General features: G+C 45.4%; 2 protein-coding genes across 3 annotated transcripts in view; one reads left to right on the top strand and one right to left on the bottom strand.

Moving 5' to 3' along the window:
• CPT1B (carnitine palmitoyltransferase 1B) overlaps window positions 1–35,718 on the top strand; it is a 44,650-nt gene extending 8,932 nt beyond the window's left edge. For both annotated transcript variants that reach the window (XM_083183187.1, XM_083183185.1), the window contains exons 3-19: window positions 4,273–4,412; window positions 5,718–5,889; window positions 8,783–8,884; window positions 9,303–9,440; window positions 13,289–13,366; window positions 14,828–14,935; window positions 15,233–15,317; window positions 16,485–16,680; window positions 18,927–19,112; window positions 20,360–20,465; window positions 21,412–21,528; window positions 24,842–25,006; window positions 26,490–26,624; window positions 26,718–26,870; window positions 31,826–31,939; window positions 32,975–33,067; window positions 35,348–35,718. In XM_083183187.1, the coding sequence (XP_083039313.1) occupies window positions 4,273–4,412; window positions 5,718–5,889; window positions 8,783–8,884; window positions 9,303–9,440; window positions 13,289–13,366; window positions 14,828–14,935; window positions 15,233–15,317; window positions 16,485–16,680; window positions 18,927–19,112; window positions 20,360–20,465; window positions 21,412–21,528; window positions 24,842–25,006; window positions 26,490–26,624; window positions 26,718–26,870; window positions 31,826–31,939; window positions 32,975–33,067; window positions 35,348–35,434 (2,175 nt within the window). In that variant the 3' untranslated portion in view covers window positions 35,435–35,718. The remainder of the gene's footprint in view (window positions 1–4,272; window positions 4,413–5,717; window positions 5,890–8,782; window positions 8,885–9,302; window positions 9,441–13,288; window positions 13,367–14,827; window positions 14,936–15,232; window positions 15,318–16,484; window positions 16,681–18,926; window positions 19,113–20,359; window positions 20,466–21,411; window positions 21,529–24,841; window positions 25,007–26,489; window positions 26,625–26,717; window positions 26,871–31,825; window positions 31,940–32,974; window positions 33,068–35,347) is intronic.
• An 11,364-nt stretch (window positions 35,719–47,082) lies between these two features.
• On the bottom strand, window positions 47,083–70,568 carry LOC146072477 (regenerating islet-derived protein 4-like). The gene is made up of 5 exons (XM_083179706.1): window positions 70,165–70,568; window positions 68,110–68,207; window positions 61,268–61,405; window positions 57,708–57,822; window positions 47,083–47,183 (listed from the first exon to the last, which is right to left on the bottom strand). Exons 1-5 carry the CDS (start codon window positions 70,358–70,360, stop codon window positions 47,116–47,118), a joined length of 615 nt encoding a protein of 204 aa, XP_083035832.1. The 5' UTR covers window positions 70,361–70,568; the 3' UTR covers window positions 47,083–47,115.
• Window positions 70,569–72,089: the final 1,521 nt, after the last annotated feature.

Genomic DNA, 72,089 nt, shown 5'->3' with positions numbered 1-72,089 from the left:
TGATCTGGATTATTAATGACCATTTTAAATATAGTCACATAAAGGACATAATTACAAAGGCAATGACAGTCCCCATCGCACCACAAATAGTGTAGACTGCAGTGGCGGATTCAGGGGGGGGGCACCCGGGCACGTGCCCCCCCTGTCATTTATTTTGTAGCTGAGGACCAGGGCTTTCCAACGAGCCCAGCCCCGTGTCTCTAGTCCCCCGGGAACCGGAGATATCGCCTGGCAAACCTGTAACGTTTTTTCCCCATAGGATAATATGGGACCCATCAATTCCGACCCCCACCCGGTTCCGACGGCTGCCAGTTCCCGCCCTGGCATCACAGAAGCTTGTGGTTGATTTCATTAAATTCCAAATCGCTGGGCCTTCAATATGATACCAGGCTGGTCCATATCGGTCAATCGGTTCCAGAGATATTGCGTATAAACCGATTTTTTTATTTTTGAAATGTAATTTCATGGCTGTTCATGTTCTTTGAGGGCAGATTACTCTGGAACCAAACGTTCCAGTTTCACTGGACCAAAATCATTCAAAGCCCACTCAAAAGTTCTTCAATATAATACTTGTCTCATGTAAATGGGTCAGTTGGTTCCGAAGATAAAGGCGGTTAAATTCGATAACTGGTTAAAGGGGGGAGGGGTGGTTTTCTCTCCCCCTCACACCAGAAAATGCAGGGACTAGGTTGGTGTAAAAGGGGCCAACCTGGGAATGCATTTTTAGGTGTGAAAGGGGTATTATTTCAAATAGCCGGGACCTGCAGTGCTCTGAATACAGCCAGGCTCTGCCACTGTCAGTGGCTATCACTTCTGCTGTCCCCCATTTACCACGAGCATGTAATCCCACATGGCAACGAGCATGGAACCTCTGGCAATGAGCATGGAACCCTTGGCAATGAGCATGTAGAGAAGCAGCACTTATGTAGCCTAATTTTTAATAGGCATTATGGTGTTTGGCATAACACATAATGGACATAATGGCGTGTAACTTAACGTGTAATGGACATTATGGTGTAAATGTTTAATGCGAGCCTTTGGTGGACAATGTCCCTGTTTACGAAGTGTATTGTGAATTTTGGCTTAATCTTTGTGGCATTATTTGAATTCTGGCTCATTCCATGTGGCATTATGTGAATTTTGGCTCAATCCATGTGGCATTATCGGAATTTTGTCTCAATCAGTGTTGCATTATGTGAATTTTTCCCCAATCCGTGTGGCATTATGTGAATTTTGGCTCAATCCATGTGGCATTATGTGAATTTTGGCTCAATCCGTATGGCATGTTATGCATTTGGCTCAATCCGTGTGGCATTATGTGAATTTTGACACCATCCGTGTGTGTTATTATGTAAATTTTGGCTCAATCCATGTGGCATTATGTGAATTTTGACACAATCCATGTGGCATTATTTGAATTTTGGCTCATTCCATTTGGCATCATGTGTAAGGGGCAAGTATAATGGGGTCTAGTATTTTGTTGCATAATGTGTAGAAGTTGTATATGGTGTTGACACGCCCCCTGTTGAGTGGCCACACACCCTTTTCCGGAGCGCGCTTTTGGCGCGCGCACAACTACATCCTTCACTTTTGTCGCCATGGTGGGCCTGCGTACTTTAAATGCCAGGGCCTATTTTTAATTCCATTCCCACCTTCTCCTGCCGCTCTCTTAACATGTACACTGGCACCACTAACACCGCCCCTCCCCCACCCAAACCCTTTTTTATCATGGTGCCCCCCCTGTCATTTTATCCTGGATCCGCCCCTGGTAGACTGCATCCTCATGAATGGAGGCAAGGTTGCTAGCACTACCCTACTGCCTTTGCTTCTATGTTATTCATACTGTGTTGTTGCTATTATTTGTTTATTACTAGTGGAATATGGCATATTCCTAAGTGCTGTGTAACCATGTAAAAAATAAACTGTACGTATAATAATAATTTACATATACTTTAGAAAACCATTATACAAAAGGTGAGGTGACTACTCGACAGAGTTTATAATCTGATGTAAATGAAGGAAATATACAATAAAAGTATCAGTCTTCTTCCAGGGTCCAGCCACTTGTGTTCACAAAGATCAACTTTGTGTTAAAGAATGGCACCCATAGTCACAGGAAAAAAGGGGATGGTGAGCAGAAACACTTTTACACAGCGCTTTGCACATTTACTCCCGGCCTTGTTCATTCAAGCTACAGGCTGGAAGGGCAGCTAGCATACAGAGTGCTAAGGTTATCTGGCCATGGTGACACATGGATAGTAATCATGGGTTTCAGCATCTCTTGTTGTCATTGTAACATAAGGGCTGATTCAGAGAAGGAAGCTATTTTGATGTTTACACTAAACAGCAGTGTTTTTAGATCTGTGCATGCACAGGAGTCACCTTGCACATATGCAGATTTGGGATTGCACAGTGCAAACATGCTGCTGGCAATTGGGGATGGCATTCCAAAAAACAGGGTGCGTAGGCCCTGTTACCTGGGTTTGATAAATCCTGTTGCTGTGTCCTTGGACACTGCTTTACTTGCCCTGTGATTTACCTAGACATCCTGCCTGAGTGTTACTCATACCCCTTTTACACCAAAAACCCTGGTCGGACCCTGGTCTTTGAATGCTGGAGTATCCAGGGTCTGACCCTGCTTTATACCCCATTTACACAGCACTTTGACCTGGGTCGGACCTGGGTCTGCACCATTTACACTGAACCTGGGTCAGCCCTGCCTTAAATAATATTTTATATATATATTTATAGAAAAATATATATATATATATATATATATATATATATATATATATATATAGAAATATATATATATATATATATATATATATATATATATATATATAGAAATATATAATATATAGAAATATAATATATATATATATCAGGGCTGACCCAGGTTAAGTGTTTTTTTTTTTTTTTTTTTTTTTTAAGGTGCTGGGGGTGCCGGAGGGTACCTGTCCTGCCTGCTGTGCTTGGTGTACCTGGGGGTACCGGGGTGCTGGGGGGTGCAAGGGGTGCTGAAGGTACCTGTCCTGTCTGCGGTCGGATCTCAGCGGAGAAGATGATGTGCGCCGTTGCTGTACCACCCCCCCCCCCCCCTCCCCGGCAGACGGTCCCTGCGGCGTGCGGCGTATGGAGTGTCAGTGGCGGGGGTCCCTCTGGCGCATGGGAACTAGTACTAGTTCCTATGCGCTGGAGGGACCGCCGATACTGACGCTCCATACGCCGCAGGGACCGGCTGCCGGATGCGGGGGGGGGGGGGGGGGTGGTGATACAGCAGCGGCGCACATCATCTTCTCCGCTGAGATCCGACCGCAGGCAGGACAGGTACCCCCAGCACCCCTAGCACCCCCGTACCCCCAGCACAGCAGGCTGACAGGTACCCCCCTCTCCTCAGCAGCCGCAGGGACCCCCCTCCTCCCGCAGCAGCTGGGAACATCTTCCCCAGCGCTGCACGCTGTGGACCCGCTGCGGGTGCCTGCACCCGCAGCGGGACCATTTACACCGACATTTACACGGGTCCTATCCGTGTTCTACCCAGGTCAGGACCTGGGTAGAGGACCCGTGTAAATGGAAACGGATACCCCCCATTTACACCGCCGCGGATCCGGGTCTGACCCGCCGCTGACCCGGATTTTTCGGCGGTGTAAAAGGGGTATCAATAACCTTTCGCATCACACCTAATTACCGGGTTTCTTGCCGGTTCGACACGGTAATTGGTGTGATGTGAAAAGGGTTACCGGGTCCAGCAAACCGATAGCAACACAGCTTTACAAACCGTTAAAAAAGAAGGGTTCCTACCGATTTGTTGCCGTGTTGTTTTGCAGTGTGATGCAGTCTGAAAAGTGCAAAATGCAGGGACGCCATGGGACTGAACCTTTTCAAAGTCCCAGTGCGACCCTGTATTTCGCAATGTGAAATTATATGTCCGATGATGTAATGCTGCAGCTGATTAGAGAATCCAACAGTCTGTGTATTTTTACACAAGATGTATCCTGCAAGATTTACAAAGACACAGATGCTGAAACTATAATGTGCATCTCTGATTCAGCCACATAGTCAGTGCTCATACTGACCCATACCTGGTTTGCTATATATAAAACCCTGTAATGCAAAGTTAATCATTTAGGAAATACTGAGTAGTTTGAGCTCTCCCCTATTACTGTACAAAATATTGTTTCTACAACGTTTCTCTAATTTGCAAACAAAGGACACACTGAGTGTGGAAGAAAGCTCACAATAAAGATTGTCTAATGCTGTCTCTGGCAGAGCTCAGTACTAAGTGGAGTATATCCTGCCAGCCCCTCCACGTGGTTTGCTGTGGTAGCTGTGACTCTTGGCTCTCTATATGGAAAGGTGGATGTGTCACTTGGACTTATTACCAAGATCAGCAGCCTTGTACCTGGAAAGTAAGTGACCATGGTGTAGCAGAGTGTTCTTTATGCTGTCAGTATGAGAGAATTCTTTCTATAGACAAATACATGACACAAATGTGTAAGTGCTGCAGAATTTAACACCGATTTACTGTCTTCAATAAACCAGTATGTAGACTAATCATATTAGTAGGCATAGCATGTTTCTAGTTAGGATACACACCCATAAACCTCCCAACTGTCCTGATTACAGCGTATTTATCATATGCAACACGTTTGTCATACAAATGGTAGTGGACAAGTGGAACAGCCGCCCATCAGAGGTGGTAGAGGCTAAAGCAGTAGAGCAATTTAAACATGCTTGGGATATACTGTACATAAGGGTAACTTTACACATTTATAAGGGGCAGACTTGATGGCCAAATGGTTCTTATCTGCCATCACATTCTATTTTTATACTTATGTTTCTATGATAAAAAGTTTTTTAAAAATCATCCCCTGTATATCTACAATGTGTCTCTCAGGGCCCCTACATTTTGGAAGTGGATTTCTGATCAGTGGCGGAACTTGTGGGTGTTGAGCCCAGGAGCAAAAAGATAATTTAGGTCCCTCTCCTCCACCCCAACCCAAGTTTATAATATGCAACACAGCAGTGGTTGACAGGAAGAGGCTGATGGTGACAGGAAGAGGCAGGGGAAGCAGAATGTGACACGTTAAACAGTGGGTGACAGGAAGAGGAGGACAGGGGCAGTGGTGGACCCCTTAGTCCTGTTGAAATATGAGCAGATATAAAACCCTAGGTTTAATTCTGTATACACTTTGAGGGATGATGTGGCTGAGACTTTTGGAGCAGGTGAGGCATCTGGCAAGACAGACAGTTAGCATTTGAATTATTATGCTACTGTGTATGTTTATTTAAGCTCACAAATTGTTTTATGATGTGTACTAAGTGCTTTTGGTTCCTCTTCATAATGTATAACCTGTGTATAGCCATAAACTAATTTCCCTTTCTGACAATGTTTGTACACTATTAAAAAAAAAGGTAACATTATTGTTCAGTGGCGTTATTGATGCTTGGGGTTCTTCTTCTATATGTCTTAAAACCAAGAAAACTGATCTGATTTAAAAAAAAAAAATACATTGGTGACCAAACCACCATATTGTTTCCTTGACTGTATGTTCTGTACATTTGGAGCCGTCCATTGCTAAATGTTTCCTGTCTATTTTTAACCTAATATAAAGGATAACTAAACTATAAGCACCACATGTATATCACTTGCTTCTCAATCTCTTCTCTTGAACTTTATCCATCACATCATAAAATCATCTATCTGTCTCCAGGTCTGTCCTGTCTCCGGTGTCTCGCACTGTGGTCAGTGCTATTGTCTTCTCTTCAGGAGTTTGGGTCTCTGGGATCCTGATTTATCGCCAGGTCCTACGCACTCTCCTGTCATACCATGGCTGGATGTTTGAGCCACATGGAAAAAGGAGTTTGAAAACCAAGCTTTGGGGGGTAAGTCTGCGCTATTGTTGGAAGCTACTCAAAAAGGTGGTTTGACATGATGTCTGTTTTCCTATGGGTCAGATGCACTAAGCCTTGAAAAAGTTTAAAGTGCAGAATGATAAATTACCAACCAACCAGCTTTCTGGGCCCCATAGCAAAATATTTAAAGGGCCCTTTCCACCTGCTACAGAAAGAGAGTGAGGAGAGTAAAATACAGAGACAAAGAGGATGGTGGTGGGTTGAGGGCAGTGAGGGGGTGTCAGGCAGAGATAGTTAGAGAAAGAGAGAAAGTGTCAGGTACAAATGTAGCCAGCTTCAGTCAGACCACCATCGCGATGTATCCAAACCGCTGGTGGCAGCTGGCAGGGGGACAGAGACGAGTATTGGACGAGTATTGCAGAGAATGGAGCACACAATCCTCATTCTGGTGGATGGGGCGGCGCGTGCTGGCGGGGGATGGCGGATGGCGATCAGATCGCCAGGAGCTGCTCTAATGAGATTGGCTCCATCTGTAGACAGAGAGAAAGGGTTTTAGGGAGATAAGGTGCCAGGAAGATAGTGAGTGTGTCAGAGATACACAATGTTAGGAAGTGAGTGAGAGAGATAGTCAGTGTAAGGCACAGAGAGCGTGAGAGAGAGAACCAGGAAGGGAGTGAGGAAAAGAGACAGTGTCAGGGAGAAAGAGAGGCAGAAAAGGGGACAGAGAGGGGGAGATAGACATAGTCAGGGAAAGAGGGAGACAGAATCAGGGAGACCTCCGAGTGAGGGATTTTTTTTTTTTAGAGAGGGTGAGATAGAGAGACACACTGTCAGAGAGGGAGAGATACAGTGACAGAGAGAGAGCAATAGAGACAGTGCCATGGAGAGATGGGGAGTCAGGAAGTGAGAGAGGGAGATTGAGAGCGTGTCAGGGGAAGACAGCGTCATAGAGAGAAAAAGAGTTATTCAGGGAGAAAGAAAGGGAGAGACAGTATCAGACAGAGTAAAGGCTAGAGAGAGACGGTGAGGGAGAGACAGTATAGGTGAGTATAAGAGAAAGACAGCATCGGGGAGAGAGAGACAGTGCCAGAAAGATTAATAGGGAGAGACAGCATCAGGGAGAGACAGGGAGATAGAGAGACAGGGAGATAGAGAGAGAGAGTAGTGACATATAGAAAACATAATTGTGCAGGATAAAGCATTCCTTCTTAGAACTTAAGCAATGTTCATTGGGTGCTATTGTCTGGGGTCTGGCCTCCAAAGACCCATCCTGCCCCTTGTCTGTCCTTACCCTGCAGGGCTCAAAATGGCTTGCCATCTGTCAAAATGTCCTCTCTAACACTGATAGCTGGAGTCTCGTCTGTGCTGCTGCTGCCCTGATGCTTCCAATCAATAACCTGTTCTCCCTGTTCCTCACCCACCCTAGTCTTTCTAACCTCTACTGCTCCACTCCTCTCACCTGTTTCCTCTTAACAGCTCCTCTTGGCGGCCCTGCTACTCTCCATCCTACCATATGCTCCTCTCAGCAATCTGCCCTCCCAGTGCTCACCTGCCCGCCAATCTTTCTCCACACTGCACGAGCGGGCTGGTGCCTCCTTGTCCAATAGCCCCTCCATGTTCAGGCTTCTGCATGTCTCGGGCCACACTGCCTTCAAGTCTGGTGTAACTGCTCCTTGCTTGACCCTCCACAGTTATGCCACTGACATCCAGTAACATGACAGCTAGAAGTTGATTGGTTGGAACTATATCCTCTTTATCACTTTTTAAGGCTTAGTACATCTGGCCTAATACCTTCTATGAGCTGTAAGCTCAGCATATTGTTGCCTGTTGTGCACTTCTTTAAATCTGTAGACTCCAGTGTATCTCCTTAATTGTTGGTTATCATTTAAATTATCTGTCATTCTGCAATTAATTTGTTAACATTGTTAAAAACACTTACTTCTGCTCCTCTTTGATACTGCTGTCTACTTAACCTTGATATTATCTTCAAAACTGGATTTTACTGAACTTATTCTTAGTTAATATAGTTTATACATATAGTTCAACAAATTACCTGTCTCAGTCCTATTCCAGTCACTAAAAGATGATGGTGATGATTATTATCATTTACTAGTTAAAAACACGTCAAAATGACGGCTTCTGCAATGTACTTTCACTTTGAGCTGTGACCGTTTTTAGCTACAAACTCTCCACCCCACCCCCAGTCCCTATCTGCTCCTACCTCCACTCTCTGTCTTCACAGCTCCCTCTCTCCATTTCCAGCAAATTTGAAAGGTTCAGTGTCCCTGCAAAAATTGCTTTCATTTCTGTCATTTGGTCCTTTGAGTGGCCTCTAGTGGTCACTGGCAGTACTTTTCACCTCATAAAGGTGACTTTTATATATATAGATACAGTTCCAACCAGTGCTATTTTAGTAGAAAAATTGGTTTAGGAACTCTGTGGGAAGGAGCAGAGCAGGTGAATATGTGGGCGGAGCTTTTGTGGGGGGCTGGGGCTTCAAACAGTGAGAGGCCTACTATCACCCTGTGTGAGATTTTTGAAGCACCCCCCCGGGGTCACCGGGAAAGACCTTTATGCGCTCTTTAGGCCTGGCACCTGCTGTGACCACTCCTATCCTATTGAGCATGTCTGGAGCCGGCCCTGTCGGTGGCAGTCGTTCCGTCGCTGGTTAATCAACGTTCCGGAACACCATTCCTGATGAGGTGATTTTTCATCTGAACTTCAGGAACGGCAGGAAAAATAGCCCTGGTTCCAACACATTATGCTGCACTTTACAGTTAATTGGCAATAATATTAAACAAAAAACATGCCTGGTTTTGTATTTAAAATTGTTGGCCTTTTATATCTAGCAGCAAACATTTTGTTAAATCAAAATTTTCCCCCTTATTTGTGCCATTTACTAATATCCTATTTTCCATCACAGGGCTGCATGAAGATAATGGCCAGCCGGCAGCCAATGCTCTACAGTTTCCAGATGTCCCTCCCAAGATTGCCAGTGCCACGGCTAGAGGACACAATAGAGAGGGTATGAAAGCTGTGCATATTGGCATGCAATAAAAAATCAGGAGGAGCTGCAGCTAGTTGCAGATTTTTTTGCATGTCCCACAGACAGGGGCATCACTAGATATTTGTAGGCCCCATAGCAAAAGTTTGTATGGACCCCAATTTAGCAACTGATGGTGATAAATGTATTTAAAACATATTACTTAGACAGTAAAGATGGGCCCCCTTCAACTCTGGGCCCCATAGCAGCTGCTATGGTAGTTATGCCTTTGCCCACAGTCAGTCAGAAGTGTTTATGCCTTTAGAGTTGAATAGATCAGACGCTTATCCTAAACAAATTAGACAGGAAAGTACTTACATTATAATGTATATGCAGTGAGAACTCAAGAAGGGAAGACAACTACTGCTTACTGTTCCTACCATGAATGGTTTCATTGCAGTACCTACAGTCGGTGCAGCCATTGCTGGATGAGGAGAATTACAATCGAATGAAGGGTCTGTCTGAGGAGTTCCAGAAAGGCTTAGGACGCAAGTTACAGAAATATCTTCATCTCAAGTCTTGGTGGGCAACAAATTATGTAGGTGCAGTATAGGACCACTAAAAACCATTCACAGATGAAGAAATATATGTAAATCTTTTGTATCTTAGGGGCAGATTTATTAAGCTTGGAGAAGAGATAAACTGGAGATAAAGCGGAGAAAAGGTAACAGGAGATAAAGCAGCAGCCAATCAACTCCCAACTGTCTTTTTCAAACACAGCTGATTGGCTGGTGCTTTATCTCCTTTTACCTTTTCTCCGTTTTATCTCCAGTTTATCTCTTCTCCAAGCTTAATAAATCTGCCCCTTAATATCTTAATACTGTCAACTGAGTCCTTAATATCACTTTTTATTTTGGCCCAATATTGCAGCATGCATTGCCCCAAAAAATGAATGTGATATACGTAATTCTCTTGAAAATAAATCAGAAATGTTTTGAAATAAAGTTGGCATGTATCCAATATTGGACCTGAAGCTGGCCATACATCTACAGATTTATTGTCCAATCTGACTGGTTGGAAAAAAAACCTGGTAATGGATGAGAGCCAATGACATTTGACCATTTGCTTTGAAATGCTGGACAGAAAACGGTCATTCAGATATTACCAGGTTTTTCTTCCATCAGGCCTGGCAATAACTCTGTAGATGCATGGCCAGCTTGATACTGTAGGCAAAACTGTAATTTTTCAAATGGTTGGGAAACTTGGCAAAAACACTGGTTTGCCTGGTATCATCAGCGGTGTAGCTAGGTGCCATGGTGCCCGGAGCAAGGGCATATTTCGCGCCCCCCCCCCCCCCCCCCCCCGGAAATGAATTGGGGGCGTGGCTAACATGTGTTGGCATGTTACATTTGAAATATATAAGACACTGTAGACGAATCTGCTGCGCTATATAAGATGCTGTAACGGAATCTGCTGCGCTATATAAGACACTGTAACGGAATCTGCTGCGCTATATAAGACACTGTAACGGAATCTGCTGCGCTATATAAGACGCTGTAACGGAATCTGCTGCGCTATATAAGACGCTGTAACGGAATCTGCTGCGCTATATAAGACACTGTAACGGAATTTGCTGCGCTATATAAGACGCTGTAACGGAATCTGCTGCGCTATATAAGACACTGTAACGGAATCTGCTGCGCTATATAAGACACTGTAACGGAATCTGCTGCGCTATATAAGACGCTGTAACGGAATCTGCTGCGCTGTATAAGACACTGTAACGGAATCAGCTGCGCTATATAAGACACTGTAACGAAAACTGCTGCGCTATATAAGACACTAACGGAATCTGCTGCACTATATATGACACTAACGGAATCTGCTTCGCTATATAAGACACTGTAATGGATTCTGCTGTGCTATATAACACACTGTAACGGAATCTGCTGCGCTATATAAGACGCTGTAATGGAATCTGCAGCGCTATATAAGATGCTGTAACGGAATCTGCTGCACTATATATGACACTGTAACGGAATCTGCTTCGCTATATAAGACACTGTAATGGATTCTGCTGTGCTATATAACACACTGTAACGGAATCTGCTGCGCTATATAAGACGCTGTAACGGAATCTGCTGCGCTATATAAGACACTGTAACGGAATCTGCTGCGCTATATAAGACACTGTAACGGAATCTGCTGCGCTATATAAGACACTGTAACGGAATCTGCTGCGCTATATAATAGACTGTAACGGAATCTGCTGCGCTATATAAGACACTAACGGAATCTGCTGCGCTATATAACACACTGTAACGGAATCTGCTGCGCTATATAAGACGCTGTAACGGAATCTGCTGCTCTATATAAGACGCTGTAACGGAATATGCTGCACTATATAAGACACTGTAACGGAATCTGCTGTGCTATATAAGACACTGTAACGGAATCTGCTGCGCTATAGAAGACACTGTAAAGGAAGCTGCTGCACTATATAAGACGCTGTAACGGAAGCTGCTGCGCTATATATAACATGCTGACAGCTGTAAATAAAGATAAATAAAGATAGATAGATATATATACAGCATAAAGATATATACAGCACAGCAGGCCAGGGCAGCAGCAGAAGCCAGAGATTCACTCTCCCTCCCTCTCCTCCCCCCTCCCCCCACACACATCCTCGGGCTCCACGAATCCAACAAAAAAAACAAGCTAACTATGTTTATTTTAAGTACATTCTTTAGCTGTAAAAAAAAAAAATCACCTTGGATAACTGAATAAGGCACGGGCGGCAGCCAGCAACACACCTTCTCCTCCAGGCTACAGCCAGCGCTTGGGAAGGCTGGTGATGACGCTGCTGTAGCCAGGGAGGATGGAGGGGTTTAGAGACAGGTGACTTTCTGGCTGCCGCAGTGCCGCTGGGAGGAGTGTGACACCCACAGCAGCACTAGTGTTGTCACTCAGGGGCAGATTTATTAAGCTCGGTGAAGTGATAAAGTGTTTGGTTTTTATCACCGGCCAATCAGCTCCTAACTATGAAATTACAGGCTTGGTTTGAAAAATGACAGGTTCAAGCTGATTGGCTGGTGATAAAAACCAGACACTTTATCACATCACCAAGCTTAATAAATCTACCCCTCAGTCACTAGTGCTGCTACGCTCATACGCTGGCTGCCTGCGCTGCCCGGAAGCCAGACCGAGCAGCAGCAGCAGCAGCAAATCAGAGGCAGCCGCGGCCCGCAGGAGGAGGACATGAATGGACTCGGCGACGGCGTGACTGTCAGCCCGCCGCCCGGCCTCACCGCCCGTGACGCTTGGCGGCGGGGACCGGGCGAGCAGGCTTGGAAGGAGGCAGGCGCCGGGCAGGTCAGCCGCCGGCGCTGCCCGGGCGTACGCCACAAGTAGCAGGGATCATTTGCGGAGGGGGGGGCGGGCCGGCGGCGCCAGCCAACCAATCGGCGCCCGGAGCAGGAGCTCCGGTGGCTCCGCCCTCCCTACGCCTCTGGGTATCATCCAGCCTGGCCTCCTCTGTTTGTGGTTAAATTGTAATGTTATACAGTAACTGAGAAGCAGATGTACTGTATGAAGCAGTGATAAGGGAGGATAAGTGAGCCCGAACAGAAGTAGACCATGGCAACCAATCAGTACTGATGTACCATCTATAACTTGAATAATATAAAATTATACAGAGCAGCTGTCTGGTTGCCATTGGCCACTTCTCCTCTGGATCACTTCTCCCTTTTCACTGCTTCATACATCTACTCCTCAGTGCTCTAATGTAGTGACAGACCTTGCCTACGTTTGCCCCTATGCATACCTCCCAACAGTCCCTATTTTAGCGGGACAGTCCCAATTATTAGGGCCTGTCCCGCTGTCCCACCCGCGGGCGGCAGTGTCCCGCGGTGAGGGGAGGCTGTTGGGAGTCCCCCCTGTCAGCTGCTAAGCAGCGGGGAATAAACGCTGTGCGCATGTGCACAGCATCTATTCCCGCAGCCAGGGGGCTGGGGGCATGGCTGGAGGCTCACAGAGCCTCTGGGTCATGCCCCCATAGCGGCAAAATGGGGGCGTGGCCTCGTGGGAAAGCTGCGAGTATAGATCATGCCCCCGAAATTAGGCCACACACCCGAATCTTTTTTTTAAATCTATAATTGTATATAATTGTATATTTAGAGGTTTTTTTTATAGTACAAATTCAGAAATTGTAGTTTTTATGGTTGTTATTTATGGCACTGTAAAAGGTGGATAGTTTCAGTATAATACATAACACTGAGGGATGACAACAAGCTACCTATTGCATATTTACATTCACAGCATACATGCTATAATTGGAATTTGTTGTAGAATTTCAAAACAAGTAGAATCAGTGACATATTGACTGTATACTTGAAAATAATATTTCTTTTATTCAGAATATTGTCTACACTTCATCAATTTCTCCAGGTCAGTGACTGGTGGGAGGAATATATTTATTTGCGAGGTCGAGGACCAATAATGGTGAACAGCAACTACTATGCAATGGTGAGATGGTTCATGGATTTTGACGATTTCAAATGTTCACATACGGGGTGATGCACACTGAGTAGTATGCCACAATGCTTTACATCAGTGGTTCGCAACCTCGGTCCTCCAACAGTGCACGTCTTCCAGGTCACCTGGCAGGTGCACAGGTGCACTCATTATTCACTGACACATTTTAAAAGATCATTGGTGGAGCTAATTATTTTACCTGCGATTCTGTGTGGAGACCTGGAAAATGTGCACTTTTGGGGGGTCCTTGAGGACCGAAGTTGAGAACCACTGCTTTACACGGTTTGCACCATTCATGCAGTGGGATTAAACATTTGCACACACATTTGGCTCAGGTAGTGTAGCACTCTAGGTGCACACCCAGTCCCTGGACTCAGCAGTCCCATACGTTGTCCTTGCTGCACCTTAGCTTAGCTTAGCAAAGTCCCACAGATGCAATTGGCCTTTCAGCATAGCCTCTTTGTCAAGTGTATTAAATGGTAAATAACATTATGGCATAGTTTAGATATAGCTGCTAAAGCTGCCCAGTCCCAGGCAGTCTTCTGGGTTGAACCATAGGATCCTTATCCAATTTCTTTACAAATGTGGATGGTTAAAATAAATGGATCCTGTCCTTCATTGCTTAGGAGTAGCTACCAGATCACATCGCAATGTGGCAGGTAACACAGATGAATCCCATTGAGACTTTAGGCCTGATTCCGAACTGCTTGCTGGGTTGCGAGTTTTCGAAGCCTAGTGAGCTGGTAGAGGCTGCCCCACTTCAGAGAAGTCACACCCATGTGCATGGCTGTGAATGCGTTTGCAGCCGAGAACACTGGAAAATCCATTCGCAATCACTCAACATCGAATGGAGTATTCCCGGTTCGCAAGCATTGAGTAAGTCTAGACTTACTCGGCGTTGCAAAGGCCATGGAGAGAAGGAGGCAGCTGATGATGTCAGCGGCCCTCCCTCCCAACCGCCAGGGAACGTCTGCGTTTTTCTGGGGCACTCCCTGAAAACGCTGCGTTACCGCTCCCAAATAGTTACAGGATGTCAATCACCCTGCGTACGGACAGCGAAGGCTAGCCATAGCTGGCTGTCGGTTCGCGCACAGAGTACTGTGCGCATGAGCGGCTGTCCAATAATTGGCATGGCCGCCAATTCGCATCGTTGTGTTCAGGTCTGAATCGGAACCTTTGGCCAGTGTTTCTTCTGATATTGGGTTCACACACCACATGGGCCGTCCATAGCAGCTTTATATCCATGAGTTGTACAGGACAGAAACCAACATCTATCCGGCATATACACACTGTATTATCCCCATGTATTTAGTTGACCCATTTCTTCTTAATGTCTTAATTAGCATTAAAAGCCTTAAAGGACTAATATTACATATTTACAGGAGGGGCAATGGCTTGCTCTGACACTGCAAAGCATATTGTAATCTGCTAACATTTGTCTTCTCTATGCAGGATTTCCTATCTGTACTCCCATCCACCAACCAAGCAGCACGGGCGGGAAATGCCATTCATGCCATGCTTCTATACCGCAGAAAGCTAGAAAGGGGCCTGATACCACCAGTAAGTGAACCCAAAATGAAGCTTGCCATGCAATATTCACTTCGATCGGCAATACAAGCCAATATTAACCTGTATTGACTGGGCTATAACCTTACATAATGGTGTGCCGGCTGGTAATATTCAGGAGAAAAGCTTATGTTCCCAGTCTAGGAAAGTGGAAACAATGAATAATCAAGAAACACATTCAAATAGTAGCCAGAAAACCAAATTCTAACATAATTTACTGATACTGTCATGTAAATGATATTCTGTTTCTATGTATCTGCTGATAATATACTGCTGAGTATCTCTTTCCAGGTCATGGCTCTTGGCATTGTCCCCATGTGCTCATATCAGATGGAGAGGATGTTTAATACTACACGAATTCCAGGATTTGAGACTGGTGGGTCATTTCTGGGACAGCATGAAACATATATAACATTAGTGGCACATTTGCCAGGTTTTGGTCAAGCTACAGTATATACAGATGTAGCTGCGCTCATCGTTGCCACGCCAATCACCAATCGCCACTTGCAACATCTGTGACAATCCCATTGCCTTAAGCATGAATCTAATTTACTCCCATGGCTCATAGCAATGCATTGAGTGGCAACTGCACTGGGTGATGATTCTGATGAGCGCACTATACAGTGGGCCAGATTTACTAAGCTTTAATAGTGATAAAATGGAAAGTGCTAAACATCCAGCCAATCAGCTGCTAGTTGCCATGCTACAGGCTGAGTTTGAAAATTACAGGTAGGAGCTGATTGGTTGGTGATTTATCACTCTCTATTTAATCACTTCTCAAGGCTTAGTACATCTCACCCAGTATCTGCTAAAGGTTTTATGAACTAGGCCTCAGATGGAGATACAGTACCAATCAGCTTCTAACAATCCTAACTGCAATTAGGAGCTGATTGGCTGTTTCAGACCTCATCGCATGACTGCTAATTTTCCGAACCCAGCAATCAAGTATACACCGCCCAGCCAGAGTAAAATCCAGCACTGAGTGAACCTGCAAATTGCTTATCACAGCTTGCAAATAGCTGCAAATCCAGTTGCAAACTGCTCACCATTGAGGGATTTTTCCATTGTGTGCAGTTTGTGCGTAGCCCAGGACTTACTTATTGGCTGTGATAGAAACAGGCTGTTCAGGTCCAGAGCTGACCCCATAGGACTTTAGTATTCAGGCATCGTTTAGGTGGGTCTCTGACGTCAGGGATGACCACTTCCAGCCTGATTCCTTAGCAGATTAGTGAAGCCCCTGACAGATGGAACTGTTTTATGGTTCAGTTTTTGTGAATGGATCTGCAAAAACATCACTATTTCCAATGCATTCGCAATTTTGGAAGGGGCGTCTTTTCTTTCTGTCTTGGTGCTGGCTTTTTGCTTGAATTAAACTCATAATAAGTATTTAAGGTCACTTAACATGAGCTGAAATTATAATGATGTGGATGTTGTCCTAAAAAATATTCAGACATTTTGAAACATTCAGACTGTGAATAGGATAAAATATTGAGAGAAATGAGAAATACACATAGTAACATTCTTATGGTGTCTTTCCCTATAGATCAACTCCAGCACCTGGTTGAGAGTCGCCATGTGTGTGTGTATCACAAGGGGCGTTACTACAGGCTATGTCTGTATGAAGACAGGACCTTACTCAGCCCGCGCCAGCTGCAGATACAGATTCAGCGTATTCTTGATGACCCGAGCCCACCACAGCTAGGAGAAGAGAAGCTGGCAGCACTCACAGCAGGGGACCGGTGAGCTCAGCCGCTCAGTAGAAGTACATTAGGAGGAATTGGGTAGTAAGAGCTAGAAAAGCATAACAGTAATATATAAAATACCATCTTTAATTTGTGTTCTGCACATTTAAATATAACTTAAATATAGGTCCTGAGTCACGCATAGGGCCAAATATAATAGGGTGTGAAATTCAGAAAGTGAGAGATTTTGTGAGGGTTTTCCATTTTTTAAAGCGGCAATCATTTACACTGAAAAATTCAACAGGTTAACAAGTACTTGGGCCCCTCCTCTAGGAACCACTGTGCACACCTACAGTACAAAATGCACAGTGCACACTCACCACATGCCCCTTGGTTATGATTATTGGGCAAGGCAGTTCTAATTTGTTTGAACTTGAATGTTTATATTAGACCTGATTCTGGTTACTTACACGAATGCGCATATAAGCCCAACCGTTCTCTGTCCGCAATTGTTCTGATGTCCATTGGGAATTATACCTAATCCATGCTGTGTGCAAGAGATCCATCAGAAATACTGTAGGTATCTTATTTCTATCAGAAGGTGTCTTACACGCTCACAACTGTTTTATGACAATCCCATGAACTGGATGTGTTTTGTGAATCTGCACAGTAACCACCTAGTAACCACATAACATATCAAATATATACTGTATATATATATATATATATATATATATATCAAAGTGAGATCTATATTGTAGTGTAGAAATAAAGCAATCAGCATTTTCCTTGCACAGAAACAGAATAACTCACCCAAATCTAAATATCTCTGCACGTGTTACATCTGACCCCCCCCCCCCCCCGCAGTGCACATGGTTTTGTCCATTTAAGAAGAAATTTCACTCTAAGAGTGAACCAGAGTAAAAAAAAAATATATAATTTTGCACACTGAATAGTATCTGAGTAACTAAGATGGGACTTCTATTGAAGATGCGGCCAAATGTAATATTGTGAGAATCAGAAAGTGAGAGATTTTGGGAGAGTTTTCCCATTTTAGTAAAGCTGCAATCTCTTGCACTAAAAAATAAAAGGTTGATTTTGCCATGTAAATGATTGCTGCTTTCACATAATGGGAAAACCCTCCCAAAATCTTACTTTCTGATTCTCACACTCTATTACTTTTGGCCCTGGATGTTGGCCATAGCAACCAATCAGATCCAATTTTTTATTTTACTTAGCGTGTTCTAGAAGATAATAGATATAGGGGGAGATTCTCTAAGCTAAAAATGCGGTAAAAACACTGTTATCGGGTTTTTACCGCATTTTGGGATGCTGTAAGGTTACCGCAGCGAGTTACCACGGCGGGGGCATCGCCAGAAAAATCTGGTGATGCCCCATAGAAGCCAATGGGCCTCTACCGCAACCCTCCGCCGCCCCGCATGGACCCCCGCCGCCCCGCATCGCCCCCCCCCCCCCTCTCACCTGTGTCTGGGTAGCACAGCGCTGTGCTGCCCAGACCTGTGACCTCTTCCTCCCTGCACTGATCCTCTTCCGGGTGCAGGGAGGAGGAGAGGAGCAGCGCCGGGTAAGGGAGGGAGGGGAGAGCCGCCGGGTCCTCATGGGACCCGCTGACTCTATCGCAAAGGACAGCTCTTAATGCAAGAGCTGTCCTTTGCCATAATTATCGCATATGTTACTGCATATGCGATAATTATGATTGCGAAGTGCGGCGATGTGCGGCGGAGCTGTGGAGCGGATGTTAGAGCATCCCCCCCATTATCTGATTGGTTGCTATAGGCAACATCCCATCTTCAATAGAACTCCCATGTTAGCATATTTACCCCTAATGTGGTGAGCCACTTAAAAATAAGAACATTAATATCGTTCAAAATTTCAGACGATTTTTTAATAAAAAATAAATAAAAAATTACAATAAATGTAAACATTTAAGGCAGACTGTTTAAATTGCAAAAAATAAAAATTGGACTGCCAAGGGTTAAATGCGCGACCGCGTCATTCAGAACCCGTCGGCGACTAATAACCTGCACGAAGGTTAATTGGTCGGGGCCAGTGTAGAACACTGACACTTCTCTGCAGTGCTGTGTGCTGAGAGAGACAGCTTCGCTCAGAACGCTTGTCGGCCCGTGTGTAGGGCCCATATGTGTGTGTTTTATTTCAGCTTATTAAGGAAGATAATTATGCAGGATCTTTACTTTGTATCATAGTATTCATATATGTATTCTGTTTGTCCTGCCTGGCCACCATCCTTTACAACATATACTCTACCTTTATGACCTCTGTAGGGTCTCCTGGGCTAAGGCTCGCGCTAACTTCTTCAGTCATGGTGCAAATCGTGTCTCACTGAGCTCCATTGAACGGGGAGTCTTCTTTGTCAGCCTGGACGCTGAAGCTGGAGGGTATAAGGAGGATGACAAGAACTCTCTAAGTGTTTATGCCAAGTCTCTGTTACATGGAAACTGCTACAACAGGTATATACTGTAGTGTTGTTTTATGGATTCTCTTTTACACACACACACACACACACACACACACACACACACACACACACACACACACTCTTTTACAAGTGAATTTGCATGTCATAAATGTTGAACTGCAGAACTTGCGCATTGAGCGGGAGCCGCTCATTAGATATTCATATATTCACTTCACTCTGGTCCCGGCTTGTTACATGCGGGACCAGACAAGCGGCTCCCTGCCCCTGTCCCGTGCCAGCATTCCCGGGGGGGGGGGGGGAGAAAGGTTGAGGAAGGGTATAACTGCGCTGAAAACACGTGTTTCAGCACAGTTATACCCTTCCTGAACCTTTCTTTTCATTATTGGGAGTGACTACCCATATTTTAACTGCTGCTTGGTAAAAGCACACTCATTTCTAAGCACCTTGCCTTGATATCTTGATATCTATTCTATTCCCGGGGGGCAGCCTCTGCTGCCTGTGCCCCGGGAGCCATCCCCCACAAATTCTGGGGCAGGGAGGCTTACGTCTCCCTGCCTGCCTCCGTCCCCCGGCTCCCTGCGGCATTCACCGCAGGGGTTAAAATTCGCCAGCATAGGCAGCAAGCCCCTGCTGTATTGAATAGGGTGACAGGGAGGGCTGGCAGCGAATGCTGCAGCCCTCCGGAACCCTGCGAATGTGCAGCGAATCCTAAACAGGATTCGCTGCACATGGAGAATAAAAACATTGAATACTCCCCATTATATGAATATTAATGAGCGGCTCCTGGCCTCTTGCTGGCGAATGTGTAAAAAAAAAAAGTTCTCCATTTGAGCATTGAATACACTCTCGGCGAATTTCACTAAAAACTCCATTGAAAACCACCGGCGAATTGCGGCGAATCGACAGATATTCGCTGTACATTTTCAGCGAATTGTCCCCAATGAATAGGGCAAATAGTTTTTTAGGAGAGAAAATTCGCTGTTACCCCCACGAATTTCCAGATTCGCTGTAAAATACGGCGAATCTGAGGCATTGAATACTGGCCAATGTGATTTTTTATTTATACTCTATTTCCAGTTTTAGTTTTCATCTTCAATCTATAAATGCTATATATGATTTTGTGTAAAATATATAATAACCTAGGTAACGCTGCTAAATCTATGTCATCTTTTTCAAGGTGATTTCTCTTGATATACTTTATACAGATGATTGTTTATGCTGAGAATATTCCAATAGCCTTCATGCTTGCTTACTGCATCTAATTGCTTTTTATTACAGGTGGTTTGATAAATCATTCAATCTAGTTGTGTACAGTAACGGAAGGCTGGGTCTGAATGCTGAGCATTCCTGGGCTGATGCACCAATCATTGGACACTTGTGGGAGGTACTATTGTATGCATGTCCATACTGTATGTCTTTACAAAATATTGTGGTTTGCGGCCCATATGTATTATAGGCCCATTTGAGATTTGGGCCACCTTGAAACATTTGTGTCTGGAACAGGTGTCCCCCTTGTACCCTCCTGATGCTGTGACTGTATAGGGGCCTGATTTAGAGATTATTGAAATGCAATATCTTTCTCAAATGGGCAAAACTATGTTCACTGCAAGTGGTAGAGATGTAGCATGTTCAGAGAGAGAGTAAAGGGGTGTACATGCGGTTCAACGCGACGGCTGTCAATAGCGATTTGATATGGACGGCCTCTGCCAACATCAGACAGGTGGGACAGCGGGTGGCAGATCGGAGCAGAAATAGACTTACCTGCCAAGTCTATTTCTGCTTTCGATCCCGATTCCATGAGGCCTCGCATCAAAACTGAATCTGCATTGAATGCAGCTAACACTGTTCGATTCAGTGTCATTTTGTTTTTATAAATTCTTTATTTTCATTTTTTCAATTATAAGAGAAAAGAAAAAACATATACAGTTTGCGTGCTTCAAAAGCGAGACATTAATCAATTTCAGTCGGGAAACAAATAAATGTCTGTACATATTATAACAAATAAAACATGACAACAATAATAGGAGAGTCCAAATGAAATCGAAAATTGACACTGAATCGAACCGTGTGTACACAGCATTAGATTTGGGTGAGTTATTTTGTTTCTGTGCAGGGTAACTACTGGCAGTTTTAATTTTACGCTACAATTTAGATTTTGATTTGAACACACCCCACCCAAATCTAACTCTCCCTGCACACGTTACATCTGCCCCTCCTGTAGCGCACATGGTTTTGCCCATTTGAGAAAGATTTTGCTTTTGCGATCAACTCTGAATCAGGCCCTATATCCTCCCATCTGAGGACTCAATTTTCTCTCTGCTCCATTCCAGTTTATGTTGGCCACTGACTGCTTTGAATTGGGATACACAGAGAATGGTAACTGTCATGGAGATGCTGGACTCTCCTTGCCCCCACCCTACAGATTACACTGGGATATTCCACCACAGGTAGGTGCTGTTAAATGATTGACTTTGAAAAATGACAGAAGCTGGATCGTTTGTATTTTATCTATTTACTTGTTTTCACTCTTAAAGGCTTAGTACATCTGCCCAAAATGCTGTTTCATGATTGGTATGGTAGTGCAGTGGCGCACGCAGGGGGGGTTTCTGAGTACTCAGAACCCCCCCCCCAGGAGTCTAAGGAACCCAGTCTGAAAGCTGAGGGTCCCCTCTTTCCATAGGTACAAGAATTTTAAAAGTCGGCCTTTGGGAACCGGAGATATCTGACTTGCAGTGGTCCCCATCCAAGCCTGTTAATTGCTCTTCCCAGTCAGATATTTCAGGTTCTGTCTGACTGAGAGTTTTTCTGAGGGTATATTCCAAAAGCTGCGACTCTCCCCCTTAGATGGTCTCTACTGTTCCCAGAACCAGAGATATCAGCCTTCCAGCTACACACACCTGGTATGTAGTTTTATATTCTCGTTGGCAGATTGCTCTGCCTCCTGAACTTTGATCCCATAGTCCCCAATACCATTTGGAAGGTGGGATTCTCTAGTTTTTAATTCCATTAAAATCTAAGAAATCTATTTCCGGGAACTGGAGATATCTGCAGTCAAGCAAGCTGTCCTCCCACCAGAAAATTATGAATAATAAGCCCACTCCACTATACACCCCTCATCTGCGTATTAAACATCCTCTACCACCCTGGAAGTTCTGTATCAGGGCCCCTTCATTCAGCCCAATGCCCCCTTCCCCCACCCCATCTCCCACCATCTGTGCAGTAAAGGGGTAATTAGTGGAAATTACAGATCCGGGCCCTACATGCTGAGCGGTTGATATAGTACCCCCTACCACCCGCGGGACATCAAAGCTTCTGCTCATAGCACCCCCCAACCCTACCACTGGACGATCGGTAGGGGCCCCAATACATTGCTATGCCTAGGGGTCTACACTGCTGCTGACACCCCTCGGTACTTGTGTATTTTGGCGGCGCCCGATTTCAGCATCGTACAATGAACGTATCGCATCGCATCGCATGCCATGTACCTGATGGCATGCGATGCGACGCGATTTTGACCCCTATACGATGAAAAATCGTATAAGCACCCTAAAGGGTGCTTTTGAGCACCCTAATGGGTGCTTACAGTGTTAAATGCACCCCACGCCACCCCCCACTATAAACGTGAACCCGAAGCGTGGCGAGCGCAGCGAGCCCGCGAGGGGCGGCGGTACGCGCCCTACGACCTTTTCATACCCCCACTATCCACGTCGGCGTGGAGTAATAGATTAGTGTGGCGAACGCAGCGAGCCACCGAGCCCGAAGCGTGGCGAGGGGACGCGGATACCTTCACAGGTAAACGCGTCCCTTCGCGGGCTTCACAGGTATCCACGTCCCCTCGCGGGGCTCGCTGCATTCGCCACGCTTCGGGCTCGGTGGCTCGCTGTGCTGGCCACACTAATCTATTCTCAACTCCACGCCGACGTGGATAGTGGGGGTATGAAAAGGTCGTAGGACGCGTACCGCCGCCCCTCGCGGGCTCGCTGCGCTCGCCACGCTTCAGGTTCACGTTTATAGTGGGGGGGGGGGGTGGCGTGGGGGTGCATTTTACATTGTAAGCACCCATTAGGGTGCTTATACAATGTTTAATCGCATCGCATCGTATGGCATTGTATGCCATGTACAATGGCATGCAATTTGAAAATTGTATGCCATCGTACACTAACCAACGAAATCGCGTCGCAACGCATACCATCGCATGCGTTATGGTATGCGATGCGATGGGTGCCGCCAAAATACACAAGTACCCACCCCTATATGTATATGTATATATATATATATATATATATATACACATATATATATTCTTTCATTATTATTATTATTATTATTATTTATATACATTTGGTCTATCTATAATACTTTATAGATACCATCTCCGTGCTTTGCTCCGCCCCTCTGGAAACCCCCTTCTGAAAATCCTGCGTTTGCCCCTGTAGTGTGCAATTAATCACAGTGCCATATGATATATGTACCCAGGGCTGTAAGTATGGCGGTACGGAGTGGTACGGCGTACCGGTAAAAGATATTATGCCGGTACCCCGTACCGCCATAACAAATGCCCTCCAAAGTGTTTAATGCGCATGTGTGCTTATCTAAGTGGCGGGGGCGTGGCCTCCGCTGCCCCGCCACAGCTGATTCCTTGCCGAGGGGAAGTGAGATGAGGGGAGAGCATTGTGCATCTCTCATCCAATCATAGCTCGTGGGCCGGCAGCCAATCAGGAGCCAGCCCGCGAGGTATGATTGGCTGGTGGCCCGGACACAGTGAAGCTGGGGAAGGAGAGACACGCGATGCGCTCCCCTGGCCCTGGAAGAAGAAGCTGCAGCGGCGGCGGCAGGGGAGGAGAGAAGATGTCAGAAGGGTGAGTTACTTGTGCTGCTACTGGCTTCTGGTGCTGTGGGGGCATGTGTGGCATTGTGGGGGCATATCTGGCACTGGGGGCATAACAAGCACTGTGGGGGCATATGTGTGGCATTGTGGGGGCATAACTAGCACTGTGGGGCATATGTGTGGCATAGTGGAGGCATATCTGGCATTGGGGGCATATCTGGCATTGGGGGCATACTTGGCACTGTGGGGGCATACTTGGCACTGTGGGGCATACGTGGCACTGTGGGGGCATATGTGTGGCACTGGAGGCATACTTAGCACTGTGGGGGCATACTTGGCACTAGGGGCATATCTAGCACATGGGGGCATATGTGTGACACTGTGGAGGCATTTATGTGCGGCACTGTGGGGGCATATGTGTGGCACTGTGGGGGCATACTTAGCACTGTGGGGGCATATATGTGTGGCACTGTGGGGGTAAATGATATCTGGCACTGTGGGGGCATATATGTGTGGCACTGTGGGGGTAAATGATATCTGGCACTGTGGGGGCATATATGTGCACAAGCCCAAACAGAAATGTCATTGTGTTTTAAAGTTTTGTCATGTAGCCACTCTCCCTCGTGTAATATGACCACGCCCATGACACGCCCAACCACGCCCGGCGCGCGGCACAGTACCACTAAGACATTTTTTCTACTCGCACCACTGTATGTACCCTTTCCTTGTTATATACTTTAGATCTGGGAACTGTGCTTTGGTGATCATGTATATATGCAGTAGAATATTTATATTGGTGTTTAATATAAATATTCTATTGTCTATTAAAGAGCCCTTTATTGTTAATAGTAGCAGGATGGTTAGGCCCACTGATAATATTTGGATAAGAAAAAAATAAAAAAAAGCTAATGAAAACAATTGCCTCCTTCCAGTGCCGTGAGGTCATTGAGTCCTCCTACTTCACAGCCAAGACACTAGCAGATGACGTGGATTTTCACTGCCTCCGATTCACAGACTTTGGGAAAGGACTCATCAAGAAGTGCAGAAGTAGCCCTGATGCATTCCTGCAGATAGCACTACAGCTGGCTCACTACAGGGTAATGAGACCAACAAACTACTTACACTGCCAACATACACTAGTATGATCCATGAGAATGAAAATCTATAGAAGAAGTTGAAGAGTGTGTGTGCATGTCTGTCGCATTCTGGAGACACTGTGGCACTCAGAGCCGCATAATTTGGCAACAAGGTACCTCTGGACCAGGTGGTGTGCACCTCAAAGCCGTTTTTGGGACATTCCACTTAGATCTGAAAAACAAGATAGACGATCTAGGAAAAAGATGATAAAGGAACAACACCATACCTGATTTCATTGCTGTCATTGAGTATGAATGCAATGCAAACACATTCTAACATTATGATGGAGGCTTTAAACACGCATGCGCACAGCATCTATTCTGTTGTCAGATTGGGGGGAATCCCAACTGCCCCCCCCCCCCCCACCCGCAGCGGTACACTGCTGGCTGCGGGAGGGACGCGGGACCGGAACGTTCTCGCGTTTAGCGGGACAGTTGGGAGGTATGCAACCAGCACACTACACACACATATACGTAGCGCACCTCATACACTTACACATTGGACAGACACACACACACACAACACAACACATGCACACACACACACACATACATACATGACACACCACACACAGTACAACACACACCCACATACACTGCAACACACACACAAAAACAGTACAACGCACACAAACACACAGAACACACAAAAAATAAATGCATCATAGGAGCTAAATCTCAGGAGTGGATGTGGAATTCATCAACACACACAACTATCAAGTCAGGAGTGGTGTGTTTCAAACAACAACACCACACCTGATTTCATTGCTGTCAATGAGTATCAATGCAAACACATTCTAACATTATGGTGGAGGTTGTAACAAATTATAATCTTGGGCCTTTGGTACAGCATAAGACAAAAATTTACAGCAATTTTGGAAATTAATAAACCCCCAAGGTTTTTCCGGGCAGCACTGGGCGGGTCAGCTAGTGTTTAATATGTCCATTACATCACACTAAGGTTAATTTTGTTGGGAGCCAATTAACCTACCAGTATATTTTTGGAGTGTGGGAGAAAGCTAAAGTACCCTGAGGAAAGTACGGGGAGAATATACAAATGCCGCACAGTTAGAGCCATGGTGGTGATCTAACCCATGACCTCAGTGTTGTGAGGCAGTAATGCTAACCATTACACCATAAATTATAACCATGTAGAACTGAGAGGCAATCTAATGGCGAAAGTAAGAAGTATTGAATTAAAGTTGGATACGGATATGTGTGGAAATAGGGACTGTAATTAGTATAATAGAGAGTGGCATTGGTTGCATTACCATATGTATAATATACTGTATGGCATGTAAAATGATAATACAGGCATGTTAGGGTAAAAGTATAGTTATAACGCTAGAGGTGACTAACACAGAGCTAACACCGTAACCTGACTGTTACTGTAATTAGAAGTCACTATGTCGTCCATTTTTGTGTCACCTTGTGGTTACCACAGGATAAGGGTCACTTCTGTCTGACATATGAAGCTTCGATGACCCGTCTTTTCCGTGAAGGTCGAACAGAAACTGTGAGATCCTGCACCAGCCAATCCTGTGACTTTGTGAAAGCCATGGAGGATCCCAATCAAACTGTGGGTACTATCTCTATGCTTTTTTGTCTGACCTCTTTTCACTGCTCTTCATATATGTTGACTTTGGTTTGATCATCACCCATTGTTATTCAGAGGGAAAATCGTCTTGCCCTGTACAGGGAAGCGGCGGAGCGTCACCAGCTAATGTATCGTTTAGCAATGACAGGGAAGGGCATTGATCGTCACATCTTCTGCCTATATCTTGTATCCAAGTATCTGGGAAATGAGTCCCCCTTCCTTCAGCAGGTGAGACAATACACCATGATACCATTTGTCACTAAGTTAGTTGGTGTTTAATTACTTTGTAATATTATTTTATTTTTATTCCTACATGAATCTTTCATTAAAGTAAAACTAAGGGGATAGTTCTGAGTTTAGATCAAAGCAAAAAAAGCAAATCACTGTGCACCTTGGTAAAACAATGCTGCACTGCAGATGGGCAGATGTAACATGCAGAAAGATGTGGATGTTCAAACTCACATCTACATTGCTGGGCAACAATAAAGCTGTATTTGTGTGCTACATGTACATGCAAAAGCAGCCAGTTTTTACCCTGCATGAAAGAAGAATACATTTATTTTTGCAGTATAGTTTATTCCAGATACAGGGAAGGAAATGTACTAAGATCTGCAGTTTCTGACGATTAGCAATTCGGATTGGTTACAACTGGGATCGAGGGGGGGGGGTTCTTATTTACACAGCTGCAGAATTTTCAGGATTCTTATTTTCTGTCTGTCTGTAACATCAATTATTAATTTGCTTAAAGTAACATCTTATGAATCATCTGATATCTGGCTGTTTAGCAAACAAAATAATGCATTGAAATGTCTTTTTCGTCATGCCGCACATGGGTATTGGGGGGGGGGGGGCACACATGGGGAATGGGGCACATGATAATGGGGCACCTCCTGTCATTAAGGAATTTTTATTTATTTTTTATTAATTTTTGTTACTTAGGAAAATTTTGATGTTTTACTTTATTAAAACGCAGCAACACAATGTGCATGCTGGTACGGGGATGAGGCAGGGCCGGATTTGTGCCTAGGCCCGTGAGGCTCGGGCCTCAGGGCGGCACCAATCGAGGGCGGCACGGCAGGCTGACATTCTTTTAAATAGCAGCATGGCAGAGCAGGTGGGCAGCGGCAAGTGACAAGTGGCGCCGCCGACATGACACGATTCATCATATGTCGGCGGGAGCGCCACTCGTCACCCGCCGCTGCCCACCCGCTCTGCCATGCTGCTATTTAAAAGAATGTCAGCCTGCCATGCCGCCCTCGATTGGTGCCGCCCTGAGGGGCCCGAGCTAGGACTTATACTTTAATAATGATTACATTAAAATAGGGGGGGCAAAAATGTTGTGCCTAGGGGCGGCCTGACCCGTAAATTCACCCCTGGGATGAGGGGTGCTAATGTGATACGCCGCCGGTGGGGGTAGATAAATACCTTGAGTCGCTGGATACTCTTGGTTCCACACCGGTTCTTCGCCGCGTCGGCCGCAGAGAACACACCACCCTAGGAACTCAAGCAAGGCGCCCAGCAGGTACAACTACTTACGTTTTATTTAGTGTAAAGGTAAATCAACAATTGTCATACGTGTAAACGGCCTGAAACAGCTTAGCACTATCCTACTACCTTACACCTGCCTAGCAGGTTACTTGCTTCTTATGCATCAATAATTTCACATTCAAGTATGCCGCGGACTTCTCGCGGCACTGGAGAGTGGGAGCACACATCCTGCAGGCCGTAAACCAGGTTCGGGGAAGATGGTGCCCTCACTCGGCAATACTACAAACCATATGTGGGTCTAGCCACCTAATAGATGGGATAACGATATGCACGGAATATAATGTAGACAAAGTACAATTAATATGAGACACACAATGTGACCTTCAAAACGTATCTATCTAACACTGTCCTGAATGAATCTCTCCTAAGTGTACGCCCTAGGATGCTGTCCCGGGATGAAGGATGAATCTTGTAACTCCAAATAAGAATATAAACAGGCTCCTGGCAGTATGAACTTCAGGCCACCATGACGGCAGAGTTCTCCCTTTCTGTAGGTGCAGTAACAGCAGCGTCTCTACAACCTTAGGCCACCTCCAAATAAACATGCACTGAATGGAGGGCTGGTCCCCTTAGTTTAGTGGGGGTCCCGTGGGGCTGTCCTCGCCCTGCTTGGGGTATTCCCTGGGTGCCCGGCATTACAGGGGCTCTGGTGCTTTAATGGCTGTCACCCCTTATTCACCTGGTGGGGTGCTGTGGGTGACATGGGGTGTGGGCAGGAGTAGGTGCGCTCATGGTGGGCAAAGGGGGTGTCCTTCAGGGTATACTGCGTTGGTGGCAGGGAGTGGATAGGGAGGCAGGCCTGGGGTGACCAGCGCAGGGGGTACCTGGCATCAGCAACAAGTTGCAGGCTCCTGCCCGTCACGATAGGGTCCCCTGGCATCTGGACGGCTGGTGCAATCTTCTGCAGGAGGGCACGCTAGTGTGGGCGCTGCTGATGCAGCGTTGCCGCACTCAGCTGCACCTCTCCTGACCGCTGGACTCCACGCTGGCTTCTCTCTGCTGCCAGCTGCTTCACTCGCCCGGCGTCTCCTCTTCTTTCCCCCGACGTCAGCTGGCTCTCCGGCGGTGTTGAGGCTCTGTCCCCGCCTCGCCGATGGAACAGCTCCGTTCCGCTCTCCTCTTCTGCCACACGTCACCACTCTCTCCTCTTCTCTCTCCCGACACCAGCGCCCGCGCGTCCTCCTGCTCCTCGACCTCTGCACCCCACAGGTACCTCCTCCTTATTGGTCCCCCATTGGCTGTCAATCAGCCTGGGGACCCGTTTTCGCGCCCTCTACTGAACGGGGTATTAACCCCTTGAAGTCCGTGGTCCTGGCGGCATTATAAAACATGGTTGCTCAGCAACCCTATTAACACGGCCCCCGCTGGACAAATTGGTCCAGGTCGGGGTGCCACACTAATCTTTGTAGTGGGGTGCAGTGTACTGAAGTAACTAATATTATTTGCCCGTCCCCTGCATGTCCCAGAATGTACTGTAGTGCTGCCTACTCAGACAGGTTCCCTACACCCTGTGTTGCTTCAATAAAATAACTTGAATACAATAAAATAACAACATTTTCCTAAATGGTTGGTTGTTATGGGTAACTTCTCCACTGACACACCAGATACACTTAGCTTCAAAAGTGATAAAATGGAGAGTGATAAACAACCAACCAATCAGCTCCTGTCTGACATTTTCCAACACAGTCTGTGACATGGAAGTTACGGTAGGAGCTGATTGGTAAGTTGTTTATTACTTTCCATTTTATCACTTTTGAAGCTTAGTGCATCTGGCCCTAAACCCCTTAAAATGTAAATGATAACACACAGGACTGCTGAGGTGTAGAAACCTCCTCAAGTCTCACTAGTCTCAGTTTGCACTGGCACACCTTATTTCCTTCAAGGAAGGTGACCTGTAAGTTTGCAGAAAAAAAAACAATAATTTGTGTTTAGTTTTGATCTGCATGCTTTGTATTTAACTTCAAATTTATCAGTTCAAAAAGAATCTCTGGGGTTTAATGAAACCCAGCATACAGTACAAAGCACAGAAGAGATATACAGTACATTGTAAAAGCACTGTGAGAGTGTGAGCCCCACATAGTCTGCCATAATGCAAAGTTTAGCAGGAAGTACCCTGTATTAAAGTGCCTTCAAATATTAATGTGTAAAGATGTAGGCACTGTCAAAGTTCCCCAAATACAATGTACTGTAAGTGACTGTAATACTCACACGACAAGACATACAGATGACTCACACGACAAGACATACAGATGGAGCCTTCTTCAACTAGCCTTCTCTGGTAAACCGTGGCTCACCAAGGCTGCTTATCTTCTATTGTTCTCAGCAGCAATACAATACATAGAACAATAGAGCAGGGGATTAAGTCTGACAGCCCTGGCTCACTTAATTGTATTAAAGGGACAGATGAGTATGGCTCCATCTGTAATTACCTATACTATTAACTAAAAAACTGCAACTACCAGACTGGAAATCAGTTCCAGACCCCGAAATTCCTAGTGGCAGCCTTGCCCCCAATACCCCCCCACATAGGACTTCTACCCAATTGATGTACAATAATATGTGCTTCATGCCCCTCAGGATCATGGTGGCCACAATTCTGTCACAGTGTGACTATGACAGGTATTCTATGACATGAACACAAAAAAACTTTTTTTTTAGCCTTATAGGACTATCTGGCTATCCAATTATAGCCCATTTTTACTGCAAGGTAAATAACCCATTTAGTTCCAGAACCCATGTATTATCACAAAAAAAAAAAAAAAAACAGTTCTCCATGGGCTGCTTATTAAGGACTCTGCTTTGTTTGCCTGCGGCACGTGATGCATAATACGCAATAAGTGCTGGCTTAGGGAGCTAACTGGATAGCCCAGTGAGTCCATTAGCTTTGGTAATTTACTGTAGTTAATTGGACACCATCCTTACTGCGCAGTGTGCAGAACTTGGAGATGCCACATGACTGACTTTGACACATCAACACACAGCACTAGTGGCATCAGAAAAGTGATGTGGGGGTTCGGGTCAACCTTAGCAGGAGTGTCAACAAAATGTTGACTCCTGTCGTAGTGAAGGACCCGACAGTGCAGGGACTAGCCTCCGGGGGCCGCCCAGAATCTCCTGGAGTGATGTCATTGGGATTCCAGTTTAGGACACTCCATACATGCCTCCAGCGCATGAGGACGATACGCAGTGCGCACTGGGTGTCATCACACCCATTGATGCCTCTGCAAAGCACAGTACGTGCTGGATGGTGAGTATTAGGAGTAGGTGCGGAGGTGAGGATGTTTGGCACTTCATAAAGGAGAGTGATAAACAGCCAGCCAATCAGCTCCTAACTGTCATGTTTCAGGCTAGGTTTAAAATATTACAGATAGGAGCTGATTTGCTGGGTGTTTATCACTCTCCACTTTATCACATTTTGAAGCTTGATACATCTGGCCCAAAATGAGCTATTACAAATTATAATAAATAACCTGTCTAAATACAAGGCATTATCATGCATCACATAGCATTACAATACGTATTCACTAGTCGTATGTGTTTCTCTGTTCTTACTTCAAGAAATATTACAGTCAGCCTTGTATTGGTTTGTGTGATGTGGTTTGAAATCTCTTGAGCATGCCCTATGGATTTTACAGGTGCTGTCTGAACCCTGGCGGCTCTCCACATCACAAACTCCACAACAGCAGCTGAAATTGTTTGATTTGGAGAAATTTCCAGACCACATATCTGCCGGAGGGGGATTTGGACCCGTAAGTGAAGGGAGACAGATTGCTTTGGTCAAACACTAAGGGCCTGACACAATCGCAGAAACATACGCATTTCATGATTTACCACAGACTGCGTATGCATCAAGCAATAGTCCATAGCCAATATCTCCAATTGAGTTGCATCTTAAATAGGCATTTCTGGGTGCACTCATTCAGACATGCAGTACAGAGACTTTTCTGGGAGTGTAATGGACATGTAGCCTGACTTCCATGATAATGGCGATGGCTATGGACTGAACAACAGTGGGGGGAGCAACTCATGCTGTGATGGTCTTACTAATGATGTGATGGTCATAGTAACGTAACTAGTAAGTAAGCTACCAAGGCTGGGAGCAGAAGCAGCCACATAGATGCTGTCTCTCCTGCCAATAACAGTGGCCAATAGATCTATGATCAGTAGCCCGTTAATGTTAAAATCCTTTATTTACACCTTATTTATTTCTTCAATGTCTCTATATTAATGTGCATTTCAGCCTAAAATATTTTTAAGCTTATCATTTTTCCATGACATTTTGAAATGACAGAGGCAATGAGGTTTACCCATAAAGATAGATGTATTACTCCACCTGCCCCAAAGAGCCATTTAGGCCTTCCTTCCACCTGCTTTATTGCTGTGCACTATGCAGTCATTTGTTACCCTCACTCAGTGGCATAACTATAGCCATGCAGCCCCCGCGGTGGCAGGGAGGCTCTGAGAAGGTGTTTGCGCTGGGGGGGCTGCGGGGCTATAGTTAGCCACTGCCATCTGCCCCTGCTGCGGGCGATTCTGTCTTGCGGGTCCCGGCTCCTGCTGCTTATAAAAATAAAGTGACATTTGGAAAATGGCTAACCCCATACAAAAGACAGTTTTTGAGGATGCTAGAGGAGGCGGCGGCTTTGTTAACCCCAATGGGGGGGGGGGGTTTGTTGCTATCCCTACTAGGGGGGGGGGGGCGCGCTGGCAAAATTTTCAGCAGGGGGGCGCATAATTAATAGTTACGCCACTGCCCTCACTCTATCTACGGCATGATCTTACAGGTGGCGGATGACGGGTATGGTGTATCCTACATCTTTGCTGGGGAGAATGTCATCACTCTGCACATTTCCAGTAAATTCTCCAGTCCTGAGACGGTAAGATATTGACGTTTCCTATATATTTCTTCTTTAACAATTAAAATATTTACTACACAAATGTTTTTGCTACCCTGCCATAGTAAAATAGTAAAATATGTATATTAACCACTTGCCGGGCATGGTCGCATTAGATGCAACGACTCCTTTCCCTGACATGGTTACATCGGATGCAGTCAGTCAGAAACCCCCTCTGGGCGGTGGCTGGAAAATTATATACAAGCAGCATCTGCCCAGTAGGTGTTTCTGGTAGCCCCCAGTGCAACCATGGCTCTGCCCCAGTGTCTTGAGTCCTAGTACTACAGCTCACTGTACCTGGGCTGGCTGTGAGCTGCCTAGCGGTAGAGTGAGCCAGATTCTTATTCACACACTCACATTGCATCCTCTCTCACCCTCAGCCCTAGCTCCAGCAGAGTCCAGGCCAGGGCACTGTATGATAACCCTGGTCGAGCAACCCAACATTTTGATCCGTGTTATATGAAGGGTTAAACCCAGGTTGCTCTCTGTATAATGGGGGACCTGGGTCCTCTGAAAGGGGTACAAGTCTCCTCTTCTCTTCCTGCTTACTTTTTTGACGCTGCTCAGGGCTACACCTCCTGCAACCCTATGTGAGGCTCGGTAGCAGCACTGACAGAAGCCTTCTTTGTAGCAGTCCTGACAGGAGATCCCGCTACCTGGTTCCGGTAGCCAACATTAATCAACTGCTGTCCTCAATTAGTCAAGTGTCCCCCCCCCCCATTGAGCCCAGTCCCTCTGTCCCCTTTCAATCCATCCCAGTGCCCCTTATATGTTACCCACTGCCTATCTCCATCACCCTCTCCTCTCACCCTGCACCTCTCCATCCCCCACTGCATCTACCTGTCGCCCTCAGCCTTTCTGTCGCCCTGTACCTGCTGTCACCGGTTGCCTCTCCACATAATAATCTACATCCCCCACTGCCTCCCCCTGTCACCCATTCCCTGGCTTCATTTACTTCTCCCTTGCCCTCTATTGTGAAGCCACTCCCACTTTTCCTGTGCGGGTAAAATAACTCCTCCCACTTTCACCCTGCCATGGTGCCCCCCTGTAATTTTTTTCTGGATCCACCCTTGGCTCAGAAGTCCCTTTCTGAGTGATATTGTTCACTTGTAGTTTCCTCTATGCTCATCACTAGTGACCTCTCCTCACTGGTGTGTCTCTTGGCATGATCTGTTCTTGTGCTTGCAGGACACGGCACAGTTTATAATAGTTCTTTTATATTAGTCTGGTTGCACCCGGGATTTTGTACCTGGGTGCGACCTGGCTTGTGACCCTTTTCCACTGCTGCCCCTACCTGACATAATTATTGACTTGGGTTTCCTGTTTACACTGCACCGAGAGCTGGGTTGAATCCATGTTTAACGCTGCTCGCTAGCTGGATTGAAATGTCGCTTACTGCACATTATCCCGGGTTGCATTCATGTGCAATAACCCAGGATATTTTGGGCAGTGTAATAGCTGTATAACTCCTCACACAAATGCATGTTGTGTAGCTGCTTTGGTAACATGCTAATATAATATGTTATCTCTGAAAAATCGCTTCCTCTCCAAATCTACATCATTTTGAATTTGAATGACTAATCGCCAGTGGCGGTTTTTACACTGCAGCCCCCTCAGGAAAAATCCACCACTGCCTCTGCCTAAAGTGAAGCCAGATGCAGTCTATGAGACTGCTCTGGCAGTGACTTCCTATTGAAAGTCCGACCTGCCAGTCACTCAAGGCATCCCACCGGGAGGTGTTCCCTCCCTCCGGGATGCCTCTCTGTGCGGAAATGCGCGGCAGCCCCCAAAACGGGTTCTGCACATACACAGTACCGCGGGCCATACTGTGCATGCGCTGGATCCGGGAACCTGGTTAAACCTCCGGGGGCTGCTGAAAAGGCAGCCCATGGAGGCTTGGACCAGCGCATGTGCAGTATGCATGAAGTTACTGCACATGCGCTGGCACCGTGCAGGGGACCGGTGGCTGGGGAGCACGGCGGCCGGGGAACATGGCAGTGGCAGCAGCAGTGGGGGGGGGGACACGAATTGCGGCAGCCCCCCTCCTCCAAAACAGTAAGAGCTGCCACTGCTAATCGCGTTTGCAGCTACATTATAAAGTGTAAAACTGGCAATTGTACTTTAGTGTCAACCTATTGACTATCTATACAGTTTCTATCTATTAATCCATACTCCTATAGAGGAATAGATTAGTGTGCATAGATACAGAGACAGTTTCTGCTACCCGGTTAGTATGTATCTAATCTACTTGTTTTCCCTCAGAATTCTCACCGTTTTGGGCAAAGGATCTGTCAGTCTATGCGGGATCTGGCTCAGCTCCTAACTGTCAGTCCTCGTGGTGAACGCTGACACCCAGCCACTGCTGCGAGATCCCATGATGCATCACATATCTTGTGTTACTTTCTATTCACTGAAAGCTTAATCTATTTGTCATTGAAATTGTAATTACAGAAAAATTAAGTATTTTCATTTAATGTGTTAGTGATGAATGGATCTGTATAGTTTTGACTCAGGTACAACCAGTATATTATGTGGATCATGTGCTTACTCTGGAGAAAAACAAATCGGAATATATGTAAATAATGTTGTGCTACCCTATTTAGTCCACCAAATACAATTGCTGATTTTTATCACATTATGTTTCTCTAAACTCAATGATATGAACACCACTGACTTGGGGACAGATCTATCAAGCTTCATCAAGTAATAAAGTGGATAGTGATAAACAGCCAGGCAATCAGCCCCTAACTGTTATTATTAAAACACAGTCTATATTGTGACAGTTAGGAACTGATCGTCTGGCTGTTTATCACTCTCCACTTTATCATTTTTTGAAGCTTGATACAATTGGACCTTGGGGAGTTATTCAGATTTCCAGTGAGCTGTATAAAGTACATATTGTGAGCCGACTCCCGGTATATCGCAAACGGATAATGTTGTTATAGTCTGTATTTGCACACATAGAGATTTCTTTAAAACACTGATGGTGACATTTAATAGATTGCGATTTTTAGTAAGATTCCGAAATCACACCTTATCGGATTTTTTCAAATCGCTAATTTAAAAAAAAAAATTGACTTTTTAATGGAAACCGAATTTGCAACTGAAAAATGCGATATGGTGTGATGTGGTGCGATTTTTAGTCATGAAAATGTTCAAATTAATGAACAATATTGCAATATCTTTTAAAAATAAGAAAACGGCGTAGGGTCAGTCCGGGGAATGACCCTGGAAGAGTGGGGACCCCCAATAAAGGTTCCCCCCTCCAGAGTTACCCCTGCCCAGGCTAAAGCCCGGGACTGTCCCTGGTACCCCTGGGGCGGTGGGCACCAATCTAATAAATTGTTAAGATTGGATTAAACTATTGTGTAATGTTGTGGAACTACAAGTCCCAGCAAGCCTGCACTGCATGCATGGTCTTGGAGAACCACAAGTCCCAGCATGAATTTCTAAAACCGGTTCTTTGAGCCACGCCTTTAAAAAAAAAAAATATTTACTTTTACACTTTTTTGGGGACAGAACCATGCACATATCACACTGGTCTGTGCATGATTCTGTCAAACTCAGCATGCTGAACGTGGTCTATTTTTGGTAAAGTTTTCTAAATATCGCATCCTATTAAATTTGCAAGTTGTATACTTTATAATGGGAAAACATCTGGATGCGACTTGAGGTGTGAGTCAAATTCGACAGGTCAGAATGTGCGATTTTCTACAAAAAATTGCAAAAGTCGAAAAATCACATATTATTAAATGTCACCCTGAATATCATTCCATTGCGTGTAACCTGAGGAAATAAAGAAAGAAAAGAAGCATATTAAAGGGTAACTGAATCATTGAACCAACTTATCCAATGGCCCCACAATGAGAAATTTTGGTCTCAGTTACAAAGGCAGTGTGGCCACTCTGCATTGGGTTGGTGAGGAAATGGCCAGGCCAGTCCAGGGCTCATTATTTTCTAACTCATTTCTGTCTTAGCATAACAGGAACAGCACTGATTTGCACTAAGTTTTTTTATTTTTTTTCCCCACTAATTGTAAAGTCAGTAAGGGGCATGTGTGGGGAATAGCTGTGGATATTACAGCTGGATGCATAGAACTCTGTGAAAATGGTGCGGCGGACATTTTTGCGGCAAATTTGGCAGCACTGTTGCCTTCAACTTGGGACTCTGAAGGTGTGAGTATTAAAAGAGTGAGTGCAGCATTTGTGTTGTCGGCCTCTCTGGGACTCACAGGGCCACATGCCCTACTCACACTGCACCCATTATAAATATGCCACTGATAAAACAGCCTTTTCCACACGTAAAGCACATAAAATGCAGAATTATGGCTTTTCCTGTGTATTGAACCCCAGATAATGCCTTTTCTAGCAGCCTTTTTCTTGCAGTTGCTTAAGCTGCAAAGAAAAGTCCCCTCTTTAGGGCCTGATTCAGACCTGATCACTAATCTGTGACTTCGCTATACGGCCGATTGTTGAATGACTGGCCGATTGTGCATGTGCGGCAGCCGTATGGTGCATGCTCTCCCACAATTAACAACAAAATTCTTGACCGCTATGTAGTTTTTAGTCATCCTGTAGAGTGTTCCTGAATGTATCGGTGTACACTTTTGACACTAAGACAATATAACACATGAATGGGCAATAGGCAACCCTCCAGCTGTTGATGAACTACACATCCCAGAATGCCTTGCCCTAGTTTTTCTATTTGACCATGCTAAAACGTATCCAACAGCTGGAGGGCCAGTTGTTGCTCACCTCTGATATAACAGCTGTTGAACTGTACATAAATAATGCAGAAAGTGAACTCAGATGAGAATCTATACTAACGCTTTATCATTTTAATTAGAGATGAGCGGGTCCGGATCTCTGGGATCCGACAGATCCTAATATGATAATCCAAGTCAGGATTCGAGTCGGCTTGGGAGTTCCCGCCTGAATTCCAGACCGAAAACGAGGCAAAACATCATAATTACGCTGTCGGATTCTCGTGGGATCTGGATTCTATATAAGACGCATGCGCGCCCTGCCATCTTCACTCCATTATAGGAGAGGGAAGAGGGTGGTTGGGATCTGTGCTCCATGCTCCGTGCTCTGTGCCCCGTGCCCTGTGCTGTGATTTATTTAGTGACTGATTTTGTATTTTGTTGTAAACTAGGTGCTGCAATGCTCACACGCAGGGGCTGCAGTGCTGCTGACTGTACACTCAGGGCGGTATTCAATGAGGCTGATTTGCCATGTTTTTATGGTGATTTTGTGCTGTAAGGCGAATTTTTGACTAAAACGGTGATTCACCCTATTCAATGACCAGATGGCGAATACATTTCAAGGTTTTTTTTGCCATGATTCACCGAGTAGCAATCGCTATCTTTTTATGGTGAAGTGGAATGTGAACTATTAAATTAAAGTTTTTTGTTTTTTACATTTGGTGTCAAAAAATCAGGAATTTTATTCTGAGGAGGGGCATGCTATTTTTATTCATGTGCTGTAAGCACATGAATATATATTTAATAAAAAAAAAATATATATATATTTTTTTACACAGACCAGCCAGCAGGGGGCCGGAGCCGAGCCGCTCATTAGATATTCATATATTCACTGCACCCGATCATTACATATGCACGATCGGGTGTAGTGAATACCCGGTCCCCTGCTGGCACCCCCGGGGGGCAGCCTGTTCTGCCTGGCACCCGGGGAGCCCACCTCCCCCCCACAAACATTCTGGGGCAGGCAGGGAGACTTCCATCTCCCTGCCTGCCGCCGTCCTCGGGCTCCCTGCGGCACCGCCGCAGGAGTTAAAATTCGCCAGTCAGGGGCAGCGAGCCCCTGACTCGTTGAATACTGGAGCCGGCGAGGCTCCGGAACGCAGTGAGCAGTGGCGAATGTGCAGCGAATCCTAAACAGGATTCGCTGCACATCGCCAAAATGCTCATTGAATACTGCCCTCAGTGTACAGGGGCTGCAGTGTCCATAATACAAGGCTGTTTCCATTGTCCAGGGGCTGTGTCCATTGTCCAGGGACTGTGTCTAGGGTGACGGGCTGTGTCCAGTGTAACGGGCTGTGTCCAGTGTGATGGACTATATCTAGTGTCCAGTGTGACGGGCTATATCCAGTGTCCAGTGTGACGGGCTATATCCAGTGTCCAGTGTGACGGGCTATATCCGGTGTCCAGTGTAATGGGCTGTGTCCAGTGTAAAGTAAGAGAAATAAATAAAAGTAATAAATAAAATAAAAACACATTATTAAACTGGCACCCTGTCTGCCCCTGCAGTGCCTCTCTGCTTCCAAGATGTGCCAGGTTGGAAGTGTAAGGTCCACATGTATGTGATGCCGACTGCTGTCCCTTAGCTTAGTCATCCAGCTACCTCGGTATAACCTTTTGGCCGAACTACAGTAAATGAAAACAATTTTGTGAGCTGTGAAGTGATCAAAATTGACTAGAAATGAGTGGAAACTAATGTTATTGAGGTCAATAACACTTTAGGGGCAAAAACAGGCCCAAATTCTGTTATTTTAGCCAATTTTAGCATTTTAGCAAAAAAATCCAGATCCAAAACCAAAACCCGCAAGGGTGGTTTTGCCAAAACCAATCCAGATCCAAAACACGAAGGGAGATCCAGATCCAAAGCCAAAACCCGAAAAAGTGGCCGCCGTACATCTTTAATTTTCATATGAAGCTAACCATACTTTGGGGGATATTCAATCCCCGCTTCTATTTCCAATGGAGGAAATAGCGGCTGGCACCTATTCAATGCTGTCTTTCCCGACAGCATTGAAGAGGCAGATTGAGAGAATGGGCTCGACTTTAAAAGCTGTTGGGCCTGTTTTGCCGAGGACAGCCATGAATTGTCACGATCACGGCCGTATCTAGGCAATCCATGTCCATTTTACAGAAAGGGAATTCCGTCTGCCGATATACAGGCGAGCAAAATGCAAAAGGGTCACAGCTGTTGGGATGTACCGACAATCGTGATCCGGGATTGAATACCCCCCCCTCTGTGTGTCTACAATTCAAACTACTAGGTAGGAACCATATTGCTTTGATTAAAAACACATAAGCATAGATTGGTGGGGTGCTGGCCCAAAGAGAGTCACTACCTTCCAATAAACCTTTTTGGCCCAGCACCAGTGACAGTTTTTACCAAGGGGCTGAAGGGCTGCTGGATTTTTTTATATATATTTTTTATATAGTCAGTACTAGAAACAAAACAAGGCACTATACATACTGTAGAAATGGACACTTACAATAGGACCCAATCTGCCAAATTAAAGCATTACATTGCAGAGAGGTACAGGAAATAATCAAGTGACAGTTTAAGGAAAAACATAAACCGTTCTAGGAGGTTGAAGAAACAAGCACACAATCATACATACCGTATTTTGATAAAACATGTTTAAATGCATGTGAAAGCAATAAGGAACAATGAGCAGAAAGGAGGATATACCGCACAGGAATGTTTCAGGAAAGTGGCAGTGTCAGGCCCGCAAACAAATATGAAATAAACAATAATAAAACATCACATCTGCTCCCCCCTCAATACCTCAAAGTTATAGGAGGACAACCCTCTGCCATGCGCAAAAGATTCCAGGAGGTATTGTACGGATAATTAGGAATCTGTGTTTGACTACTGACAGGGTTGCTAAGGAGTTTTCATGAATCTCAAATAATCTCTCAGTCCTAGTACTCTATTTTAGCATAACCACCATCCATTCCATATGGAAAATATAAAGCAATTTTGTTTTGAAAAAGGAGATAGTTGGGGGGTTTGGGGTGCATGCACACCCATGGAATGTGTGCCCTGACTGCTATTAAAAGCCATCTGCCTCCCCCTTGAGATGCTAAGATTTTATGGGAGAATGCAGGTAATTTATCAAGTGTTCCTGAGATTAATTATTGTACATACTTGTAACCAAAATCTTCAAACTATCTGGCAGAACCATAGACAATGGAGTGGGTTGGCCTCAGGGACTCAGATGAAGACTTTTTTCTTCATTTTTCAGATGCAGGACACAACATAGATTAATTCCAAAGGCAAGCGTAGTTACAGGCAGTAGCATACAGGTAATCCCAGGATAACAGACTTTTGCAAGGGCTCCAATGGTCCCTACCATAGCCCACACCCCGGCCTATCGCTTGGGTGGCTAAGACACTGTCAAGAGCAATATGACTCTGCCCTGGAAACCCTTATATCAGGAAAAAAGCCGGGATGCTGATATCATTCAGGGAGCAGGGAAGAGCTGCGGGGCATCACCGGGGGACGGGGAGGATGCAGCAGTTGGAGCTGATGCTGCTTCCTCCCTATAATGGGAACGGGACCCATTTTATCCATTCACACTGCCTAGCAACCCAGGTCCATCCCGGGTAAAAACCTTCTTTTAACCATGGTCGGATTGCTGGACCTGGGATTTTTCAAAAGTCCCTTTCACACCACACAGTATATCCCGCACTGTTGTCAACCTGTGCTATATACCGCACTGTATCCAACCCGCACTGTATCAATCCTGCATTGTATTGACCCTGCACTGTATCCATCCCACACTAAATCCCATACTGTATCCAACCTGCTCTATATCCCACACTGTATCCAACCACACTGTATACAACTGCACTGTATCCAACCCACACTATATCCATCCTGCATTGTATCAAGCCTGCACTATATTCAACCCACACTATATCCAACCGCTCTATGTCCCACACTGTATCCAACTGCACTGTATCCAACCCGCACTGTAGCCCCTTTGTATTCCAAATTGTATCCAGCCGATACTATATACAACCTGCATTGTATTCAAACCACACTATGGCCCTTATTCACATTGGCGCGTACGCATGCGAATTCGCACGTTTCACCCTGCTACCCCCATTGCGCATGTGCAGCTAACGCACTGCGCATGTGCAATCTAATTAAAAAGTACTCGCAAGCAAACTTTCGCGTAGATTTCTCCGTGCGAACGAGTGCATAGGTAGTAGGCGTGCAGTGGGCGTTAGCATGGGCGCGACCATTATAATGAGCAAAACTGGGCGTACACATGGGCGTTCACTATGAGTGGTGGGTGTGCTTTCGCATGAGTGCAAGAGGGATTGTTCCCCTCAAACGCAAAACTTTTCGCAAGCTCAAAGCAGGTTTTTAGTTTCGCACACCTTGCTCCTTGTAATGTGCTCATTCGTACGGAGCAAACACACGCACGAAATGGATAAATCAATGGGTAAATCAATGGCACCTGCACACTATTGACACCAATACATGGTTGATTTCATGAGACAATTAACTCAGCACAACTTCTGATTGCATACCACCAGCAATCACGTGTTAGCAGATACAAACTTCTTCTGTTGCTAAAGTTATTTTGACCAAACCAATGCTCTACAACCAAACAAATCCCACCGTTAGCAGACTGAGGTGAGTGTGCGTACGAAAATGTGTGGGTGCGAGCGACCAGTTACACGTACGCGCAATGATAGTCCACCCCCCTTTTAAGTATGGTTGCGTGTGAATGATTTCGCAAGCACTATAGGCGTGCCTTCGCCCGATGCGTGCGTGTGGTTTTTTTTTGTAAGAGTGCTTGCGAATGTGCATGCGAGCGCATGAACCTGAATGAGGCCCTATATGCTGTGTCTGATGTGCACTGTACCTGCCCAGTGATCAGTTAGCCCCTTAGCCTGCCCAGTGATCAGTTAATGAAATCCCTCCAATGCCTTTACCGCTGCATGAAGAGGGGGAAATCTCTTCAAACTGACTCACCATCGAATTTGTGTCCTCCCGTTATGTGCAGCTCTGCGTAAGTCTAGACATACCCGGTGCTGCGATGATCGCGGGGCTATGGTTGCTACTAATAACTCCAGTGTCGCTCCCTCCCAAAGGCCAAGCCTGCCAATGTTTTTTGGCAGCACTCCTGGAAAATGCAGGGGTGCCGTCTACAAACAGTGACCAGCTGTCAAACATCTTGTGAACGGCCAGTAATGGCTAGCCATAGCTGGCTATGCTCGCAGGGGGTACTCTGTGCGCATGCATGGTCTATCGATAATCGGCAGGGCTGCCCCAAGAGATATTTTTTTCCGATATTTAAACATATCACGTTCTGAATGTGTTCAAGCTATTTGGCTAACATCCGTATTTTATACGTGAATTTTCAAATTGCAGCTACTTCCTGCCACCACATCCTGCTAGGAAAAACAGAGAACTCTGCACAACAGCAACAGTCTCTCTCTCCAGCCCAGCACAGGCTCCCCAAATATGTCTGCTTGGGAGTGGATTGAAAGTTCTACAGTGTCTATACAGTCAATAGTTCTACAACAAAAGCTCAACAATATGTTGTCACAGAAAAGGTCAACATGCACTAGGTCAACAAAGACAAAAGGTTGATGCCATAGGGGATAAGAAATTCATTGCCACGGTGGATTGAAATACTTATTGCAAAGGGGGATTACATGCTCATTGCCACAGGGGAGTGAAATGCTTGTTGCCACAGGGGAGTGAAATTCTTGTTCCCAGGGGGAGTTCAATTTTTGTGAGCAGGGACAGGTGGGTGGGAGCAGTTGGTCTGTATTCAGAGCAGGTCTGCTACGATTTCAAATCCCGGAGCTCGCCATCTGGCAGCCAATCAGGAGCAGCAGTGGTGGCACCAATTTGGTGCACTAAGCAAGATTTAATCAGGTGTCCCCAGATTATATGATTATGGCACACATTGAGCGGGTCGTGCCCCCTGCATCATCGTGAGTGGGTTGGAAGAAACACTGATGACCCCCTCACATCGTGCATCGTGAGTCCTGGTGTGTACCGTGCATTAGAGCTTTTTTTGGCATTGGAGCAATGCTGAAAAAAATACTGACCATACAGTAGCTCTGCTGTTGGCTCCACACACATGGTGGGTGATGTGAGGACAGGATACCTCTTGCCATGGTGCTTTAATACAGAACTCATTTAAAAGCCTATTAGACCTTTGGGCATCAGCCATACATAAAAAGGGATATCTTGATTTTATAATTGCACATTTGATTCTCTACACCTTTTTAATTGAAGTAATTTGTATAGAAGGCATTTTATGCAAATGTTGTTTATAAAGTATGTAATTATTTTTTATTATTAAATAAACAGAAATTAATCTGGTCAGCATGGCAATACTTGTTTATAACAATATACTTTTAGACCAAAAGTTTTGCCCTTTTTCTATAAAACTGCTGATTTATACTTTGTTTATTAATGTTTTTTTGGTACTCTTTACCTAGAAGGGCGCCCGCGATTGGAATCGCGGGCGTCGGGGGTAAAAAATCGCGGGCATCGCGGGTAAATCGCGGGTACATTAAAATCGGGTGCCCGCGATGACCGCGATTTTCCCATAGGGATCAATGTTAAAAACGGTGATTGACCGCGATTTTAATGTTAAATGCCTCAATACCCGCGATTTGGCCATAGGAATCAATGTTAAATGGGCCAGAGCCCTAATAGTCACCGTGAACTCTGAAATGGCCCCCACAAATGTTAACGCCACCCCACGATCAACGTGAACCCGAAGCGTGGCGAGCGCAGCGAGACCGCGAGGGGCGGCGGTACGCGTCCTCCTACCTTTTCATGCCCTACTATCCACGTCGGCGTGGAGTTGAGAATAGAATAGTGTGGCGAGCGCAGCGAGCCACCGAGCCCGAAGCGTGGCGAGCGCAGCGTGCCCCGCGAGGGGACGCGGATACCTTCACAGGTAAACGCGTCCCCTCGCGGGCTTCACAGGTGTCCGCTTTTCGCCACGGACACCTGTGAAGCCCGCGAGGGGACGCGTATAACTGTGAAGGTATCCGCTGCGCTCGCCACGCTTCGGGCTCGGTGGCTCGCTGCGCTCGCCACACTATTCTGTTCTCAACTCCACGCCGACGTGGATAGTAGGGCATGAAAAGGTCGGAGGACGCGTACCGCCGCCCCTCGCGGGCTCGCTGCGCTCGCCACGCTTCGGGTTCACGTTGATCGTGGGGTGGCGTTAACAATTGTGGGGGCCATTTCAGAGTTCACGGTGACTATTAGGGCTCTGTGGGCCATTTAACATTGTTTCCTATGTAAAAATCGCGGGCATTGAGGCATTGAACACTAAAATCGGGTCCAATCTGATTTTTAACATTGGTCCCTATGGGAAATCGCGGCCATCGCGGGCATCGCGTCGCACCCGATTTTTAGTGCATTCGATGGTCGCGATGGGCGCCCTTCTAGGTAAAGAGTACCGTTTTTTTTACTTCATTATCACAGGGGAAAACCTATGGACAAAACTTGCCCACAGGGCAATATTTTTAAATTGTGTGACTATAAATGGGTATGGTATAGGTGGCAGAATAAGGCTCCAGGGGGCCCGGGGTACTTAAGACAAGGCGGGGCAAAGGCCTAAATAAACGCACAAACAACGCATACATACATCCAGCACACGCACGCAGGATACATACACCACACACACACACACACACACACACAAAAATAGCATACATACACCAAACACACTTACATAAACACACAGCATACATAAATATAAACATACATATACACATAAAGCATACATGCATAAATACACAACATACATACATACATACATACATACATACATAGTGCTCATACTAGCACTATGCACCTTTCAAAATCTGTGCAGTTCCTCTTTCCTGCCTGGGGTGCTGCTGTCTGCTGTGGTGTTTCTGGTCTATATCTCAATACAGACCAACTGGACTAGAAGACCAAAGCAGACAGTAACACTGCAGACAGGAAAGAGAAACTGCACAGATTTTAAATGAACACTACATACATACATACATACATACATACATACATACACTGCATACATACACACACACACACGCGCGCATGCACGCACGCAGCATACATATATACAGCACATAAATAAATACACACACAACTAACACACTGCATACACAGCATATATACATACACACACTCCATACATACAAACATGCATGCACACAATACAGAGAGGAACAACATATATGCACATGTACAATACACAGCATACACAAAAGAACACACACATTCACATAGAGCATATAATTCAGTGAATAAGGAAAATGAGTTGTTTGTCTGTTGGATGTTTTGGGGTCTGTGTTCAGTCTCAGTGTGTGTGTGTGTGTGTGTGTGTGTGTGTGTGTGTGTGTGTGTGTGTGTGTGTGTGTGTGTGTGTGTGTGTGTGTGTGTGTGTGTGTGTGTGTGTGTGTGTGTGTGTGTGTATTTCGGTAGTGTATGTCACAGCAGTTTAAAGGTCTGGGGCCATTAGACCATACTTCCCTACTTTTGAAAACTAGTTTCAGGGAGATTATAGTTGGTAGTAGAATTTTGTACAGCGCCCCATAGAGGGGGCGTATCATGCTCCACCCAAAGGGCGTGTCTAGTTCCATATACTGTATGGAGAGATTGTGAACATGGCACCTAGAAGCGTGGGTATGTAATGCTACATCTGAGAGGAATCTTTTTAAATGACTTATATCCAAATGTAGATGAGCCCCAAAGCAGTTAGTAAGAGCTACTATACTTGCTAATGTACTGGGAAATGGTACTGAGGTTTCTATGTAAATGTATCTATTACTCATTCCTTTTTCCCCCCAACATGTAACAGTGTAATGTGGGCTAGGTGAAATGAGGGAGATTGCTAGACTAATGAGGGAGAGAGGGAGATTGCTGTTATTTCAGGGAGTCTCCTGCAGAATGCAGGATGGAAGGCAACTACAGTATGCACTAGACTGACAAGCATATTGAAAAAAAAAAAAAACACCTTCGACACAGGTGAAGTGATATATTAATACCTCCTGTTTTGGTGTTGGTTCTGCCAACATTTAAATGTGTGCCACCCACGTGAGGTCACTTCTGGAAATTTTTCCAGCGCCATTTTTAATTCTCAGTCTGCCCTGACTGGAGCTATTTCTGCTGGGGCTGTATTTGATTCCTCTGTAATGAACTTCCTGCAGAGAGGAGTAGAAATCATTCAACAATACCATATGACATAACAGAATTTATTAGCACATTGTGAACTGAAGTTAATATCATTATGCAACTTCAGGGCTTGAATTTGCAGACATAGTTTTTGAGTCCTCCACAGGTGACATCATTCCATTTCTTATATTCTGAAAGAGAGCAGAGAGATAGGCACATAAGAGAAGATGATCAAATTCACATATGTATAAATACAATTTCATTTAAAAGTAGATTTTCTTTTGAGGGGTTGTAGATGTGCAATCAAGTTGACTATCAGTTGCGTAAGTTCATCCCAGTTGCCCCACCCCCCCAAATAGCTCAATCAGTAAGGTGTCTGTCTCCAGTAAGGTCATGGGATCTAATACAGGGTGTGGCACTTGCAAAAATGCTGTTAGAAGGGGGAGTCAGCCACATGAGCAATATCAACGGCTTTTAATTAACTGGTTTAAACTTGCAGGGGAGAAGAGGTGCCCCCTTGAGAGCAGGAGCCTGGCGGCAGATGACTCCATTGCCTCCCAGAGTTCTGCCTCTGTTGACTATATGGATAGCTGCCATGAACAAATTTTACTCAAGTTGCTCAACAGGGCCAGATTAAGGGGAGGGGGGGAGGCACAGGGGGTCAGTACCCTTTGGCCCCCCTCTATCTAGGGGCCCCCTGTGGTTGGCAATGACGGGGGAAATCTACTAAACTAAAGGAAATTTGTAAAAAAAAGGGGTGTATTTGTATTCAGAAATACACTTATTTTTGACATTTACTATCCTGAAAATACGGCAATTCGTATTCGTATTGATAGCACATCAATACGACTACGAATAGCCGTATTTTCGGGATAGTAAATGTCAAAAATAAGTGTATTTCTGAATACAAATACACCTATTTTTTTTACAAATTTCCTTTAGTAAATTTCCCCTGATTTTTCAAAACTTTTTTTTTTTAGCTAAAGGTTTTGTGCATGGGAGTGGGGTAGTGCTGCAGCTTCACCTATCTACCAATGTGACAATGATTAATGGTGCTGAGCATCGGGAGCCAAGGCACACTGACTGCACAAGTGTGCAGTGCATTACTAGGAGTTGACAGTCCCATGAGACTTGGCACAACAGGTCAGAGGTTGAGAGGCTTGTGCTGAGCTCTGCTGGTGGAGCTCATCATATGCTTCTCAGGCCCATGGAAGACAGCAGCAGCAGCCTCGTCATTGGAAGGTTTTTAAGGGTCCTACAGAGTAAGGTACAGAGGGACAAACACATGTGATAATATATATATATATATATATATATATATATATATATATATATTATGGAGGAGAGAGAATAGATAAAGCGCACAGTCAGAAACAATATATAGAAATATAGTGATTTTACTGATATTATTCGTAGAAGTAAAAACTGACATACATGGGATTAAAACAAGGGAAAATCGCCACAAAACGGCGCTTGTCACCGGCACAGCGGGGTCAACTAGATATCAGAAGCACGCGGGGTGATCAGCCCAGCGGGGTTCGTCCACCCGCCGCAGTCAGGACAGAGCCGGATACGTTTTCACACGACCAGAGGACGTCAGCCGTCAGCATCGGATAGTAGCCACGCCCAACGCGTTTCGGCAGAGGTCTTTGCCAGGGGGTGTGATATATATTTTTGCAATATGCTGGCACTCCATGTAGTAAAATCACAGCGTGGTGGGTGCACTTGTAGTTTCCAAACACATTCTCCAAATGAAGGCACTCCACACAATATTTGCAAATAAAGAGCTGTATTCAGATGCTCCACATGGCCAAGTACTTTCGGAGCCTCCGCTCCTTCCTCAGGGCATGGGCAACAGCTACCACAGGTAAGATACAGGGATACACTGTCTATATCTTACCTGTGGTAGCTGTTGCCCATGCCCTGAGGAAGGAGCGGAGGCTCCGAAAGTACTTGGCCATGTGGAGCATCTGAATACAGCTCTTTATTTGCAAAAATTGTGTGGAGTGCCTTCATTTGGAATATATATATATATATATATATATATACACAGTATATATATATATATATATATATTTTATATTAATCCCCCCCCCCCCCCCCGTTGCAGTCATCCATTGACCAAGTTTATACTGCCTTTACTCTGTGTTTTGACAGTGTAATATTCTACCATGCAGTTTGCGACCAGTGATGACAAGTTGGAAGTGGCCCCCCTGTCTGAAGTGTTCCAGGCCCCCCAATTGCTTAATCTGGCCCTGTGGCTCAGTGCTGATAATGTGGTGTCCATAAATGCTTTGAATGTAACAATTGTATTTGTATTTAAAAGTTTATTACAACTCCCAGTTATGAAGTAGCTCAGTAACATAAGGCTTTTGACCATGTCAACCTTTTGGCTGTCGACCTTTTGACCCTGTCAACCTTTGGACCCTGTTGACATTTTGACTGTCGACCTTTTGACTGTCGACCAATAGTGGTCGACCTTATGACTGTCGACCTATAGTCAATCTATGATGAGTCCGGATACCCCTTCTGCTTGCATTAGTGATACAAGCTGCATCCTAGGATGCAGTCAGTGGAGCCGAAAATGGTGTGGGCAGGTTTTCTTTACCCAGGCTCAGGCCTAGGCATGGGCAGCACATTTTTCAACAGTGTGCACTGCTGGATGTGAGTGTATAGTTACACATTACAGTATGTCAGGCTCCCGTTACATGTTACACCAGACAGAGCCCCCATTACATTTTATGCCAGGCAGAGCCCCTGTTACATATTATGCCAGACAAAGCCCCATAATACACTTGGTACACCAGGCAATACCCCTTTATACACGTGTTACGCCAGGCAGAGCCTCCTTATTCATGTTACACCAGGCAGAGCCGCATTATACACCTGTTATGCCAGGCAGAGCCCCTTATACACATTACACGAGGCAGGTACCCCTTATACATGTGTTATATCAGGCAGAGCCCCCTTATACACTTGTAACACCAGCTAGAGCCCCTTTATAAATGTGTAACACTGCGCCCATCCCTTCCCTGTTGCAGATAGCGGGCAGGGCAAGAGGACTGGCTGCTGCTGCTTAGGCACTGTCACTGGTCCAATTAGTTTAGTTAGTCAGTGGTCGCATCAATAGTATGTCCAAGATTGAAATAGAACAGTTATGCAACTATATTTACCAGACCTCTGTTCAGTGACTAGATGGTATGCATTATCAGCAGTGATTACCAGGCATCCTGGATAGTTGGAGACCGAACTCTGAAGTCAATAGGAGCTTTGAAGGGCCCGCAGGCAATTTCTATTAAAGTGAAAAAAATTCAGGACCAGACGCGTTTCCCCGCCTACGTGTATCAGCGGCTTCCTCAAAGATCAAGTGTAATCCTCTGTATCCAGTCGTGGTTTAAATAGGCTGCAGTGCTTCCCATATGTCTATACTTCCTGCAGCAGCGTGTCAAGCCTCCTTTTGATTCGCGTCTCTCATTAAATAAAGTGCAGTTCGCCTGTTCGGACAACTCGGAAATTGAAGCTGCAAGTCAAGCCACTCTCTCTATTGTTGCTCATTGGATGTACATAGAGCACGTGACCCCCCAGCCAAAATATTTCCTGTCCCCCCATCCAGTATACACAGGGGCGGAGGGCTAGGGGCTCAATAAGGCCAGGCAGCAGAAGTGGGGTGCAGGGGGCAGAAAACAGGGGATGTGTGGTACAGGGGGGTAACACACAGAGAAAGGATGTAGAGTGTGGGGAAGGTGTCACACACAGGGGATGTGTGGTACAGAAGGGTCACACACCAGGGATAAGGGTGGAAGAAACATAGAAACATAGAAACATAGAATTTGACGGCAGATAAGAACCATTTGGCCCATCTAGTCTGCCCCTTTTTTACCCTTCAGGTAAACTCAACCCTTTTTAATCCTTATTTCTTTGTAAGGATATTCATATGCCTATCCCAAGCATGTTTAAATTGTTCTACTGTCTTAGCCTCTACCACCTCTGATGGGAGGCTATTCCACTTATCCACTACCCTTTCTGTGAAGTAAATCTTTCTAACATTTCCCCTGAACCTACCTCCCTCCAGTTTCAGTGCATGTCCTCGTGTTTTATTACTTGTTTTCCTTTGAAGAAAATTTCCCACCTGTACTATGTTAAAACCCTTGATATATTTGAAGATTTCTATCATGTCCCCCCTTTGCCTTCTTTGCTCCAAACTATACATGTTAAGATCTTTTAGTCTATCCAGGTAAGTTTTGTGATGTAGGCCATGAACCATTTTAGTTGCCCTTCTTTGTACACTCTCCAATGTATTTATATCCTTCTGAAGATATGGCCTCCAGAACTGGACACAGTATTCCAGATGAGGTCGTACCAATGACCTATACAGTGGCATTATTACTTCTTTCTTTCTACTGCTGATACCTCTCCCTATGCAACCAAGCATCTGACTAGCCTTCCTCATTGCTTTGTTACATTGCCTCCCTGCCTTTAAGTCACTTGAAATAGTGACTCCTAGATCTCTTTCCTCCTCAGTAGTTTCCATTATAGTACCCTTGATACTATATTGAGCCTTTGGGTTTTTGAGTCCCAAGTGCATAATTTTGCATTTTTTAGCATTAAACTGTAGTTGCCATTCTCTTGACCAATTCTCAAGTTTACTTAGATCATCAGTCATTTGAAGAGGGGACAAGGTGTGAAACAAGGGAATAGGGGGTGCATGAGGGAATACATAATAAGGGATGATGGGGGGGGGGGTCAATGGGGTCTCACACAGAGGAAGAGGGTAGGTGGGTCAAAAGGAATCAGGCACACACACAAGGAATCACACACAGGGTACAGGTAGGAGGGTGCAGGGCTCCATGGGCACTTACCAATCAGAGGGGGTGAGCTGCAGGAAATGGATCCAGCCACACGATGAATGGGAGACTGGTGGCAGGGGAATCCAAGCTTAACAAAGCAGTGCTGCAGCCAGGGGCATCATTCGACCTTTGTGGGCCCCAAAACTTTTTTAAGGGGCCCCCCCAACCCAGTTACAGGGGTGGAAGGTACAAGGAGCAGGGTGCAGAGGTTTGCAGTTAAGGAGGGATGGTGCAGAGGTTTTAAGGTACACAGGTCAGAGGTGGGCAGTTAGACGTGCAGGGAAAGAAGGCACAGCGTGCAGAAGTGGGCAGTTACAGGGTGCAGGGAAGGACAGTGTCGGGTGCAGAAATGTTAGGTGTAGTGCGCATAAGTGGAAAGTACAGGGTTTAGAACTGGGCAGTTTCAGGGTTCAGGAATGGAGGGTGCAGGGATGTCAGGTACATATTGCAGGGGTGGGCAGATACAGGGTGTTGGAATGAAAGTTACAGGGGTGTCAGCTGCACATAAGGCAGTATCAAGGTACAGGGGGGTTAGTTGAAGGGTGCAAATGGACAGGTGCAGAAGGCAGGTAGACGATAGAAGAGTAAGGGACTAATGGTAAGTAGAGGCTGGGTTAAACAATAGATTAGATGGGGTGTAGCACAAGGCAGTTAACTCAGGGACACACTTTTTCTCACACACGCATGCACGCACGCACACACTAACACATAGTGGCACACACACACACTGTAACACACATATAGAAATATGCACAGATAATATGGCTCCCCCTACATTCCTCCGTCCCCTCTGCTCTCTCCCCACGCTGCTGGCCTGGCTGAGTGATATGCGCAGCTCTGACCCCCAATGGTTTATAAAGGCACCCCCCTGGATGCTGTAAGGGTACTTAATCAGACCCTCCTTCAGTATTAGTAACTATTAATTATGTTTCTTTTGTAACAATAAAAAAGCACATTCAATATGCAGTATACTAAAATGTTTTGCTCAAGGGGGTGAGGTTAGGGGGGCCCGCCAGAGATATCAGTGTACTGGGCCCCAAGATTTCTGTTGCCGGCCCTGCCTGTGTCTACTCCTCCACTTCTTCCCGTTCAACTAGCAGCAACAGTTGGAAAGAGTTGAAAGTCTGCCTCACCAATATGACAGCTGATCCTTAAGTATAAGTACATATAGATAGAGAGTGTGGTTTTTTGGTTTCCGCACAAGGTTTTGCCCACCTAGGGTGAGGGAGGTCAAGTGAGACCTGTTCTCACCTGTGGTGGGATGCGGCCTGAGTGGCCTGTTACCAATTCTCAAAAAAAAAGTGTTTATCACCCTGATGGGGTGCGAGTTATTCTGTAGTTGGTCCGAATATAAACATTAAACAAAAGGAGAAAAAGAGGACTCTTTGTGTGGGGCACTCTTGAAAATGTATGCTTATGAAATTAAAACATAGCTATTATTAAATTTATCTTAAGATAAATGGGACAAGTAGGCCTATTGTGTTTAAAATCTATCCTTCCTGCGCCCATTGTGCAGTGAGCCTTTACAGTAAATGCTATGCACTCTGGGGGTATGTATAATATTTTGCTAGGAAGGGTTGTTCCCCTGTGGGAATTTTTTGTGAACGATGTGTGCCCAGTATGGCCAAAACTTTATTGACTGGGGATCGTTGTAGGCAAAAATGGTATAGAATTCTATGTCATATAATTAAGGGTTGTATTCCCTACTAGAAATAAAGAATTATATCTGGTGTGAGTAATGGTGTGTACACACGGTCAGATGTGCCTTCAGATACTATCCACGATCCGATCAGATCGGATCATAGACAGTATCTGAAGGCACATCCGATTTGCATACAAGTCTAAAGGTGGCCATACACACGCAGATTTATCTTCAGATCTGGCTGGTTGGAACAAAAACATGGTTATGGATGAGAGCAAATGACAGTTGACCATTTGCTTGGAAATGCTGGAAAACTGACAAACTGTCATTCATCCATAACCATGTTTTTGTTCCAACCAGCCAGATCTGAAGATAACTCGGGATCTGAAGGGTTAAAACCCTTGCGATCTGCATCCGATTCCGATCCGATGTTGACTATATCGTCAACATCGGAAGGCAAAAAGTACCGTGTGTACACACCATAAGGGGTGGATTCCCTGTGAAAAGGAGACTGCTTTATGAATACTAAAATATGAAATAGGGTAAAACCCTATCGTGTCTCTTTAAATCAAATGCAGACAGTATTTATACAGTTAAGTATAACATGTTTAATGCTGCTTTCCCACTGCAGACCAGTTTAAAGTACTGGTAATCTTAAATGGTATTTAAAACGGTATTAGCATTCCCACTGCAGCAGATTACCGTTTTTAATACCATTTAAGTACCATTCCCATTGCAGTGAACCGTGTATAATGTAGAGTGCCTAACCCCCCCTTCCCCCAGTGTAAAGAGTGTCTAATCCCCCCCCCCAGTGTAAATAGTGCCTAACCCCCCGTACCTGCCCTGTGCCCCCACCTCCCCTCCCCTTGTACTTACCTGTGGGCAGTGGGGAGGCAGCTGGGGTCATTGCAGGGTCCATGCGGGGTACAGGCAGTCCCAGTGCCTGATGACACCTAGTAGTTCTCACTTTTCGCATATGTAATGAGTGCACGTGCATACTAATGAGCTGCTCATTACATATGCGCATATGTAATTAGCGGCTCATTAGTATGCACGTGCACTCATTACACATGCACAAAGTGCGAACTACTAGGTTTCATCAGGCACTGGGACTGCCTGGAGGCTAAATAACGTTTAAGAGGCATTCCCACTGCCTCTTAAACGTTATTTAACCGTGTAGGACTCTGCTTTGCAAACGGGTTGAAATACCGTTTAACTTTAAACGGTATTTCAACTCTGGCGCTTTCCCACTGCAGCCTTAAACGGTATTTTGCCCTCAAAAATCGGCAATATACCGTTTTAAGGCTGCAGTGGGAAAGGGGCATAAAGCCAAATATTTGACTTCACAGATTGCAACAAAGTACTTATGTTATCAGTTGATTGTAAACACCACAGATGGCAACAATGTATTTCTCTAAATAGTCAGTTTTTGTAGTGCTATGCCTCACCAATATGACAGCTGATCCTTAAGTATAAGTACATATAGAGCATACCTCCCAAGTTTTAGGTCTTGTAAGGAGGGAGAAAGGTGCGCGTCTGAAATTAGTGGGCATGGCTTACTGAGAAAGGGGGTGTGCCCTGTAATCGTGACGTCCTGTGAGGCCACGCCACCATTTTTGATGCTGTAGGGGCATGGCAGAGAGGCTCTGTGAGCCTCTAGCCATGCCCCCAGCCCCTCTCGCTGAGGGAATAGATGCTGTACGCCTGAACAGACACTGCCGGCCACGGGAACGTCCCTGAAAACCGGGACGTTCCTGCCATATTCGGGACAGTTGGGGGTATTATAGAGGCTTCAGAAAAAAAAAACTAAGAAAATTGAAAGTCATCTGTACTCACTGGGCGGTATTCAATGTGAATACCGGCGACGTGCAGCGAATCCTGTTTAGGATTCGCTACACATTCGCCACTGGTCGCCGCGTTCCGGAGCCTCGCCGGCTCCGGTATTCAACGGGCGGTATTCAATGCGAATACCGGCGACGTGCAGCGAATCCTGTTTAGGATTCGATGCACATTCGCCACTGCTTGCTGCGTTCTGGAGCCTCGCCGGCTCCGGTATTCAACGAGTCAGGGGCTCGCTGCCCCTGACTGGCGAATTTGAGCTCCTGCGGCGGACGCCGCAGGGAGCCTGAGGACGGTGGCAGGCAGGGAGATGGAAGTCTCCCTGCCTGCCCCAGAACGTTTGTGGGGGGGAGGTAGGCCTCCCCTGGTGCCAGGCAGCACAGGCAGCCCCCCGGGGGTGCCAGCAGGGGACCGGGTTTATTCACTACACCCGATCATGCATATGTAATGATCGGGTGAAGTGAATATATGAATATCTAATGAGCGGCTCGGCTCCGGCCCCCTGCTCGCTGGTCTGTGTAAAAAAAAAAATATATATATATATATTTTTTTTTTTAAATTAAATATATATTCATGTGCTTACAGCACATGAATAAAAATAGCATGCCCCTCCTCAGAATAAAATTTCAGATTTTTGGACACCAAATGTAAAAAACAAAACACTTTATTTAAACAGTTCACCTTCCACTTCACCATAAAAAGATAGCGATTGCTACTCGGTGAATCATGGTGAAAAAAACCTTGAAATGTATTCGCCATGTGGTTATTGAATAGGGCGATTCACCGTTTTAGTCAGAAATTCGCCTTACAGCACAAAATCGCTATAAAAACCTGGCGAATCAGCCTCATTGAATACCGCCCACTGACATATTGCTGACTACTACTGTATATGTTGGTGGGAGGGGTGCTGGAGACTAGAACCCGGAACCAGTTCACTCTAGAAATGCTAGTGAGTGAAGGAGGCAGTGAGTGAAGGAGGCAGAGCCGTGTGTGCAAGGAATCACAGGCTCTGCATGGCCCGTGGAAGGCCACTTTCACTTCTTTATGCTTCTTAACATGCACAGAGAATCCTGCCTGATCGGAGCTATCGTGACAGCCGGGTAGTCAGAGTGGTTTGGGCACCAGGGCAGGGAGCTTACTCTGACGGGACCTATAGACCAGCCAAAGGTGAGGTGATCCGTCCGGCATCCCAATCCTCGCAATCTTACAGTGGAAAGAGTCCAGAGCAGTCAGCTCAAATCATAGTAGCTGCTTGCTATGTGTTAGCAGGGCGCAAATCTATTCTCAGCATATGGTGGGGGAGAGCGGCGTAGGATTGCACATTTCCATCATCTGGGGGGGAAGAGGGCAGCCCAGGGCACACATTTCCGGCATGCTTCATTATGCTCCTACACCTCTGTGGTGCCGGGTCCCCCCCCCCCCCCCCCCTCCGCCACCGCTAGGGCTGTGGAGCCCTAGTTACTCCACTGGTCGACAGTCATTAGGTCGACACCGTTGGGTCGATAGGTGTCTAGGTTAACATGGGACAAGGTCGACAGGTGTCTAGGTCGACACGTGTGTTAGGTCGACATGGGTTAGGTCGACATGGGGTTTTTCACTGTTTTTTTACCCAAATGTCGACACAGTCGACATGGACACAGTTTTAAGTGCACCGCATCCCCTCGCATGGCTTGCCATGCTTCGGGCACGGTTCCTCACGGCACACTCTTTTATTATCCCACCAAGACCTAGCGGATGGTAGGGCATGAAATACCGCCTGTCGGCACATGTCAGCTAAAAAAACTGTGAAAAACCGCATGTCGACCTTTTAAATGTCGACCTAACCCATGTTGACCTAGACACCTTTGTGACCATGACCCATGTTGACCTAGACACCTGTCGACCTTGAGCCATGTCAACCTAGACACCTTGCTGTATGTCGACCCAATGGTGTTGTCTTAATGACTGTTGGCCATCATTAGGTCGACCAATTGACCGTATCCTGGCTTCGGGGGAGGGGGGGATGTGGTTAGAGTTTAGTTTGTGGAGGAGGTGTATGGTTAGAGTTAAGGGGTGTACACATTACGCGATTTGGCCAGGCAATTTTGACTTGATTGTCAAAATTGCCTAGAGGGTTAGCCAGAATCGCCCCATGTGTAGACAGCGGGTGATAGCGATGCGCGGCCCTGCAGCGTCGCTATCGCCCAGCCAAATATACTGTGCAAGTAAGACAATTTTCACTAAGCCGTCTCTCAGTGTATCTGGATGTGGCTGGAGAAGGCAGGATGTAGAAGTGTATAATCAGAGTTAGAGCACTAACAATATACACATTTGTATATGCAGTAGGCAATGTGATTCTAAATTTAAATTTTACATTTGAAAACATTACATTTAAAATATATACTCACTAGAGCCATTGACGAGCACAACACAAAATTCTTTCCCTTTGGCATTATCTGGGACCCCAGATTTCCATGCTAAATAGTTAAACATAGATCCATCAGTCCACTTCCAACGGCCGTTCTGTAATGGAAATAGGGACCACATTAGAGGCTCTCCACTATCTCCTAACCTTTCTGCTAATGAGATCTGGATGTAAGAAGTGGCCTACTACTGTATGGACTGACTAGTTACCAGCCCACCAAAATGGCTGAACAAGATAACAGTACTGGCAGCTATGCATGCCCAAACGGAGCAGAACTCGGGTGCCATCTAGTGGCCACTGGTGCGTACAACACTTATATTCTGCCCACACATTTTTATATAGGATGGACACACTTTTGTTCCACACCAGGGGCAAAATGTAATGGGAGGCGTTTTTTTTTTTTTTTTTTGCGATTTTTCCCGCAAAATATGCCGTTTTCGCCCATTTCCCGAAAATCGCATATTTTATAGGGTGCGATTTGCGGGAAAAATCGCATTTTTTAAAGGTGCGATTTTTAGTTAGACTAAAAATCGCATCCAGATGTTTTCCCATTAAAAAGGATAGAAGTCGCATATTTAATGGGTTGCGATTTTTAGTAAAGCTTACTAAAAATCGCAAAAAAAATAGACCAGGTTCTGCCTGGCGCTTTTATCAGAAACATGCACAGATCATTGAGATCTGTGCATGGTTCTGTTGTAAAAAAATAGTTAAAAGAAAAAAAACGGCGTGCGGTCCCCCCTCCTAAGCATAACCAGCCCCGGGCTTAAAAAGCCGGTGCTGGTATAATAAAATCAAAGGAACAATCAAGTTGGGGGTTCCCTGGATTTTATAAAACCAGCACCAGGCTCAAGGTCCGGCGCTGGTTCCCAAAATACGGGGGACAAAATGACTAGGGGTCCCCCGTATTTTAAGAACCAGCACCGGACACAACCAGCCAGCAGGGTAATGCCACAGCCGGGGGAAACTTATTATATAAGCTCCCGCGGCCAAAGCATTAACCCCCTGGCTGGTCAGCATGGGCAGGGGTCCTGGGGAAGTGGGGACCCCCCCAATGAAGGGGTCCTCCCCCTCCAGGACTTACCAGCCCATGATGATAGTCCGGGGCTGTCCCCGATGCCCCTGGGCGGTGGGCATCGGGCTGATGGCTTGTGTAAAAAAAGAAGTAAAACAATTGTTTTATACTGGCGAACTATGAGTCCCAGCAAGGCTACCCCGCATGCTGGGACATGCGGGGCATTAAAGGGCCCGCTGGCACTTGTAGTTCAGCAGTACAAAAATAGTTAACAAAATCACACTGACACACTGTAAAATAAAAGTTTAATACATACAAAACACACACACACTGATACTTACCTACCTTGAGCCCGTAGGTCGGTCCCTGGGTCCTGGGTCCGGGCTCCGGGGCAGAAGAGTCCGGTTCCGGGGCCTTGGTCCTGGTTCCGGGGCTGGTCCTGGGGTTCCGGGGCTCCTGGGCTGCAGAATCCGGGGTCCGGGATCCGAGGTAGTCCCCAGGGGTACCTAAGGAAGCAAATCCAACTCACCTGGTCCCCGGCGACGACCTCGGAATCCTCTCCGGTGACAGCGCTGCTCCCATCTGGTACCCGGCTCGCAGGACTTTGACAGGCGCAGAGATGTTTCCTCCTCGGCGTCTCTGCACAGAATGATTTCTTGGCCAATCAGGAGCCGAGAAAGTCGGCTCCTGATTGGCCAGAAATCATTCTGAATACAGACGCCGAGGACCAAGGCCCCGGAACCGGTCTCTTCTGCCCTGGAGCCCCGGAGCCCGGACCCAGGACCCAGGGACCGACCTACGGGCTCAACGTAGGTAAGTATCAGTGTGTGTGTGTTTTGTATGTATTAAACTTTTGGTACTTGTTTCCTAGAACGGCCACAACGATTTAGATCGTTGTGGTCGTAAGATAAAAAATCGGATCGATCGCATCGCATGCGATTTGGTCGCATACGATGCGACCGATCCGATCGACCGATTTTTCACCCGATTTTTTTTTTTTTTCACCAGATTTGTTTAAATTGCCCCCCCAAATGTTAATAAGTGTGCTAGACCCCACGATAGACGTGAACCCGAAGCGTGGCGAGCGCAGCGAGCCCGCGAGGGGCGGCGGTGCGCGTCCTCCGACCTTTTCATTCCCCTACTATCCACTAGGGCGTGGAGTGAGAATATAATAGTGTGGCGAGCGCAGCGAGCCACCGAGCCCGAAGCGTGGCGAGCGCAGCGAGCCCCGCGAGGGGACGCGTCTAACTTCACAGGTATACGCGTCCCCTGGCGGGCACATAAAAAATGTGAAATGGGTGATATTGGCCAATTTCACCTTTTTTATCATTTTTCCCTATGTGAGATGGACTTAATCAAGTCCATCTCATCTTGTGCCATTATAATGGCACAAGACCGACCGATTTCAATGTTAAAAGATTTTTTAACATTGAAGTCTATGGAAAAATCGGGTCAATCGGTCGGTCGCATCGCGGCCGATTTTAATTGGTCGCGACCGACCGATTGACCCGATTTCTGTCAATCAAATGGAAAAAATTGCAAAAAATCGGCCACATCGTGAGGATCGTGTCCCTTAATTAAGAGCCACGATCACTCACGATTGTGGCCGTTCTAGGAAACAAGTACCAAACTTTTATTTTACAGTGTGTCAGTGTGATTTTGTTAACTATTTTTTGTACTGCTGAACTACAAGTGCCAGCGGGCCCTTTAATGCCCCGCATGCTTGGACTTGTGGTTCTCCAAGTACCAGCATGCGGGGTAGCCTTGCTGGGACTCATAGTTCGCCAGTATAAAACAATAGTTTTACTTCTTTTTTTTACACAAGCCATCAGCCCGATGCCCACCGCCCAGGGGCATCGGGGACAGCCCCGGACTATCAGCATGGGCTGGTAAGTCCTGGAGGGGGGGGACCCCTTCATTGGGGGGGTCCCCACTTCCCCAGGACCCCTGCCCATGCTGACCAGCCAGGGGGTTAATGCTTTGGCCGCGGGAGCTTATATAATAAGTTTCCCCCGGCTGTGGCATTACCCTGCTGGCTGGTTGTGTCCGGTGCTGGTTCTTAAAATACGGGGGACCCCTAGTCATTTTGTCCCCCGTATTTTGGGAACCAGCGCCGGACCTTGAGCCTGGTGCTGGTTTTATAAAATCCAGGGAACCCCAACTTGATTGTTCCTTTGATTTTATTATACCAGCACCGGCTTTTTAAGCCCGGGGCTGGTTATGCTTAGGAGGGGGACCGCACGCCGTTTTTTTCTTTTTTTCTTTTTTTTACAACACAGAGCACTGTACTGAAAATGTGCCGATTTTAATGACTGAAAATCGCACATTTTCAGGTCTAAAAAAGCGCCCGAAATCGCACCATATCGCACTTTTTTGCCGCAAATTCGCATCTCATTACATATGCGAATTCGCGGCAAAAAATGCGATTTTTAAAAGGTGCGAATTGGTGCGATTTTTTTCTTACGAAAAAAAAAAACGCACCCTATTACATTTCGCCCCAGGAGCCTTTTGTTATATAGGATGTTACACACCTTGTCAGGGTCATGCAATCCTATCCACACTCCATCTGAATCCTGATTAGCCGTCACATGACTTGCGATGATTGCTGCTTCTGATTCATCCATGATGGAAGCCAGGTGGGCGCCATGTCCGTAACTTACACACTCGTACTGTAGAAGAGAGGAGAGCTTCCCTTACAGACTTTACCAAATGTTAGTGTTCCAAGTTTAAGACACTTAAAAACAAATGTATGTATTTGTCAAACAATTAAATGAAATAATTGTAATAAAGGTATAGTTGTTAGCAAGGCTATTTTTCAGCAGGCTCCAAAATATTTCTTAGATGGACAAAACCATGTGCACTGCAGGTGAGGCAGGTGTAAAACCCCACCCATATCTCTGCACAAGTAACACCTGCCTCACCTGCAGTGCACATGGTTTTGTCCATCTAAGAAATATTTTGTCAGAAAGAGTGAACTAGAATAAGGCCCTCAGTTCCTGCTGGAGCCTACTGAAAAATAGCCCTGGTTATTAGTTATTACCACATTAATACAAATGATCTTGGCCCGAATAATGTCATTTGATCTTCCAGACCCAATTTGTAAACTGAAAATGTGCTGTAACATTACCTGTAGATTGATGGAGCAAAGTCGAAGCCAGTAGTGGCAGAACCTAGGGGGTCTGGAGTTGCATGAAGGTTAGCTCTGTAAGCATATTGTGGGTTTCAGCAATTGTACATGATTGGAACCAGGGCTGTAGAGACAGCCATGAGGCCTGGGTATGGGTAAAAACCGGCCCAGGACAAAACCCCGGACCGGACATCAAAGTCTGCATTTTGGAGCTTGTAGTCCTGTCCGGGGGGGCTGCCTGTGACACCTGTCACCAGGTAGAGGAGGAGGGGTAGAATAAAGTCTCCCTGTATGCATGTAGCAAAAACCGGATGGTCCGGACCACACGGGGAGGCTGTAATCTCCCCTCCCCCATGTCCCTGGTGATATCCTGTCCGGCGGTCCGGAGTCTAGTCCGGGTCCGGTTTTTACATAGTCCCATGAGGCCTGGCCACTGGTTCTGAGGAAGCCGCCGAAACCGACCACAGGTGGGAAAAAATCACATAAACCACATTTGATATTAAAACTGCACCATCGGGTTCTGATTATCCACCTGCCTGGAATTTACAAAACAACCAACTGCCAGAAGGACTCCAGAGATAAGCTGCAAATTTCATTGGATAAGCACCAGCAGCTGGGAGACGACGGTCCAGTGCAGGTACTTCTTACAAAAGTCTGGCCAGACAGTAATGCTACCAATGCTGTTTTATGAAAAATTCATGTACTAACAACCATAAGAAATGACCATTTAATTGTACCCAAGAGACCACTAACAGATGGACGACTAATGTGACCATCTCTAACAGTGCTACTAATCCACCTAGTACCCACAACGTACAGGACTTTTATGTTATATGTGATCTGTCCAGTTCAGGGTGCACCGTCTTTTTTACAATTTATTACTGTATTTGTATATATTCTGACTGGCCAGTGAATAATGTTTGATTAAATAAATATAATTAATATTTAATTAATTCTGCCTGGCGCATTTTATATATATTTTGTATGTTTTAGTTTTAATAAAGGTAGAGCACTGAGTGACTCTGCGATAAAGTGCGCACAACAAACCAACAGCAGCTTAATAAACAATTTAAAGGTGACACAACAAACACCTTAAAGGTGAAAACAGAAAATAAATTGTTATATAGCGCTAGTGGTGTCCCCAATTAGTTCCGTGGTGGATATCCTATGTTTAATATAGTCACCAATGATGTTCACCACTGGGATGAAATTTCCAGGAGTATTCCTCCAATAACAATTATCCTCCAAGTATCAATGGGTTACCATGAAATGACAAAGGAAATACAGATAGTGTATAACTTTCAAAACAAACAAACATTTTAATAAAGATGTGCACTTACAATAGATACGATGAAATGATCATGTAAAAACAATAGCCTGGGGTATAACAGCAGGCAGACACGCCAAATGCATTTCAGATCGAATGATCCTTCATCAGTAGCGTGACGCTACTGAAGAAGGATCGTTCGATCCAAAATGCATTTGGCGTGTTTGCCTTATCACTCTTTGCCTTAGTGGGACTTCAGGTTTGGGACCTTTTGGACGGCTCCACCAGTATCCAGAACTGGACTGCCATCTCTTTGGAACAACCCGTCTGCCTGCTGCTATACTCCAGGCTATTGTTTTTACATGCTCATTTCATCGTATCTATTGTAAGTGCACATCTTTAATAAAATCCCTTGTTTTTAAAGTTATGCACTATCTGTGTTTCCTTTGTCATTTCATGGTAACCCATTGATACTTGGAGGACAATTGTTATTGGAGGAATACTCCTGGGAATTTCATCCCAGTGGTGAACATCATTGGTGACTATATTAAACATAGGATATCCACCACAGAACTAATTGGGGACACCACTAGCGCTATATAACAATTTATTTCCTGTTTTTGCATTTTTTATAAAGGGTCAAGCAACCTTTTTAAAGTGCAGCTGGAAACTAATTGGGTTAGAACCAAGCGCCTCACTTTAGATATACTAGTCATCACTAATACAACTCCAGAAGAAAAAAAAAATCTAAAATAAAATTTATTCCATTAGAAAGCAGCTGGCAAAAAACCCTGCTAGGCCCCTACAGCAGGTCCGGATGGGTAGTTAGTACCTGTTTCTCATAATAATGGTGGCTGCATGGCAAATATTCACTGCTGAGAGATGAAAGCATACTTGCCTACTTTTGAAAAATAGTTTCAGGGAGATTATAGTTGGTAGTAAAATTTAGCACTGCGCCCCATTAAAGGGGCTTGTCATGCTCCTCCCAAAGGGCGTGGCTAGTTCCATATATGGAGAGATTGTGAAAAGAGATTGGGAACGTGGTACCTAGAAGTGTGGGTGTGTACCGCTATACCGGAGAGGAATCTTTTACAATGACTTATATCCAAACGTAGATGAGTCCCAAAGTGGTTAGTAATAGCTACTACACTTGGTAAAGTGCTGGGAAATGGTGCTGATGATTCAATGTAAATGTATCTATCTCTCATTCCTTTTCCCCAAAAAATTGTAACAATGTAATGTGGGCTAGGAGAAATGAGGGAGATTGGTAGACTAATGAGGGAGAGAGGGAGATTGCTGCTATTACAGGGAGTCTCCTGAATAATGCAGGAGGGAAGGCAACTATGGATGAGAGGGCATCAATATTCCCTTTCTCTCTCTTTGAAGAATATAATTTTAGCTCCCTAGAATGCTGGCCTGGCTCACATCCAATATTCAGGGGTATTAAATGCTTTGTGGACTTTGCAGTCACATAGCAAAGAACATAATAACCAAAATGTGCTAACTTCACTGATCACCTTGTTAAGAGGAGATAACATAGGGAAGCAGGGTCCTGATTGCCACTAGTGGCAGCTACATGTGGTCCATAGCATCAGCGCTTCTGGTTACACACCCATGGGCACGAGAATAACTACAAATATATTACACCCTTTTATCCATAATTGCATATGAAGCAGTCATAAGGATTTCCCTATATATATGTCTGCAACAGGGGCGCAAATGCCAGAGCCAATGGAGACGCCTGCCTCCGGGCTCCAAGACCTGAAGTGGGCACGTGCATGTATGGCACCAACTGTGTGGTTCACAGCGGGATAGAAAAGTGCTGCTCTTCCTACAGAGCTCTGTGATGCCCCCACTGCTGCTGCAGAGTTAATCTGCTTTTTCCAAACAGGTCTGCTGACACCTGCAATAGTAGACAGGGTGGTTCCGGAGTAGTACTGCTCAGCCTGTTCTGCAACAAGCAACAGTGAACTGACCACCTCTGCTGGACTTTGAGATGAGGACTGCACCTAAAAGCTGAATCTGCAGACAGCTGAATTCTTCAGTCTGACCCTATCCCATCGGCCCTTGTCACTCACAGCATCCCTGTAGACCAGTAGTTCACAAACTTTTATATTATTAGTATTATCATTTTATTTTGTGGTACTCCAAGGCCAAAAGTTTCTTATTGAAAAATGTTGAAAACAATATTGAATTAAGTAAATTGTATTTACAGAAGGTGTCATCCATAAGCCCCATACACACTAGTTGACCTGGCCGATGGCGATATCTATATATAAAAGGCTTAATACCCCTCACATTTTTACGGTGAAGTACCGCCAATGACCACTAGAGGCCACTCGATGGACCAAATTACTCCTTAACACAGGGGTTCCCAATCGTTTTTAAATCACGGCACCCTAGGAGTATCAGAATTTTTTCATGGCACCCATAGGCCAATAAAAAATAATTTGATGGGGTTTATATGCGATTCTTAGGGTCAGTTATGTGGTAAAGGACAGGATTTGCTTCTGTTTGTACACATTTTATGATTGGCAGCTGCCAGCACTGGTTTTGCTCATAAATAATTAACCATTAATAATTTGAGTTGGTCCTGGACCACCAACCCAGGGCACCCCTGCATGTGTCCCGAGGCACCCCAGGGAGCCACGGCACACAGTTTGGGAAGCACTGCCTTAACACAAAGTGAAACAAAATTGATCTGTTTCAAACTTCCTGGATATGGACAGAGGGAGCTGTGAAGACAGAGATTGGAGGTAGGCGCAGATAGGGATTATGCTGGCCACACATCAGACCAACTTTCCTCCAACCATCCAACTAGTTGGTTGGTTGGATTGAAAATCTGGTACTGTATGGGGGCAAATGCCAATAAGCAATTTGCTCACAAACTCAGAAGAATGGACAAAAACATTCAGTGAAATTGTTTAAATCAAATAGGTCCAACTACAGTACTGTGTCTGAGGGACAGCTGTTGTCCATTTTCCGATTTGGGAAACAAATGACTTAATTACAAATTACATTTGCTCCTATGCAGTACCAGGTTTTTATTCCATGCAACCAACTAGTTGGATGGTTGGAGGAAAGTTGGTCTGATGTGTTGCTAGTATCATTTTGACATGCTTAAACTAGTAATTATTGTAACATTGTAAAAATAGTAAACTAGACAATATCGGTCACGGGCGTACACACTGAACGATATCAGCTACCGATATCACTCAGTGACGTCACTGGGACCCGCTAAACATGCAGGTTGTTTGGCTATTTATCCAGATTGACCTGCATTTTCAGCAGACATCAATCATCATTAACAATGTGCATTGTTAACCACATTGAGTGTACACACTAGACGATATTGTTAAAATACTGGAATGAGTCATGTTGAGAGGTATGGATGGTGCATATTAAATTTAAGTCACTGGAGTATATTTTATTTAAACTAAAAGTTAATAATATCTGGGTAACTTTTATAGCTCCATCTAATTGCTAGACAACTATTTTATAACATGTTCTTGTAGTGGAACAAAGGCAACTTAACAACCTTAAAATACACACAGAAAAAAAAAAAATTCTAGTGTATCATCTATCCTGTCATATGTAATAGCAGAAGCCTCTGTATTATGTACATGCTTGGGCCCTGATTCTAATTTGATCGGTCCCCCGCGTGTTCGCTGTTCGATATTGAAGCACTGTGTATACTCATAATCGGTTATGTGCATGTGCAGGGCTTCTGTATGGGCACCTTCGCCAACCTGCACTGTCAGCGTGGCGCTCACGCAGGGGAGTGTTGGTGGTGCTCTGACATGGGAATGGGCAGCGTTTAAATGTGCATAATCACAGAGCCGCTAGCCATGCTCCCACAGTGGTGAGAGGGTCAAGAGTATAGGCCACACCCCCTTGCTGCTAGGCCAAGCCCCCCCCTGAAAAAGTGTCCCTCTTAATATTCTGCCAAAGTTTGGAGGTGTGTGTGTGTGTGTGTATGTGTATATATATATATATATATATATATATATATATATATATATATATATATATAATAGATTATAAGCTCTACTGGGGCAGGGACTGATGTGAATGTACAACTATAGTCTGTAAAGTGCTGCGGAATATGTAAGCGCTATATAAGAAACTGATAATATATATATATATATTTATGAAGGAGTCAAGCCCATGCACTATTTAGGTGAGGAAAACCCCACTGGTAGCTCTAAACATGGTCCCCATTCTGAATCACTGCATTCCCTGGTGTACCTTTCATTTCCCAGTCCGATGCTGTTGGCTGACATCTGATCACAGCTACTTTAAAAAGACTCAGCAAACACTCACTAATCCAGGAATGGAACTCTAAAGGTGGCCACACACTAGTATGATTTTGCCTCTTTCTACCAGCGGGACGAAAAATCATGTGAAAAGTATATGTCATTTACTCCAGAAATCGATCAACTGCGCATGCATATCAGGCGCTTTGCGCATGTGTGACGCCCGCAGGCAATGAATTCCTGCAACTTTTCCGGATGGCTGGCCATTCGCACAGTGATTGACAGGATGTAGGCATCTTGGGTGGTAACCGGACACTTAGGGGGAGGGTTAAGAAAAATGCAAACGTGCCCTAAATAACGTTAGATGTGCCAAGGAGAACACTGGGAGTGTTGTGGGGAAAATGCAGGCCTGCCAAGCTGGCTTAGGGGAGAGTTTGTGAGATCAGCCCCAGTTGGGATAAGCCTGTTTTGATCGCAGTAAGTAAATATCTTAGATGTATTGGACACGGGGCGGTAAATGGAAAATCAGCCACATACGATGTATCACATGTTATCCAGCCACCAGGAAACTGCTGGGTCATTGCAAGAGTTTATGAGGCCTTTAAATTCACAGTCTACACTCCTTTACTTTCATTAAGTTATCTCTTCCCGTATCAGCAGGAGCATTGCTTTGGCTTCCTCACATGCAGCACATTCATTCATTTTCCAGTAATAAATAATTACCTCTGAATCAGCCCATTTTGCTGGATTCTTACTGACTGCATAACAGTGCGATCTGTAGAAGAACCATCCAGGGGGACACGAGGAGCGGACTGAAGCGGCTTAAGATGGAGAAACAAACGTGCAGGTTACTATACAGAGGATACAAGAACTATACATGTAAAAGCACCCTTGTTATTAACACTGTATACAATGACTGCAACGACTTTTTCAGTTGCTGAAGTAGGTACAGTATATTATAGCAGGGTTGCCGACTTTAAAAAAATCCTCTCCGGGAGAAGCCCGGAGAGGAATCTGGCATTACGAGTTTGGGGGGCGGGGCTTAACTGTGACGTCATTAAGCCCCGCCTCCATTACATCAAATAGCAGAAATAACTGCTATCCATGGAGGGGGCGGGGCTAAAACGTCACGATTGTGCCGTTTTAGCTCCGCCCCCTCCCCTGAGACCCGCGGATTGCGGCATATAAATGCTGCGATCGGGGGCTCAGTGGGGGTCCCCCTGATTCCGGGAGGGTTGCCCACCCTTCCGGGGGCCGGGAGGAAGGACCCGATTTTCGGGAGACTCCCGCAAATTCCGGGAGGGTCGGCAACCCTGTGTTATAGTAACATGTTTGAAATCCTTAAAATATACAGAAACAGTTTTTTCTGCGTGTTTAAGAGCAGAATTAGGCAGATCAGTTAAGGCTCACATACACTTGTCCGACTTGTCCTAAGGACAAGCCGGACTCAATTTCGCTTGCTTCCCCGGCAGCTCCCTTGAGGGAGCTCAATATGACCTTACATATGGCTTACATATGACCTGGCACTTGATGTGCCATTTTTACATGCAATAAATAGCATGCGATAAATCACATGTATTACTCCTGGGGTGCGGGAGGTTGGAGAATTAATAAAACACATTCAAAAGAATGGATGTCCGCTGATATTTATTTTTTATTTTTATTGTACTGCCTCTTGCCACCAGCTGCAGAGCAGGGAGAGCGCCTCTTCTCCACGGCGGTTCCCGGCTCGGGGATCGGAAAAGCACCCATCATGTGCCGCTGACGGATGCAAATACAATTTATCTAATGTGCAGCCCGTCCGATCTCCATCTCCAATCCGATGTGCACGGGACCAGACATCGGATCAGATGTCAGACACATCCTTTTTGGGCCGAGTCTTGGAAAGAGCCATCTTAACTGCATTGTAGGTCCCGGGCAAAGCAATGCATTTGGGCCCCTCCACACCCATTGACAGGAAAAATGTAAACAAAGAAAAGTCCTAACACCTCCCTCCTATGGTCCCATACCATCTCTCCACTTGCTTCCATACTATGAATGGCTGTCAGCACTCTGATTGGTGGATAGCACCAGGCATACACCAATCAGCATGCTCACAGCCATTCACTGTCTGGCTGCAGGCTGGGAAGCAGGAAGAGAATGCTGCCTGGTTGCTTTGTTCGTGTGTGATTCACAATCAGAGCGACCAGGCAGCATTCTCTACTGTCTCCCAAGAAGCTTCAGGAGGCAGATGCCAACAACCCAATATGCCCAGCTTAAAGTCCCCTAGAATTGGGGGGGACCTTGGGTAGCTGCCCATTGAGCCCATGCGTTAAGATGGCCCTGATCTCAACCCGATCCATGGGGCACCTTAAGCGTGAATGGGGGACGGATGCCCATTATCAACAGACCAACAGCAGCATCCCGCTAAACAATATCCTGACAGTAGCTGGATATGTATACTTTTAAGTATACTGGTGGCAACCGAGAATAAATCAATTACCTTTCAGTTTACCTAACATTTCAAAAGTCTATAGTCATCCTATTACTGTATATAACACAATAGCTTTGGCTGCTGTGCTCGCTGTGACGTGGGAAGGACTACACAGGCAAAGTTCTTCCATAGCACTGTTAAAACTAACTAAACATTACAGCATATGCAGGATTCCTATGCCCAGCCTGTTCTCGTGGCAGCATGCCATGAAGACATCATAAAAATTTGTGTATTTGACTGTATGATGTAGAACTTTTATCCTAAAGCCGTTGGTGCAAGCATTTTACTAGGAAAGAATAACTTACCCTCTGTGAGTGCCACCATGATGATAAGGATTCCCAGGACAGCAAGCGTGAAACACGAGGAAATAGCCATTTTGTATTTCTGATTATCCGGGACTAGAAGAAGTTGGGAGCTGGACGTCCTGTAGTCTAGTCTGTCTTTACAATGATTTTCTTCTAGACTTTTGATCATACTGGGCTTTATAGTAAAGATTGGCATAGGTGCTCATATACTCTGGGAGTGGTCTTTGGGGGTGAGTCAGATGTTGGAAACTCTGGACATTGCCCTGGGTGGTGGGCAATGGTGACAGCTGGACATATTTCTCTAGGTAACAGTACTTAGTGCTTATCAGGGTGGGGCAGAAGTGACAAGAGCCTAAGCACAGAACATCTGTTATGCAAAACTATTTATAGCATTGCAAAAAGGAATTACAGATATGTATAGTACAAGTGGCGCCAGTACCCGGGTGACTGGGCAACGCTCAGTGGCTTTTCTATCCAAATGCGTGCCTTATATGCACAAATAAAACTCCTGGAAGTTACAAAACAGTTTTATTAGTGGACTGTGGACCTGATTCTGTAAGGGCTGTTGATTATAAAAAATTGCACATGTGCTTGCATGACCATTTAAACTGCAGTCACATTCAGAAAAATGCGACCACAGTCTAAAGCAGGCATGTCCAACGTTGGCCCCCCAGATGTTATGAAACTACACATCCCAGCATGCTTTGCAATAGCTTTAGCATTCTCTAATAGCAAAACTGTTGCAAAGCATGCTGGGATGTGTAGTTTCATAACATCTGGGGGGCCAACGTTGGACATGCCTGGTCTAAAGGCTAGCTCAAGACAGTGACACACAACTTTGGGGGTGCGGTCCAAACAATGCAGTGGCATTGGCGGATGTGGCCCGGACAATGCAGGAGTGCGGGAATGGCCGTCGCGGCCTCGTGACATTGCATGCATGCTGCTTTGATCTAAAACATGGTGGGTGGCCCGGCGACTGCTACCAGTAAATGCGTTCTTATAAAAACACTCAAATAATAGACAAGGATAAAGACAGAAAGAACACTGAGATTAGAGATGAGCAATTAGACAACCGGTTGTGAAATTAAGACCATTTTCAAAATCAATGAGGAGTCAATCTGGTTTTGCCAAAAATGTGAGGAATAATATTATGCTTCTAAATTATAAAAACATTTTTATTACCTTTTTTATCTGAATAATATTGCTTCCTGGAGAATCAGGCCATATAAGGTGTGTGAATGTGTATAACCAATTAGCAAGCATAAATACGTGGTCCATCTTTATAGTTTGTGTTGTACATGGAGATTAACATCCTCGCGGACTGATTCTTTTTGGATTATAATAGAGGAAACGTGTCTCTGTGGCTGTAACTATTACTAGTCCTGGTGACTGTACTCTATGGGGATTATTCTGGTTCACTCCTTCTGGCAAATTCCTTCTTAAATGGACAAAACCATGTGCACTGCGGGGGGGGGGGGGGGGTAAAATACTGACTGCTTTATTTCTACACTGCAATATACATCTCACTTTGAAGAAAAACCCCACCCAAATCTAACTCTATCTGCACATGTTATAACTGCCCCACCTGCAGTGCACATGGTTTTGTCCATTTGAGAAGGAATTTGCCTCTGAAAGGTGAACCAGAATAAGGCCCTATATATGTAAAGGGATGGGTAAAAAATAGAATTACCGCAAGAGAAAATATTATTTATTTGATCTTGGTAAAAAAAGAAGTCTCTACTATACTTGGAATTATCTTTTGTTCCCAGTTCAGTACAGGCACTTTTGTTTGTCCAATAGACCATAAAAAGCAAGACTCTGCTTGATGAGTGAGACACATTAATCTAGCCTGTATCAGTGCAAATTTCCTTATTGCCAATGCCAGGGTCAGAGGATTGGAGAAATCCAACATAATGAACAATCTC

The sequence above is a fragment of the Crinia signifera genome, chromosome 4, assembly GCF_055691185.1.
Source record: "Crinia signifera chromosome 4, ASM5569118v1, whole genome shotgun sequence".
Taxonomy (NCBI): Eukaryota; Metazoa; Chordata; class Amphibia; order Anura; family Myobatrachidae; genus Crinia; species Crinia signifera.
The sequence above is the reverse complement of the archived record's forward strand: the minus strand, read 5'-3'. Positions and strand labels throughout refer to the sequence as shown.

Coding starts and splice junctions, on each gene's coding strand:
- LOC146072477 (XM_083179706.1), bottom strand. CDS start 70,360: ATGCCAATCTTTACTATAAAGCCCAGTATGATCAAAAGTCTAGAAGAA. Junction 61,406..68,109: donor CAAAATGGGCTGATTCAGAG/GTAATTATTTAT, acceptor TCTCTTCTACAG/TACGAGTGTGTAAGTTACGG. Junction 57,823..61,267: donor GATTGCATGACCCTGACAAG/GTGTGTAACATC, acceptor TTTCCATTACAG/AACGGCCGTTGGAAGTGGAC.